The sequence below is a fragment of the Pipistrellus kuhlii genome, unplaced genomic scaffold (genome assembly GCF_014108245.1).
Source record: "Pipistrellus kuhlii isolate mPipKuh1 unplaced genomic scaffold, mPipKuh1.p scaffold_m20_p_7, whole genome shotgun sequence".
Taxonomy (NCBI): domain Eukaryota; kingdom Metazoa; phylum Chordata; class Mammalia; order Chiroptera; family Vespertilionidae; genus Pipistrellus; species Pipistrellus kuhlii.
In genome coordinates this window covers 74376884-74440114 of record NW_023425573.1, presented here as the reverse complement: position 1 = coordinate 74440114, position 63231 = coordinate 74376884, and the positions used below count along the sequence as shown (strand labels likewise).

At 51.2% G+C, this 63231-nt stretch overlaps 1 protein-coding gene across 2 annotated transcripts; it reads right to left on the bottom strand.

Annotated features, from left to right (window-relative positions):
- Nucleotides 1-10969: 10969 nt before the first annotated feature.
- STEAP3 (STEAP3 metalloreductase) lies at nt 10970-57266 on the bottom strand. 2 transcript variants are annotated; one of them, XM_036421932.2, is made up of 5 exons: nt 57145-57266; nt 26913-27412; nt 24689-25216; nt 19058-19222; nt 10970-13491 (listed from the first exon to the last, which is right to left on the bottom strand). In XM_036421932.2, the coding sequence occupies exons 1-5, from the start codon at nt 57221-57223 to the stop codon at nt 13210-13212; spliced, it is 1554 nt and encodes a 517-aa protein (XP_036277825.1). In that variant the 5' UTR covers nt 57224-57266; the 3' UTR covers nt 10970-13209. The 2 variants fall into 2 exon arrangements, with proteins under 2 accessions (XP_036277825.1, XP_036277826.1); XM_036421933.2 differs by lacking the exon at nt 57145-57266 and adding an exon at nt 49831-49915.
- Between the last annotated feature and the right edge of the window lie 5965 nt (nt 57267-63231).

Sequence of the window (63231 nt, the reverse complement as noted above, 5' to 3'; positions counted from 1 at the left end):
CCAGTTTATTCTGTTCATCAGATTTTTTTATTCATTTGATTTTTAGATTCACTTGTTGATAGATATGTATTTGTTGTCACTTTGTTGTTCATAATTTTTATCTTTACCTTTTTATTCTTCTTCCTCTTTTTAAAGAATACTCTTCAGCATTTCATATAATACTGGTTTGGTGGTGATGGACTTCTTTAGCTTTTTCTTATCTGTGAAGCTCTTTGTCTGACCTTCAATTCTAAATGATAGCTTTGCCGGATAAAGTAATCTTGGTTGTAGGTTAAGGTGACCAGATGTTCCGCTTTTGTCGGGACAATTCCGATTTTTAACAATTTGTCCTGCATCCCACAGTATTTTAAAAAAAGTCCCGATTTTTGGAAAAATTCTTTTAAATCTTTTGGACTTTTTTAAAACACTGCGGGATGAGGGACAAATTGTTAAAAATCGGGACTGTCCTGCCAAAAGCAGGATGTCTGGTCACCTTATTGTAGGTTCTTGATATTCATCACCTTGAATATCTCTTGCAACTTCCTTCCAGCCTGCATAGTTTCTGTTGAGAAATCAGCTGACAGTCATATGGGTAGTTCCTTGTAGGTAACTAACTGTTTTTCTCTTGCTGCTTTCAAGATTCTCTCTTTGTCTTTTGCCCTTGGCATTTTAATTATGATGTGTGTTGGTATGGTCCTTCTAGGCCAATTGGTTGTGATGACCAGCTGTGTCTACACTGGAATATCCATTGCACAGGAGACACCCTTATGAGGCAGGGTTCACTTCAGTGGGGCTTTGGTGCTCCCTGAGTCTGCCCCTTGAGTGTATCTCTTATAGATGTAAGGAGTTGTAACCTGTATGGTCTCACTCTGACCATTGATCTCCAAGGAGGTACAAGGTCAGTCACTGTCTGGGGCCACCCACCAGAAACATCTTCAGATTCCTCCTCTTTGATTGGTGCTTGGAAGAGCCCAGATGAGGCCCAGCAGGACCGTGGGCCTTCTTTTGGAAGCTCTGGGGCTCTCTAACTCAGCTGCAGTTTGACAGGTTGTAGGCAAAAGAACAGGCCATTCACATGCAAAAGCCAATGCACACAGCTTGGGTGGGGTTGTAAATTGGGTGGGGTGGGGTCTCAGGGAATCACCAGGGCAGAGCAAACAGCAATGGCTGCCAGTCAGCCCTGAACCAGAGAAGACCCTGGTTTGCTGTATCCCGCACCTCTGTGCAGGAACAATGATTGCTGTGAGTCTCTCTAAGAGAAAGCCAACCTCATGTTCCTGTTCCAATGCCAGACAGTCCAGTTTCTCCCTGTTTGTGCCTGGGTCCCCCAGAGTCTTGCCGGGAACTAGACTTTAGAGCAATTGGGAGCTTGTATCTCCCTCCTGATTGAAAGAGCAGCACATCCAGGTACCAACATTTTTCACGCCTCTGCACCTCTTACTAGTCTCAATGCGCCTTCTTTACCTCTCTAGTGGAACTTCCACTCAGCCAGCTTTCCTGCAGTTCTAGATGGTAGTTGTTCTGCTGTTTAGTTGTGGTATTGATGTGATCATGAGAGGTAGCAAGTATAGATGTTTACTTATGCCACCATTTTGGTTCTGTCCATTAAAATTTGAGTTATTTATCTTTTTATTTGGGGTTGAAAGAATTCTTATATATTCTGGATACAATTTTTCATCAGATAAATGATTTGCAAATATTTCCTTCCATTCTGGCATTGTCTTTTTATTTCTTGGTGGTGTCCTTTGAAGCACAAAAGTTTTTAATTTTGATGAAGTTCAATTCATCTATTTTGTCTTTTGTTGCTTGTACTTCATGTACCATATCTAAGAAATCATTGCCTAATCATGGCCAGGAAGATTCACATCTGTGTAAGACTTTTAGCTCTTACATGTTGGTCTTTGATTCATTTGAGTTAATTTTTATATATAGTGTGAGGTAGAGGTCTAACTTTTTTCTTTTGCATTTGACTATACAGATGTCCTAGCATCTTTATTGAAATACTATTCTTCCACTATTCAGTTGGCACTCTTGTTGAAAATCAATTGACCATGGGTGTACAGATTTATTTCTAGGCTCTAAATTATATTCTATTGATCTATATGTCTATTCTTATGCCAGTCTTATTTCCTGTAGCTTTGTAGTAAGTTTTAAATTTGGGAAGTGTGAGTCCTTCAACTTTGTTCTTTTTGAAAATCATTTTGTCTATTTTGTATTTGCCTTTCCTTGTGAATTTTAGGATGTGCTTTTCAATTTCTGCAAAACAAAAAACAGAAAACAAGAACAAAAACCAGATGGAATTTTGATTGAGATTAGATTGAATCTGTAGGTCAATTTGGAAAATAATGTCACCTTAACAATATTAAATTCCAATCCTAAAGACAGGTGTCTTTCTGCTTACTTATGACTTTGTTTTTTTTAATGATGTTTTATAGTTTTCAGTGTACTTACAAAATTGTGTTAAATTTATTCTTAAGTATTTTCGTCTTTTTGATGGTATTTTTAAAAATATATTTTATTGATTTTTTACAGAGAGGAAGAGAGAGAGATAGAGAGCCAGAAACATCGATGAGAGAGAAACATCAACCAGCCGCCTCCTGCATACCTCCTACTGGGGATGTGCCCACAATCAATGTACATGCCCTTGACCGGAATTGAACCTGGGACCTTTCAATCCGCAGACCGACACTCTACCACTGAGCCAAACTGGTTTCGGCTTGATGGTATTTTTAATGAAATTATTTTTATTATCATGTTTTTGTATTTTATTGCTAAGACATAGGGGTACATCTGAGTTTTGTATATTAAACTTATATCCTATAACCTTAATGAAGTCATTTATTAGCTGTAATTTTTAAGAGAATCCTTAGGATTTTCTATATATAACATCAGGTCATCTGTATACAGAGATAGTTTTATTTGTTCCTTTCCAATCTGTATGCCTTATTAATTTTTTCCTTGCCTACTTGTCCTGGATAGAATTCCAACACATTGTTGGTGAGAGTGGACATGCTCTGCCTCCTGATCCTAGGAGAAAAGTGCCCAGTCTTCCACCATCAACTATGTTAGCTATGGGCTTTCAGATCCGGCTGAGGAAGGTCCCTTCTATTCTTAATTGTTGTGTGTTTTTCTCGTGAAAAACAGGCTTTGTGATATGCACTTTTTTTTTTAACATCTAGTGAGGCAATTATGTGACTTTTGTCCCATAGTCTATGATATGGTATGTTACATTGATTTTCCATTTGGTTATGCTGGATAACACTTTTATGTTATATTTAATATGAAAATTGAAAACGGATTTAATTTTCTAGTATTTTATTGAGGATTTTTTTGTGTAAATATTCATAAGTGACATTGACCTGTAATTTACTTTTCTTATAATGTCTTTGTTTGTCTTGGTATCATGGTGATACTGGCTGCATACAATGAATTGGGAGTATATTAATTTGATAGGACTGCCATAACAGTAGCATACATGGGGTAGCTTAGATAATAGATATTGTCTCATATTTCTGGAGGCTAGATGTCCAAAATCAAAGGACAGCAGGTTGGGCTCCTTCTGAGGGCTGTGAGAGAAGGATCTATTCCAGGTTTCTCTTCTTGACCTGCAGATGACCATCTTCTTATGTGTCTTCACATCGTGTTCTTTCTATGTATATTTCTATGTCCAGATTCCACTTCCCCTTTTAAAAAATATATTTTTATTGACGTTAGAGAAAGGAAGTGAGATGGAGATAGAGATAGAAACATCAATGATGAGAGAGGAGCATTGATTGGCTGCCTCCTGCATGCTCCACTCTGGGGATTGAGTCCACAACCCAGGTATGTGCCCTGACCAGGCATTGAACTGTGACTTCCTGGTCCTTATGTCAATGCCTATTTACTCCTTCAATTCTGACAGTTTTTACTTCATGCATTTTGGGAGTCTTGTTAGGTGCATTTGTGTTTGTAACTGTAATGTATTCTTGATTGACTCTCTTATTCTTATGTAATGTTCTTTATCTCCAGCAACAAATTTTGTCTTAAAGTCTATTTGTCTTTCATTATATAATCATTCCAGTCTCTTTGGTTACTATTTGCAGAGAATGTCTTTTTCATCCTTTAACTTTAAAACTATTTGTGACTTTGAATCTCAAGTGTGTTGTCTCTTGCAGCTAATAGACAGTTGGATCATTTTTTTTTTTAAATCCATTCTGGCAATATCTACTTTTTAATTGGAGTGTTTAAATCTTTTTACATTTAATGTAATTACTAATAAAATAGGATTTATGCCTGCCATTCTTATATTTTCAATTTTTCTTTTTTGTTCTTCATTTTCTCCATTCTTTCTTTTGTGTTAAATAAATATAGAGTAGGGCAAAAGTAGACATACAATTGTTTGTATGAAAAATAAAACAATAACTAATAAATAATAATACAAGAATAAATTCCTGTGTTTCATGTACTCATAACTGTAAACCTATTTTTTCACCATCCTATATTTTTAATTCTGTGTAATTTCTTTTGCTATATATTTTAAATTATTTTCTTAGTGGTTGCCCTGGGAATTATAATTTACATATTAATTTATAACAATTTTGTTTGTGTTAATACTAACTTAATTTCAGTAATATACAAAAACATTACTTTTTTATACTCCATTTCATTCTTCTTTCTTTGTTCTGTTATTGTAGATATGACATCTTCATACACTCTGTGCCCATCAACCAGATATGTAGTTATTGTTTTATGTGTTATCTTTTTTTAAAATAATATATTTTATTGATTTTTTTAGAGAGAGGAGGGAGAGGGATAGAGAGCTAGAAACATCGATGAGAGAGAATCATCGATCAACTGCCTCTTGCACACCTCCTACTGGGGATGTACCCGCAACCCAGGTACATGCCCTTGACCGGAATCGAACCCGGGACCTTTCAGTCTGCAGGCCGATGCTCTATCCCCTGAGCCAAACCAGTTTCGGCTATGTGTTATCTTTTTAATCAGATAGGAGATGCTACAAATAAAAAATACACTTACATGTTTCCATATTTACCTCTGTAGTTACCGTTACTGGTGTTATTTCTTCATGTGGGCTTCCTGGTGTTACTGCCTGGTGTCCTTTTAATTGAGCCAGAAGAACTTCCTTTATGTGTCTTCTATGGCAGGGATGCTAATGATTAATTATCACAGTTTTTGTTTACCTGTGGATATCTTCATTTTTAAGCATATTTATAATGGGGTTTTGAAGTTTTTTTGGTGTGTGAAATCTGGCATCTGATCGTTTCCACAGGCAATTTCTATTTCCCTGTTTTATTTTCATGGTGAGTGGGTTATATTTTCCTGTTTCTTAAATGCCTCATAATTTTTTGTTGGAAACTGGCTATTTTAGATAATGTATTGTAGCATCTCTAGATATTGGTCCTTTCCCCCGCCTCCACCCTATTTTTGCTTCTAAGTGACTGGCTGGATTATTTTAGTGTCTGTTTCCTCCCTCCGGCTCCTGTCAGCGCTCCTCAGAGAGGCTCGGTCTGTGCATACCCAGACGCCTTGGGGTAGCAGTGGTATTGACAGGGCTATCCTTCTTCTTTCCCTGGCCACACCCAGTTTGTGGCCCTGGGACAGAAACTGGTCCGTACGCTAATCCAACCAAAGCGGGGCTCCTCTGGAGGGAGAGTTCCAGGGCTGATATTTGTTCTGACCCTGGAGGACCTAGGATCATTTTTCTTCTCTTTGAAGTATACTTTTTAGAAGCTCTCTGGATAAGAACTATTGGGAAATTCTAAATTTTTATATGCCTGAAATATTCTTATCAAATCTGAAATATGCTTATCTTTCCTTCTTTCTTGAGAATCAGTTTTGCTGGATTTACAATATTATGTGGACAATGAATTTTCTGCCTTAGGCCGCTATTCTCTGATTTCCATTGACACTGCTAAGAAGTCCATTATAATTTCACAACTATAAACGGTCTTTCATTTTTCTCTGGCTGCTTTGATGCCATTATAATAACCTAATTATTATTTAGTAGAAAAGGACGGAAAGGGAATAATATAGGGTTGCCATTTATACAGTTTTGCCAAAAGCTGCATTTACCACTTTCCAGTCTGTCCCCCACTGATGGAGGGAGGAAGGGACTGGACAAAGGCAAGTTAGACACATGCTAAGTAGTGAGGTCTGAGTGACGTGGGAAGGTGCTTACCTGCTTGCCCATTAGTCACACTGTGAGTGAGTTGCTGGCCAGAATAGGCACGGCCACTGAAAGCACAGGAAATGTAATATATGAACTTGCAAACAAAGTACATTCTGGCTCTCTCTTCTCCCTCTGGGGACTCCTGTGGCAGAGGATGCTCTCCCTGTGCCCTCATGGCTGTGCCCATGTAGCACACAGCCATGTTGGACCCCACATGTGGACTAAGACTTTAATCTGGCCTGAAGGCTGAGCCACACACAGCCACAATGTGACACGGAAGCTCTGGACACTGATCTCGCTACACCTCGCCCAGGACTGGCTTAAGGGACAGGGCACTTCGGAATCCAAGAAATGTAACTCCACACCGATAAAACCTTCTTCCACACCCCGTTCCTTTCCTAAAGATGTCGCAAGAGCCTCGTTCCCACTCGTGGGAAGTCTGGCCCATTGGTTCCTCCTGTGCCACCTGTAAGAGCTCCTGAGTTTGTGTGGTTTTATTTTGTAAATTTGTGTCTTCTTGCTGACACGCCCTGCACAATGCTGTTTTGGATCCCAGTGCTTCACTATGGTTGGGAAATCCTCAGCCTTTCCCTTTAAAATTTGCCTCCCCACCTGCTTTCTCTCTGGAACTCCTTCTTTGTATATTAGATACTTCCATTTTAACCTCTAGATTTTTAAACCTGTCCTATATTTTCTATCCATTTGTCTCTTTTTTTGCATTCTGGGTCATTTTTTTCAGCTCCCTTTTAGAATTTACTAATTTCTACAATCTGCTGTTAGACCCATCAAATTATGTTGGTTTCCAACAATTTTTCATTTCTGAAGATTCTATTTTTCTTTCTTTCTTTTTTTAATTCACTTGAAAGAGAGAGACAGACCGACAGTCAGACATTGATTTGACTTGTTGTTCCACTTATTTATGCATTTGTGGTGGGCAAGATAGACAGACATGAGCAGAGCAAGGACAATGGGCCAGGTACAGAAGGTCACCTGGGTGGAAAGCCCCGGGTGCCGAGCAAAGGATAATTGTAGGATGAGACTTCACCCCCAGGGTGACCTTTCCTGCTCTATCATATCACTGGTCTTCAATTTACCCCCCCCCCCCCCCTGATATTTCCTCACTAGAGATGACATCAAGGCCTCATTTGTATTTCAGCTCCAGGCCCAGAAAAACAGCAAAACCACAGCTGGCCTCAGGACACCTGCCCTGACCTCGAACGATAAATCAGCAGAGGCCACAACTCTGAAAAGACACACCTGGAAAGCTGCTGAATGTTCTATTGAGCTTCCCCCCCAGGACCACCCCTACAATCTCTGTCCTTAGAACCCTTAGGACTGAGGACTCCCCTTCCCGCACCCTTTCTCCCCCCCCCCCCCCCCCCCCCCCCCCCCCCCCCCCGCCCAGGGCACTTGGGTTACCATTACCTTCCTCACTCCCAAGCTCCTTTGCCCCTAACATTCCATTTCTTCTATGAGCTACTTCTTGTACCTCTGCGATTTTCTAAGTAAATGTTCTCTTATAGTTTGGGTCTTGGCTCTGAATTCTCTCCCCTACAGGTCTAACACCTATTCTCACTGCCTACAACACTTGCATAGTGTCATACAGCTTGTTTTTATGACTCTCTATTTTACTCTTTCTATAGTTGGTGCATCATTCTACATTGGATAATTCTATTCTTTGATGTCCTGGGGGGTTGTGTTTCTGCTAATTTCTCAGTGATGTTTTGTTGATTTTAGATTTGAGCTCCTATTTGGTTGATCTGATCTGACACTGTTTTTCTCAAAAAAGAATTTGAATTTGCTTCTGCCAGGAGTCAAGGAGAGTATGGTTTTGTCTAGTGTGTGTGTGTGTACATGTGTGTGTGTGTGTGTCCCACTTGTTTTTGCCCTTCTGATTTCTCTTACCTCTGAGAGTTCAGCATTAAAAAGTATGTCCTTTGCCCAGGAACGAGTTGCTTTGTACAGGAAGTTTCTTCAGGAAGTGAGGGTCCCAGTGAATTCTCTAGTTGGGAAAAGTTTTAACTGCTGAGTAAAATTAAATGTTCAAGAGTAGGTTCTGTGTGGGAACAAATATGCTGGGCTTCCGGCCCGGGGGGGTGAGAGCTCATGCTGCGGGAGGGTTGGAGTGGGCTGTCTGGTTGGTGAGTGCACCACAGGCTCCATGTGTGCTCGTTCATTTCCCGACAAGAAAACCAAAACGAAGCCGGGCACTTTGAGTAGCTGTTAGAGATCAAAGGGAACCAAAACAAACTACCTGGAATTATTACAGAAATTGGTGGGACCAACGAATTTAACTGAATTAAAACCACTTTGCATACTTTCCAGGAAATACAATGAGTATGCTTCACCTTAGAGAAAAAAGAAATTATAATCAAGTGTAGTTTGCTTTTGTCTAACCCTAACATGCTTCTCTGGTCAGCTCCCTATTCACTTCACCCAACAATTTGTTTTTATCTTCCTCCCTTTTCAATCCTCAGAGCCAAACCTCCTCCCTTCCCTGTCACTCTCAGAGGTGGCATTGGCTGCTTTGTTAGAAAGGCTGCAGACACGATCAGAAGACTTCTGCACTCACATCACCAAAGCCTGACCCTCCTCTCACTGTGCTCGGCCTTTTCTGGAATTTGAAAAGTCGGTCTGCTCATTCTCTCTCAGTGTCAAGCAGGCCTGTTCATCGCGCTCTTCTCCAGAAACGGAACTCACGCTCATGCCAGAACCATGGATAAAATAACGCATCTACTCTGTGCCCTCCCGCTTTCCCGTGGCCAACCCGCTCTCCGCTACTGCACAGCAGCGCTCAGCAGCTGGCAGAATTAGTCCATGTCCCCACTCCCACTCATCGGTTTTACCCCCAACCTCCACTGAAATCCTCACCATAAAAAGTTTCCATGTTTCCAAATCCAGTGGACATTTCTTTGTCATCACTCTTCTTAACTTCTCCCAGTGTCCAACAGTTTCAAGCACACACACACACACACACACACACACACACCCCTTTTATCCTTATTTTAAAATGTCAGTTATAAAGAGGATAAACGATATTTCATTGAATATCATTGTGTTTCTCATAAAACAAACTCATTTATTGCAAGGACATTACTTATAATTATTCATTTTTAGTATATATTAGACTAAATTAATTTCTAATTTTTATTTCAATGAAGATCTTAAATTGATGTTTGAAAACCATATGTATAGGTAGGTTACATTACTTCTGAATTTCATTTAAGGTCAGTAAAAAGGGATTTTTGACATGTTTGTTAGGGAAAGTTGGAGGGCAGGTGGGACTGCGTTTCTGCTCTCCTGCGGAGTCCGGGGCAGTGGCCCGGGCAGGTGTGCTGCCATGTCCGAGTGCCATTTCAGTGCTTGTGGAAGAGATTCAACTTGTCAAATAGTGAGATGATAATTTCTCTCTTGAACTAATATGAGTTATTCTGGTTGTTCCTTAGTTCTCATGTCAGCTACCTGAATAGTGATTTTCTTCATCAAAATATTTTGTCACTTCTTTTTACACCTAACTCTCCCAGCGTTCTGTGTGGGAAGACACAGAGTAGAATATGACCCTCCAAGTGCAAGGTTCCTCTTCCGGTGACAATCACTGCGGTAGAGGCGTTTTCCGGCCACGACTCTTCCTTTGGAGGATGATTATCATGGGCTCAGGACGGAAGGCCCTCCTTCTGATTACTGTTCCCAAGAAATGGTTTTAGCCATTAGTCTGCTTCCTGCCAGGAGGTCAGTTCTGGCTGCGTCAGGGAGTGGCCTGATGCATGATGGGAGGTCTCTGAAGTGACTGTTCTCCTGGGGCCACCGGGGGCATCGGCATACATGGCCTTGCCTCTGCTGCCGGCTTCCTCCCTCCTTTGAGAGAACAGGCTGCAGCCCATGGCGTGTGCAGGGGGAGGGCTCACAGGCCACCAGGCACCAGGGTCCTGGGGAAGGCTCGTGGGCAGAGAGGACTGTGCGCACTGGTGTGTGGGCTGCTGGGTACAGCACGGCCGGCAAAGGACTCCATCTCAACCCTGTTACAGTGTCTGCAGATCAGGCCCACCTGTCACCTGGGAGGTTGTTAGAAATGCACGGCCTCCAGCCCCGTATGATTTCACTCTCGTGCGGAGTCTAATGAACAAAATGAGCCATAAGCCAAGGAGAGACAGTCCCGTCGGCGGAGAGCAGGCTGACAGCCGGTGGGGGCTGGATGGCGGGGTGGAAGGATTGAGGAAAAAAGGAAAAAAAGAAAAACTCATGGACACAGATCATAGCGTTGGGTGGCGGGGTGGGGGAGCTGGAGGAGGGTATGGGGGCGGGATAAATGGTGACGGAAGGAGACATGGCGTGGGGGGTGAGCACACAATAGTGTACAGTGGTGTGTTGTGGAATTGCGCATGTGTAACCTGTATCATTTTGTTCACCAGTGTCACCCCAGTACATCATTCAATTAAAAAAGAAAGAAGTACCGGCCTCCGCCCCTACCAACGAACCAGAAAGTGTGTGAGCAAGGCCCCTAAGCGCCTTCCATGCGCAGTCCAGTTCTAGAGGCTCCGCTGCCCTGGCTCACATCCCCGGCTGCAGCCTCAGACCGCAGTGCACAACTCTCCCTCCGGGCAGCCTTCCCGGCCCCCGGCGGGCCTGGTGCTCCTCTCACCCCCTGCACTGTCACCGGGTCCTCAGGTTTCCTCTCTGGCCTGTCGCTGCAGCTCTGCCCGTCTGCCCTCCCTCGGAGGAGAGCGGCAGCCTGGCTCATTCTGTGCTCACCTCCCACGTTGACTGACTCGGTGAAGGAATGAGTGGGCAGGTGAGCGACAGGACAGAAATAAACGCCTGAAATTCAGAGGGTAGATGTTTATTTTTCTCTGCTTCAGGTAAAGCTCTACAGGTAAAAATGACTTTCAACGCATCCATTTTAAACATAACCTCTGACATGGCAGTCAGGATTCCCCCAGCTCGCCGCTTCAGGCACTTGTGCACCCAGCGGCAAACAGACCTTCCCGGGCTCCGAGAGAGGCTCGCTCTCTTGGGGATGCTGTTGCCAGCTGCTTGGTGAGGTAGGGAAGAGCAGCAGACACAAGGTCAAGGCCACGCCCAAGCCCGCAGCCACCTGCCTTTTATGAGCTGCTCATCCAGCTGGTGAGAGGGGAGGTCCTCTGTGGGGCCTGTGCCTCCCACCACCCACGGGGCCATCCTCTCCCTCCTGAGCACCTGCAGGGGATGGCGGGAAGGGAGGCCGAGCACAGGGCTTGGCTGTGTCGGCATCTTTGGTACAAGGACCAGTGCCCAGGCCCAGGGAGGAGAAGGCAGGCAGCCAATACCCACCGGGGCTGGCGGCTGGTGGGCTGCAGCGGCCATGTTCTCCCTGCTGCCTGTCAGTAGGAAGCATGGGCCCTCATGCTGCCCGGCAAGTGCTGAAACCGCAGCTTCACCCGCCTACTAGCAGAGACCTCCGAGGGCCACGGAGGCCGCTCCCACTGGGCCCGTTAGCTAGGATGCAAGGAGCTGCAGGTGGCAGCATCTGCAGGAAGCGGCAGCTTTGCTGGCTCTGTTCTCCTCTCTCCTAGTCACCGGCCTGATGAGATGTCTTGCACTTGGCTTTTCCCCCTTTTCGCTAACGGACCCTGATGAGGTCACGGAGCCTCCCCGGAGAGGCAGGGTGCCCTCTCCCTGCAGCGCTGCCTGCTCAGCCTTTGTACCCGGACTCTTCCATCCTGAGATGCCCTCTGGCCCGGAGACCTAAGAAATGTGGGCATGACCCCATTGCCCGATCAAAGCAGAGTGCAGTGCACCTTGTCGAGGTCTCCGACAGGAGCTCCCACCCTCTGTGCCCCGGGGCTTTGTGTGGAAATGACAGACGCCTTGGCTCTGCCAGGAGCTGAGGGGGGTCAGGGGAGAACTGTGTTCACAGGGGAAGTAAACAGTTTCAGGGTGAATCAGGCAGGGATGGCATATGACTCAAGGGCACATGTCCTGTGGCCCTGGCTGTGGTCCAGCCTCCTATGCTGTGTGGCAGCAAATTTCAAGTTTGCAGCTTTGGTGGAAAAAAACGCCCAAGCTGTTTTGAATGTACCCCTCCTTTAAGAGAACTTGGAATTTTCTGGGTGCTCAGAGGTAGGCTCTGTGCCCCGGGGCAGCAGAGGGCATAGGAAGAGACCCCTGTGTTTCCAAGACCAATTAAATGAAGACATTACATACCCAGGGGAGGGGGGGGGGTAGGTCCTGAGAGAGGCTGCCTCGCTGAGCAAGCCTGGGCCACCTCCCTGTGCACGGACATGGTGGGGCCTGCTCCAGGCTCCCAGCAGACACTCATACTGATGACCTAAAGGGAGAAGGCACCGTGGTCCAAGGACCGGTCATCACCAGCTTACAGGAGGAAAAACATTCCACTTGTTCTCAAGATGTGGCTGATCAGTGCCGCCAGGAGGGAGGTGCCTTCCCCCAACCATAGGAGGACCCACCTGCAGCGCAGGGTGATGCCTGGCTTTGCGGGAAAACCTCCCAGCTCAGGGCAGATATGGGGGAGCCATTCAGCTCAACCTCCCTCCCCTTCCCCTTCCCCTCCTGGCAAAGGAAGGGCCTCAATGGGTTCCCATGGCACAGACACCAGGATCTCCCCACCCCCGCAGCCCGGTCTGCCCTGCCACCTTGGAGCCCAGGTCTGCAAATGCTGTGGGAAAGCAGCAAAGGGGGGGGGGGTGCGAGGCACAACTGGGCTGACTCCACCAAAGACAAGCACGCCATGGCCTCTCCTGGACTGACAGTGTGTGCGCATCTCTGCAGACGCCAGTGGAGCCGCTGTCCTCCTAACACCTGTCACTGGCTTTTAGATCTGCAGGTTGGTATCTCAGGGACTGGACATTTTAGCTAGGAAGTATAATTGTAAATCCTGTTATATATATGAAATATATATGAACCTACGTGTCACACACACACGTGTGTCATTCTGAATATTACTGAATACATTTGCGTCCCAGGAGTTCGGGCCTCAAACCACCAACGAGTGCAGTTACACCAACCACACCAGGAAAGCAGCCCCGACAGGCGCCGGGCTGGCTCCCGGAGCCAGCTGCGCGTCCTCACAAGTGGCTGGTCTTCTGGCCCAGGGCGTGGTCCACGGGCAGCGTGAACTTGACGGCGCTGTCCTTCTCCCAGCCCCTCCGGATCCTGGTGAGTCTGCGGCTTACACAGGGCAGGAGGAACAGGGCCTTGGCCAGGATGACGAGGCAGGGCACCAGCAGGGTGAGCGTGAAGGTGGGAGGCAGGTAGAACTTGTAGCGGCTTTCCTCGAAGGCGCGGGTCCAGCCATAGGTGAGCGTGTGCAGGGTGCTCAGCACCAGGGCCACGAAACCCAGAGAGGACTGCAGGAGAGAGAAGGCTGGAATGAGGGTCAGGGCTGGCAGGAACAGTGGTCCACCAACAGCCCACTGCTTGCCCGGCAAAGGAGAAGGAAGGAGTGTGGCTTTAGTCATCAAGGCTCTGGGTTCAAATCCAACCTTATCCGCTTGCTCTCCCTATGATCTTATTAGCACTACCTAAACTCTCTGAACCTCAGTTTCCCCAACAGAAAAACAGGAATAATACCTCTACCCTGAAGGCATATAAGGACTGACTGATTCATATGGATTCAATAAAGTAACTGTTATTCATACCTTTGGTGGCTAGCAGAGGACTTTTTAATTTATTTTTGACTTTAAATAATTTTATACTTTTTAATTACAGTTGCCATACATTAGCTTCAGATGTACACGCCAGCGATTAGACATCATACAACCCACTAAGTGATCATCCAGATAAATCCAGTACCCATCTGACACCATACATACATTAGAATATTATTGACTACACTAGTGGCCTGGTGCAAGAAATTCGTGCATGGGGGTGTCCCTCAGCCCGGCCTGAACCATCTCTGATCTGGGACCCCTGGAAGGATGTCCTACTGCTGGTTTACAGGGATCAGGCCTAAACCAGCAGTTGGACATCCTACTTGAAATCTGGGACTGCTGGCTCCTAACTGCTCACCTGCCTCCCTGCCTGATTGCCCCTAACCACTCTGCCTGCTGCTCTGCTCGCCCCTAACTGCCCCCTGCTGCCAGTCTGCTAGCCCCCAAATGCCCTCCTGCCAGCCTGATCACCTCCAGCTGCCCCTGGTGCCAGTGTGCTCACCCCTAACTGCCACCCCTGCCCACTGATCACCCCCAACTGATCCTCCTGCTGGCCTGCTCACTCCAAACTCTCCGCCCCCCCACCCCCCCGCCACGGTCCTGATCACTTCCAACTGACCTCCACTGATGGCCTGCAGGCCCTAACTGGCCCCCCTGCTGGTCTGCACCACCATGGCTTTGCCCAGAAGAATGTCCGGAAGGTCTCCTGGAAGGTCTCCCAGTCTAATTAACATTTTATTAGTATAGGTTCCCTATGCTATACTTTACATCCCTGTGACCATTCTGTAACTACTAATGTGTACTTCTAAATCCCTTCACCAGCTAGCTGGTGTGGCTCTCTTGCTGCTTTAAAGATTCTCTCTCTGTCTTTAATCTTTAGCATTTTAATTATAATGTGTCTTGGTGTGGGCCTCTTTGGGTTCATCTTATTTGGGACTCTCTGTGCTTCCTGGACTTGTGTGTCTAATTCTTTCACCAGGTTAGGGAAATATTCATTTATTATTTCTTTAAATAGGTTCTCAATCCCTTAACCTCTTTTTTCTCTTCTGCTACCCCTATGATACAGATGTTGTTAGGCTTTATGTTGTCTCAGAAGTCCCTTAAAGTATCCTTATTTTTAAAATTTCTTTTCTTTTTGCTGTTTTGATTGAATATTTTCTGCTACCTTGTCTTCCAAATTGCTAATTCTATCCTCTGCTTCATTTAATTTGCTGTTAATTCCTTCTAGTGTATTCTTCATTTCAGTTATTATATTCTTCATTTTTGACAGATTTTTTTGTTATGGGATCTATGTCCATTTTTATGCTTGCTATTTCTTTGTTGAAGTTTACACTAAGTTCCTTGAGCATCCTTATAACCTGTGCTTTGAATTCTGTTTCTGGTAGATTGCTTGCCTCCATTTAGTTTAGTTTTTTTTTTTTTTTTTCCTTCCCCTGGAGTTGTATCTTCATCTTTTATTTGGGCCATGCTCCTTTGCCTCCTCATTTTGGCTGCCTCTCCGTGGCTTTTCTGTGTATTCGGTAGATCTGCTTCAGTATTGGCCTGGTGGCAGTATGTGGGGCCCAGGGGCACAATTTCCTGGTCCTCTGAGCCGGGCTCTCCAGGAGTGTCCCTTGTGTGGGTTATGTGGGCCCTCTGGTTGTAGTCAAGCCTTGATTACTGCTAGCATGTTTATGTGAGTGGCTGACCCTCAGGCTGGCTGGCTGTGAGGATAGGCCATCACCACAGTGTATGAGCTGTTGTGTGGAGCTGAACCCATGACATGGAATTTGCTCCAGCAGGGTCAGGTACCTGCTTAGTCCTCCCTTTGGGTGTGCTACCTGTGGACCAATTAAGTGGTGCTCTGTTGTGGTCTGAGGTCAGCCACAGGGTGTGTTGGTTCTGGGGCCTCTTCTGAGGGCTCAGCATGAGGCTGACACCCCTCACTCCTCAGGCAGGCGGGGGGCGGGGGGTGGGGCGGGGGGGCACTCTGCCATCAGATTCTCAGCTGCCACAGATGGGTGTGGGGCCAGCCCGTTTTGTGTCTCTGCCCCTCCTTGACGAGGCTTCTTTATATCCTCAGGCATATGACTTCTGTTCAGCTAGTCTTCAGATGGCTCTCCAGGTTGATTGCTCTGTAATTTAGTTGCAATTCTGATGTGGTCATGGGAGGAGGTGAGTGCAGCAGCCACCTACTCTGCCATCCTGGGCCCTCTCCTGCAATCTAATGCTGTTTAACTGGCTTAATTAGGAGCAGTTAGCCCGGCCCAAACCAAATTAAAACAATACCCCCACCACCACCCAGACTAACAAAATTCCAAATTTAATACTTTGAAAATGGCCTCGGAACAGAAGGATAAATGTAAGCACAAGTCACCTCTATGGAACAATGCACTGTTTGAAAGCTTTTAGCTAAGTAAGTCTGTGAGGACCAGGCAGGGTCGGCTGGGCCCACTGAGGGCCATGGCGTCTCCATAGCCAGGTGAGGAGCCTGTGGCTTGCTGGGTTGTGTGTCCCAGGGGAAGGAGTTGGGGTCTGCTTGCTCCTCACTGGCAGTGCTGACTTTACGGAAGATGGCAGCTTGCCTCAGCCGTCAGGCAGCCACGGGCCTGTGACTTTTACACGTCTTCAGCTCATGCACTCTCCTGTCCTCAACTCAAGTACTACCAGTGACCACAGGACGTGGACACAGACATGTGAGGACACAGAGGCTCTGAGAGGCTAAAACACTGTCTCCTGGCACAGGGTCAGTGAGTGGTGGTCATAGGACTGAAACTCAGGAGTGTGCCCTTCCCTCAGAGGGACTGCATCATGCACACCCACGAGGCACCCAGGAGCCAGCAAACAACAACTTCCAAAGCGATCCAAGCCACCCCAGGCATCTGAGCTCATAGGTCAGAGATGAGTCTGCGAATTTCTCGAAGAGAGCTCTGTGACTTCAAACTTCCTTCATGGTGGCTCACGGTAAGAATCACACATCACTGCCCAGTACACATCCAGGCATGACACATGTATCTATAACTACCGGGTCAACATGACATAAAAAAATGCAACATGCAAAGCACTCTGATGCTTTCTTCCCCATTCTATTATATTTCATGCTTTTAAAAAGCTGGCTGTGAGCCACTAAATTGATTTCATGACCACCAATAAGTATCAATCACAGTTCGCAAACAGTGACCTGGACCTTCTCCTGCCCAAGTCGGAGCTCCTTGACCTCACTCCACCTCCTACTGAAGGGGATAATGGAAATGCGGCCACATGCTGTAAGATTAATAGCAAAATGCTTTTTCTCTTTCACACACAGCCCCTCACAGTGGCCAGGAGCATCCTTGTAGCGCACAAGAGGCTTGGGGGATGTGCTCTGTCCCCGTGACAGGCAGGGCCCGGCTCCAGGGCACTCACAGCTCCCCCTCTCATCAGCACCCGGGGGAGACAGGGCATTGCTTTCTGGACAGAATGCGGGCAATTGATCTCCCCAAGTAAAGCCCTGCCTCTCTCCCCACCTCTGCCAGCCAATCCCGCTGCTCCTGCGGGGACAGGGGGACTTGCATATTTGTCTTTTCGACTCTTCAGTATGTAAAGCAGAGCGTGGCTGCTGAGGCTCCAGTCCCTTTGGCTAACAAACCCTAATCCTCCGGCTTTCCTGGGCAGTCGGTGGCCAGCTTGTAATCTTCGACTGCTTAAGGGAGCACCTTTCTGGAGAGAGGAGCAACTGCAGTCTGTTTTAATTGTGGATAAACCATGCACCCAGGATACTCGGGCAGGAACAGGAAAATCCCAGCTTTGGGTGCGCGACACATGCGGATTAGTGGCCCATAAATGAAATTCTTGTTCCCCTCTGATGCCGGCACGTGTCAGCCCTGAGCATTCCCCTGGGGGCCTGCTGAGATGAGCAGAGCCAGTGAGATTCAGAAATTGGCACTCTGAAAAGGAAGCCACCACCGCTCTGGTGGATTCTGAGCTGGGTAAGCGGTCCCAGCCAGGGGCAATTACAGGGTTCCACAGAGCCCTGCGCTGTCGGCGTCCCTCTGTGAATCCTGGACTGTGTCCTCACTCAAAGAGAAGATTGCGACAGGCTTTTGTTGTCAGTGGGGGTGGATATGAGAGCTGCCCTCTGCCTGCCACAATACGGAGGCGGAATCCAGTCCCAGTCAGCTCCCTCCGTTGGAGGGGAGAGTTAACGTACCAACCCCGGGGAGCTGGCCAGGCCTTCTGCATGGGGAACAATGGCAGATGCCAGCATGGGAAAAACAGTCTGTCTCGGTTGTCCTTATCATGGACACGTGGCTAGGCCTGCCTGGTTCCATGTCACATCCCAGGCCTCGCCCATGGCTGGCACGCAGCAAGCGCTAATAAGCAGTTACTGAATAAAAAAATGCATAAAGAACCTTTTGCCATAAGCAGTGTGTTTTGTGGAGTGTAGACAGTGCTCAGATAGTCTGGTTATTGCCCTGGCTGGTTTGGCTCAGTGGACGGAGCATCGGCCTGCAGATGAAAGCATCCTGGGTTCGATTCCTGGTCAGGGCACATGCCTGAGTTATGGGCTCAATCCCCAGTAGGGGGCGTGCAGGAGGCAGCTGATCAATGATTCTCTCTCATCATTGATGTTTCTATCTCTCTCTCCCTCTCCCTTCCTCTCTGAAATCAATAAAAATACGTTAAAAAGAAGTCTGGTTATCCAGGTTTGAGTTGTAGACATTAGGATCTCCAGTGTGCCGAAGTGCACTGTCTCTCTCAGGGGCAGCAAAGTTTTCCTCAGGTTCATGTGACCACCGGCCTCCATTTCTCTGGGTTCCCCACAGGAATGGGTCCTTGGGAGATGCTGTGCTTCGTCTGCTATGAACTGGTGGTCCCAATACTCCTCTCCCCCTGCCCTGCCCCGACCGGGGGCTGCAGGGCCCGCAGGGCTGGGGAGAGGAGGTGCAGCGAGGCTCACTCCCAGGCTCAGCGATTCCCGCCAGGGACGTCCAGTGACTGCGCACCATGAGGTTTGGTTTGGGAAGCTCAAATTGTAAAACTGATCCTATTTAACCCAGGGTCCCTGGTCTTTGTCTACTCCGCTCACACACTTGTATCTGCTTCCCCAGAGGCCAAGAGAATGAGCTGGCCCCAGGCAGCCTTTACCAGGCACATGGAAGGGCCCAGAAGCCGGACACCTGACTGAGCAGTGCTGCTGTGCAGATTATCACAACCGAGGCCATTCGCAAAGGGGGAGGTGCTGGCACACGCGGGGCTAGGGGAGGCGGGCCCAGGCTCGCTGCCACAGGCAGCCCTGCTTTACCTGAACGAAGCTGAACTCCCTCCAGTTGAGCGAGTTTGCAATGGACGGCAGGGAGGTGACAGCCAGCAGGGACAACGTGCCGAGGGCCAGCACTCCCAGGGAGAGGTAGATCTCCATCCGCCAGACATTCTCTTCAACCCAGAGGTGACTCTTGTTGGTCAGGACCTGATGGGGATGGAAGGAGAACGTGAACACCGGGCCCTGGGATGCGGCCAGCGGTCCCTTCAGATGCCAGACACAGAGTAAAGGCCACCCACACGCAAGCGTGCCGGGCTCTGCTCTCAGCGCTCGCAGGTACCAGACCGTCTAAGTCTCACAGCCACCACGAGGCCGAGGTCTAAACGAGGCAAAGAGACAGAGTTCCTTCCCCAGGGTCACGCCAGCTAGGAGACGGCGAGCTGGGACGGAGACCCAGGCAGACTGGCTCCCTCCCTGTGGCTCTCACTGATCTGCCTGGGCCAGCCAGCCCGACGGTCACAGGAGCCGGTGAGAGTCAGAGAAGTCAGCAGACAAGCAGACCCTGCGAACACGACCGTCTAACAAGTCCCCCAAAGGAGGGAGAAGCTCTCCTAGCTCAGAATCCCATCAGCCAGTGGACTCCTGTTTCTGCCACCTCTCTGACCCTTTGCCTTCCTGGTCCCCCAACATGCCCTTTCACTGCCTCGCACTCAGGGCACACAGAGACACATAGACCCTAGTGCCCCAGCTCCCACCTTCCCACCCAGATCCCCATTTCTTCTGGAGCCATGCGGCTTTCGCTTTCCACTGCCAGGCCACAGGGACTGACACACACTCATCAAGCACTTATAAAGCACCTACTGTGCGTCACACCCTGGGCTGCAGAGAGTAAGGACACCTGTCCTCAGAGCTCTGGATCCCCCTCTCCTCCTCCCCCAGGGATCCACATGGGCCTGGAGGTGTCTACCCACCTCCCCACCCAGAGTGTCCTTAGCTGAGCCTCCTCCGGCACGGCTGACACGCAGGCACACAGCATACACACGAGCTTTTATCAAGGTCACTCCATTAGAAGTGCCCTTTCCCACCATGAGCAGGTGGCGGGGTTCCTGGAAGTCGAGGTGTTCTCTGAGAAACACCGTGACAGGCTGGTGCTTTGTCCGCAGCACGAGGAAGTCTGCCCATTAGGAACGGTGATAATGCGTCAGCAGCCAGGCCTCTGCTTCGCACAACACCATGACTCACACAGGCTTTTGAGAAAGTGTTTCAGCAGGAAAATCAACCCAAGGCCAGCAACCAGATATAACATTGAAAAGTAATCTAATGGGCTGAGCAGAATGCTTGAGTAGCTTATGAGAGAAAGCATAAAAATTAAAAAAAAGAAAAGAAAATGCCACCCATTGGGTAATTCTGCAATTTGAGAAAATGATGGTGCCTGTTCTCATTGAAGGGCAGGCCGGCCCATGTTGGGGTCTGTGAGCCTCACAAGAACCAGGGGCCTGTGGACCCAGCTTCTCGTCCCGACAAGTCATGTGAGTCTGGGCCTCCTCCGTCCACCTGGGAGCGCTGGTGAGGTCATGGCTAAAACCCTGGGACTGCTGCTAGCGGACTAGCTGGCAAGGTGGCTGACATTACCGCGAAGGCAGATGGCGAAGAGGTCCCACTCACACCCTTGTGCACTAACAACCGCAAAGCCGTCCAGATGCAGGCTGTGCGCGGAGTTTGCTTCCTTAGCCACCGCCTTTGCACGGCGGTGAGGTCAGGCAGCTCCTTCTCCCGTCAGAGTTTGGATGATCACACACACCCCACAGTTGCTTGCACAATGTCTTGTTTTTCCTCTAATACTTCCACTCTGCAGGGGTGCTGGGGAGGGCAGAGGGGGGTCACGAGGGAGCAGTGGGTGGTGCAGACCCTGTGTGAGGATCTGGATCCAGCTCCCTTTCATAGCCTGTGAATCCCGTCCAACCTACTGAACCCCAGTGCTGGACTCGGGGCTCCCAGTGACCAGCACCACACATGCTGGAGCACAGCCGACAGCTCCCCACTCCCCTAGGAGTTCCCTCCAGAGCTAATCAAGGTGGCCACCTGGAGACGGATGAGAGCTGTTCCTCAGCAGATGATACAATGGTGGCGGCACTCACGTGGATTTCCTTCCCCTGTAGGGTGCAGGGCCAGGAGGACCAGCGGGCTGCAGCACCAGTCCCTCTCCGTGTCCCAAGGGTGGCTGACGGAAGGGACGAGAGTGGTGCGGGCCCGCGGGAGGGGGAGGCTGGATGTGGAAGGGGCAGCCTGCAGTGGTGGGGGCCGGCCTCACAGTCCCAGGGCCTGGGTTCCATGCCCACTCTGCCAGGCAGGGCCCTGGCTAACGGCAGCACTGACTCTTTCTCACTGCGCTATCGCCAGGACTAAGAGGAGGCTGTTTGTGGCACAGTCACAGGTGACTGGCACGCAGCAGGTGACTGGTGCTGTTGTTCCAGTGAGAAGCGGGCAGGTGGGCTAGCTCTGTTCCAAGTCCCACACGAACTCCTCTGAAGAGACGCCTGGTGTCAGCTTTGTGTGGCCACGTTAACAACCAGCCACTCCGTGAACATAAGCCGGGAATCTGTGTCACATACATGGGCCTCCAGGAGTGAAGGCCCAGTTATGGAGGAAGACAGATGTGCAATGAGTGAGCACAGTGTTTCATGATAAAGATCACAGAAGTGTGCACAGCATGCCTGTGATGGGGGTGAGCATGGAGGATAAGGAGAAGGCCTGGGAGTGGAACAGCAGGAGAGTTTGGAAGGACGAAGAGGAGCTTGTCAGGCTGTCAGAGTGTCTCCAGGTGGGGAGCCCAGGCCAAGAGGAGGGAGCTTTGCCCAGTCACAGGACAGCGTGGGACCTAGTGGGACGAGTCGCGGGAGCAGTGGGGAGACGCGGCTGGGAGAGAGGAGGCTGCCTGCTGAACAGTTTGGCACTACCCGAGGGCGGAGGGGCGTCGCTGAGCGCTTTTCAGCAGTGACAGGGTCAAATGTGAGTTTTAGACAGTTCTCTCTGACAGCCAAGATTGGACGGGCGTGAGGGGGGAAGAAAGCTGTGCTGGTTAAACACTTCCTTTGATCTCAATCTTGAAATCCATTTTTAGGGAACCACACAGCACCTTGGGAAACACGGTGCAAATATTAGTTATTGTTTGTAGTAATACAGTCAATAAACATGGCCAAGGTTTTCCCTGCAGCCGGGATGCAGCTCTGCCTCCAAGTCTGTGGGCTCAGGGGCTTGGCGGAAACCTTACGTCTCCAGAGCCCTGGCTGATGCCCAGCAGGGCAACGGGATGGTGAATGTGCACCCAGCTGGAGGCCCTGAGGGGAGGCCCTGGGGGAGGCCCAAGGGCAGGATGGGAAAGCCACACTCCAGGCACCGTGTGACCGCTGACCACAGGGTAGCCTAGATGTCCAGTCTCGGCGCCTGAGAACAAGGCTGACCCGCAGACTCAGCATCTGCTAGGGCACCTCCAGGCCAGGCGGCTCGCCACTCTCTGCTCCGCTGTTAACCCCGCCTTCCTCTACCCCCTCCTGACATCACCCCTGCTCTGCCCCCAGACTCTGCGGACCAAGGTTAGGCCCCTTTGTGTGACCGGCCTTCGCTACTCCCACTCAGAGAGGGATCCAGTCCTCTGGGAGCGATGGTTGCCTGGCAACCTTCACCAGGGCCTCCAGCCCTAAGGGCTTGGGAACTCGGGGAAACTTCGTGGCATGCGCCCCCCCTGTGCCCTACCATTTGCATGTTGGCAGCACTGGGAGAACATCCTGTCAAGGAGAGCCTTGGCAGGGCGGAGAACTTAGGGAAAGGCCTTGGGAGGCAGTGTGGGGGTGGGGCAGGGGATTGCCTTGGGCTCTGGGGGAGGAACCTTGCCTTCTTCCCCACCCACTGCCTGACGTGCCTGCCACTCAGATCTGCCACCTCCTGGGCAGCAAACACGATGCCAGTCCCAGAGGAGCTGCACAGAGCCGCCCTTTTTAGAAGAAAATGTCATCGAAGAATCAAAAACATTAGCACTAGGGGAGACCTTTACATCCACACGAGGCCCCAGGACAAGAGAGGGGCTCTGGCCTTCAGTTTTCCCCTTCCGCTCATTTCCAGCTTCTCTGCCTCAAGTGTGGTGTCCGCTTCTACAAAAGATCAAGCCCACACATGGGTGATGCCAGGAGTCCGAGGGTGGGGAGGAGGAGGGCGATGGAGAAGTGCCAGCAGAAAGGCTGAGAATGAGTCTGTGGTTCACAGGCAGTGACCCAGCCTCGCCTCTGGGTCCTGCTCCGGGATGTGGCCCAGCCAGTGAGGGGATGGCTGCGGGGTGTGTGTGTGTGTGTGTGTGTGTGTGTGTGCGCGCGCGCGCGTGCGCGAGCACCTGGGGAGAGTGCGGCCCCACCACCATCCCTGCACTCCCCCAGGCCGGAACAGAAACTGCAGGGACCATCGAGGCTGGAAAGAGGGACGGAGGAACAGTGTCCCATTGGCACCTGGGCCAAAGCCTGTGAACCCATGCACCAGTCCAGAGGCAGGAGGTGGGACTAGGGAGGCTGGGGAACCGACAGAGACTGTGCCACTTGCAGACCTGAGCTTGCACCCCGTGAGCTTGTCAACCAGGAGGCAGCATCAGCGGCCTGTTCTGTGGTCCAGGTGCAGTTGATGCTGCCTGTGGTGCTCCCCGCCTCGGCCATAAAGGCCCCCATTGCTCAGGAATCCTGCTGGCAAGAATGCAGCCTTTGGGGTTCTTAAGTGAATGAATACTATCCCCATGACAAAAAATACCTTCTCATGCAGCCATCTTCTCCTCAGCTGATGGCAACACCATTCCTCCGGGTGCTCAGGCCAAAGCTCAGAGTCCCCTGGACCGCCCCCTGTCCACCACAGGTCTGTGTACCCGCCTCAATGCCATCCTGCCCCTCCACTGCCCGCTCCTCTAAGCCTTCCCTGCCTCTCACCTTGGCTCCCACACAGCCTCTACCTGCCCTCTCAGCCCCTGCCTCCAATCACCTGTTGTGGATTCTGCACCGGCAGCTGGAGTGAGCCAGTGGAAACATCAGCGGGATCCTCACTCCTCCACTCAGGGCCTCCGCTGGCTCCCTATGTCAGTGAGTCTAAGGCCGAGGCCCGCCCCCAGCCTCACAGGCTTCCCAGGTCTGGCTCCAACCCATCAGGCCTCACCCACCACCCTCTCCCTTGGGTCCAGCCACAAGGGCCCCACGGCTGCTCCTCACATGTGCCAGGCAGCCCCCTGCACCCCACGACCACCCTTTACAGCTGTGCCCCACCACTGTTCCCTGCTTGATTTTTCTCCTTAGCTCCCAGACCTTCTAAAAGTACTCGGTAACTTACTGCTGTATGTGCCCAAGTGCCCATGAGCCCAGGGACTTTCATAGTTTGTTCACGGATACTCAAATCTTGGCCAGCAGGATGTGGATTCTGGCGGAACAGGGCAGAATCGAGAGGCACACCGATTGGGCACGGACTGTGTCCCGGACTTTACAAACCCTGCGGTCCCTCCGCCCTCCCACAGGCCTATAGCAGGTGCCACTGTCCTCGTTTGTCAGGGGAGCCTTTGCAGGCTGTCTCCTCAGCCCGGAGTGCCCTGCTGCTCACCGGGACTGGCGGGGCACACCCCGGGCACGGCTGGCCCTGGTGACAAGGACTTACCTGCTTGAGGGCGAGGTTGACGAGGTCGTAGCGGTAGGAGATGCGCAAGGGCAGACACATGCTGTAGAGGGCGTGCAGGGCGGCGCAGAAGAAGCTGAGCAGCCCGATCTGCTTGCGGTGCTGCAGCCAGTGGTCCAGCCAGTCAGGGAAGCGGCTGTACTTGGTGCCGCGCCACAGCTGCAGGGCGGCCGCCAGGACGCCGGGCAGGTAGACCAGAGACAGCAGCACGTAGGCCACGCAGGGCAGCGACGTGTTGACCACGGACAGGGGCAGCTTGTAGAACTTGCTCTTGCCCTCCCGCACGTAGGGCTGCAGCACGTCCCGGGTGAGGTTGTAGGCGTAGAAGAAGACGAAGAGCCCCAGCGCCAGGAGGACCGGCACCTTCCAGCTGGGGAAGAGGTGCAGCGGCCGGGCCTCCACCTCCCAGGCCGCGGCCAGGGACCCCACGTCCACGGGCGTGAAGCCCATGGCGTGCGCCAGCTCCGAGACGACGCGCTTGGCTTCTGGCTGGTCGCTGCAGATGGGCACCTGCGGGAGGAAGGCGAAGGGGAGTCAGACCGGGTAGGGCACTGCCACTGGGGTGGGCAGAGCCTCAGAGTTTTAGGGACAAACTCCGCTGAGCAGCTGAACATCTAAGGCCCAGCAGTGCCAGTTAACAGTGTGGCTGGGCACAGAGGTGGCTCTGACACCCAGGCCTGGGGTCTTCCCTCACCTGTGTAGCCTCCCAGACTCTGGCCCAGCAGTGCCCACTCCTCAAGGAGAGCACCGGGCCCACCCGGCAGTGAGCGTGTCACCAGGTCATTACCACCAGCCTCCAAAGCACAGTGCTCACCTCGGCCGCCCCTGCGGGGCCTGGGGATAGTGCTGGGACTGTGCTCTCCAGGGCTGTGCACTTGGCAGCTGGGCTGAATATGCAGCTGGGAGTGCAGCTCTACCCCAGTCCAGAGGGTCCCTTCGGATCATGTTCCTCAGCCCTTAGGACTCTCAGCCAACACACAGCCGGCCCTGCATGAACTCACAAGCACGCTCCCTGGTTTTGTCCCTAAACCCTCCATGGGCCTGGTGACCCCGCTGTGGTCAGCATGTTCTACCAACACCGACTCGGCATACACTGTGTCCGGGCTTCACCCCTGCCCGGTTCCATTGTCCCCATTTGTTCGGGTGAGGAAACTGAGGTCTATGACTTTGCAGGTTGCCTCCTCGGCCTGAAATGCCCTGCTGCTTCCTATGCATAACATGATGCGGGTAAGAACAAGAACAAGGCCAAGGTTGACCTCAAAGTCTTCCTCAGCCAGCCGTTAGCTCTCTTTCCTCCAAGCCCTGCCACCCCACACTCACCCACGGTTCCTGGCCTGTCCACATGGGAGCCCTAGGAGGCAAGCTGCACAGAGGCAGCTGCAGACAGGGGTGGCCTAGCCCCCGTGGGCTCTCCCCGGCCTGGCAGGCAGCTCTGCAGCAGCGTCTGTCCTGACCTCAGCGGGGGGAGTTCTCACACATACGTGGGTCCTGGCTCCTTCCTCCAAGAAAGTGCTTGGCCTCTGGTATTAAACACTACCTTGTCTTTGTAAGAGCTCCTCCTGCCAAGAGCTGGGAACAGCTCGGCCGTTCTCTGGAGCCATTTCCACCATCAGAAAAACCTGCGAGAGACCGTTCTGAGAAGCCCTCTCAGTGCTGGGAAGCCCCCTGAATAAATGGGTGACACTGTGGGACACGCACACTTCCTCAGGGCTTGGCACATACATGAGTGCCTTTCCTTCTTCTGAGTCCAATTCTAAAAGCAAAGCTTCTTCCTTTCTTGACTCTAAACAAAAAAAGAAAGCCATTGGCTGGAGGAGGTTAATGGGGGATGGGGCAGGAAGGCATATGTAATACTTTCAATAATAAAGAATTATTTAAAAATTAAAAAATTAGACAAGCCATCAACCTTTTCCTCCTACCTCCCTAGGTAAGCAAGTTACCATAGAAAAAAGAATGTGAATTTCAGGTTCACAGGAAATAGGTTCAAATCCCGGATGGCCAGCGGTGGGACCTGGCATAAATTCATCAATATCTCTGAGCCTCAGTTTCCTGTCTGTGAACTGGGACTCCCAGTGATGTGAGACGAGCTGAGACAATGAGCACGAAGACCTTGTGTGCTGAGGGCCCACAAGGAAAGCTAGCCATTACATTTACCGTCACGATGGTTGTTACACCCCCTCTTCGTCCCCCACTCCCCCGCACCCACCTGCCTGTTCCCATCCCGTGGGCCAGCCTGCAAGGTCCAGGCAGAGATGACATTGAAGGCCTTGACCACCGTGCAGGTGGGGAAGAGGGCGGCCAGGTACTCGGCGTTGGACTCGCGGAGCTGCAGGTGCTCCTGCTCGGTGGGGTTGCTCACGTCCACCAGGATCTTGCCGGCCAGCTGGCCGCTGAGCCCACACAGCGAGGAGTAGTGCTCCCGGAACACGGCCACGAAGATGACCTCAGAGGACTCGACCGCCTCCGCCTGGAACACCACTTGTGCTGCCGAGGGGAACAGCCCAGCCGTGCGTTTGGGGTTGCGGCTTCCCACCACCACGCTGAAACCAGAGCGCACCAGGCGTGTGGCCAGGGACCGGGCAAAGTCCCCAGTGCCCAGGATGCCCACTTTGGGGGCCCCACTGGCAGCCTCGGCCAGGCTGCCATCACTGTCCACCAGGCGACGGCTGATCAGCGGCTTGTCCATCTCTCCTGGCGTACTGGTGGCTGGAAGAGATAATAGGGACCTGGTCAATGGAGGGCTCCTGGACTGCCATTCCTGTCAGCTCTGTCTCTCGTCACTGCATGGTGGTCAAACATTCACCCAACAGGCCTTCATGAGCACTCAGCGGTGCCAGCATGGAGCAACAAGCTGAGTGAGACCCAGCCCCTCCCTGAGGAGGGCACATGTGCAGGAAGAGGAGGGGGAAGGACCGCTGTCCTCCACCCTTTGTCTTTCCTACTGAATTAATCTTTGGGACAAACACGCAAGAGTGAGGGTGCTGAGTATGGAGGGTATGGAATTTCCCATACTGTGCTGCAATGCCCTGCTTATTTTCAAAGGAACATGTGGTGGGCAGTGTTACTATCCATATGACTGTGGACCTCAGCCTCACCATCGCTGGTTTTATCTTAGATTACCAGGAAGGGCAGGTGTGTTCCTCTGCTCGGCTACAGTTTGCATTTGGAATAGTACCTCTGATGCTCTCCTTATGTAAATGGCGAATAGCTCAAAGGCAAGGACCTCATCTTATGTGACTTTGGAGCTCACACTTGTCATAGGGCTAGTGCTCAATATTTGCTGAATGAATGACTAAATACTGCAGTGCTACTCGAGGAAAGGGAGGCTGGGACATGACTTTGAATGGGATCTCCCTCACTGAGCCTGAGGGATGAGAGGACATGGATGAAACCCTGGACTTGAACCAGGAGTTAACAGAAGTTTATTGAGAAACATTACATTTTTAATTGCTACCAAATCCTAAGTGGAATATGCTATTTCCTTATGCATGAAAGTAAGCAACAAACCACAACAGTATTCACAGTGAGCTTGTCACCCATCCTGACCTATGTGGCAGCACATGTAATTGTGAAAGTTTTCCAAATACTGCTTAAACTCATCACTAATTTAAAATCATTATAAAGAAGATCACCTAAATATATAAAGCGAATATTAGCAGATTTGAAGGCAGAAATCAACAGCAATACAGTTCCCACTCTCGACAACAGATAGATCACCCAGACAGAAAACCAGCACGGACACATAGGGCAGCCCTGTAGCTTCCTCATGTGTAATGGAACATTCCTCAGGACAGACCATTTGTTAGGTCACAAAACAAATCTTAACAAATTTAAAAAGACTGAAATCATATCAAGATTCTTTTCTGACCACAACAGTATGAAACTAGAAATCAATAACAGAAGAAAACTGGAAACTTCTCAAGTATGTGGAAATTACACAATACACTCCGAACAACCAGAGTCAAAGAAGAATACAGAGAGAGAAAAAATATTCTGAAACAAATGAAAATGAAAACCGAAAACTTATATAATGCAGCAAAAGCAGTTCTAAGAGGGTTATTAATATTTTAGTGACTACATTAAGAAAAACAAACACACTCGAACAATTTAACTTTACCCCTCAAAGGAATACAAACTAAGTCCAAAGTTAGCAGAAGAAATAAAAGATCAGGGTGAAAATAAATGAAACACAGGAGAGAAAAACAGTAGAAAAAAAATCAACAAAACTGAGACCTGTTTTTTTAGATCTCTAAGGGACCTGGTTTTCCCTCAGTCTATGACAGTGTAAACATTACAGGCAGCAGAAGCAGAGTGAGACATGTTTGTTTTTAATTGAAAAATCTTCAGTGAGACTAAAAAAGGGGAGAAAAAAATAAATAAAGTAAAAAATGAAAGAGAAGAACCTTAGCCAGTTTTGCTCAGTGGTTAGAGCATTGACTTGCAGACAAAAGGGCCGCAGGTTCAAGTCCAGTCAAAGGCATGTACCTCGGTTGCAGCTTGATCCTTGGCCTAATCAGGGCTTGTGCAGGAGGCAACCAATCAATGTGTCTCACATCGATGTTTCTCTCTCTGGTCTCTGCCCTTCTCCCTTCCACTCTCTCTAAAAGTCAATGGGAAAAATATTCTTGGGTGAGAATTAACAAAACAAAATTAAAAAAATAAACAAATAAATGGAGAAATTACAACTAATACTATAAGAGACTATATGAACAATTATATGCCAATATTTGGGTAACCCAGAAGAAATGGATAAGTTCCTTAAAAAAACATACAATCTACCAAGACTGATCATGAAGAAACAGAAAATCTGACAGGCCAATAATGAGTGATGATATTGAATCAGTAATTTAAAATCTCCCAACAAGGAAAGGGCCCAGGACTGATGTCTTCACTGGTGAATTCTACAAAATATTTAAAGAAGAATTGATGCCAGCCATGGCCTGTTTTGTCCAGTGGTTATAGCACTGGCCCTTGGACCCATGGGCCATGGGTTTTATTACAGGAAAAGGGCATGTACCTCAGCTGCAGGTTCCCCAGCCCTGGTAGGGGCATGTGTGGGAGGCAACCAATCAATGTATCTCTCTCACATCAATGTTTCTCTCTCTCTGTCTCTCCCCCTCCCTTCTACTCTTTCTGAAATGGAAAAATATCCTTGAGTGAGGATTAACAACAACAACAACAAAAACACACACAAACACACACACACACACACACAAAATTAATGCTAGTCCTCTACAACTCTTACAAAAAATAAGGAAACTGTAAGAAAAGAAAATTATGGGACAATATCTCTGATGGAAAAAAATCCTCAACAAATTTCCTAGCAAAAAAATCAATAGCATATTAAAAAATCCTGTACCACGATCAAGTGGGATTTTATCTCTGGCATGCAAGGATGCTTCAACATCTGCAAACCAATAAATGTGATATACTCCATTAACAGAATTAGGGATAAAAATCTTATGACCATCTCAAGAGATGCAGAAAAGAGCATTTATCCTTTCATGATTAAAAACTCTTAAGAAAAATAGGTATAAAAGGTATGTATCTCTTATGTCCACACAAGATTTGGTGAAGAGTCAGAATATCATGTTAAGACAAAACGCTAGCCAAAACCGGTTTGGCTCAGTGGATAGAGCGTCGGCCTGTGGACTGAAAGGTCCCAGGTTCGATTCCGGTCAAGGGCATGTACCTTGGTTGTGGGCACATCCCCAGTGGGGATGTGCAAGAGGCAGCTGATCGGTGATTCTCTCTCATCGATGTTTCTAGCTCTCTATCCCTCTCTCTTCCTCTCTGTTAAAAATCAATAAAATATATTAAAAAAAAAAAAAGACAAAACGCTCAAGTGACCTTTAAAGTAGTGTTCTCTCTCTATATGGGTATTGGATTCTTCAGTGACTCAAATGCTTTATGGCTATGGAAATATACTGGGTTCACATCTCCTTTAAAAAAAAAAAAAAGGTATGTACCTCAACATAATAGAAGCCATATATGACATGTCCACACCTCACATCATCCTATATAATAAAGATGTAATATGCAAATGGTCATTACACCTGAAACATAACGACTGATCATGTAAACAACTGGATCACGGATCAGCAGGAGGGCAGGGCAGCAAGCTATGAGGGGGGGTGTGAGGGAGAGCTACAGCAGGATGGCAGAGAGCTACCAGGCAAGCTACTGGTGCACGGATTCCTGCGCAGGGCTACTAGCATTATGATAAAAAGCTTTCACTTAAAGATCAAGGATGCCTACTCTTGCCACTTCTATTCAACACAGTACCAGAAGTTCTGGCCAGAAAAATCAAACAAGAAAAGAAAAAGAAAAAAAAAAAAAGGCATTCCAATTGAAAAAGAAGGAAAATTGTCACTGGTTGCAGATGACATGATATAGAAAACCCTAAGGGCTCTATCAAAATTTTGTTAAAGCTAAAAAAACTAATTCAGTTAAGTTGCAGGATACAAAACTCATTGTAAAAAATTAGTTGTAGTTCTAGACATTAATAATGAACCATATAAAAAAGAAATTTTAAGAAATCTCATTCATAATACCATCAAACATAAAATAAAAATAAAATAATACTTAGGAATAGATTTAACCAAGGAGGTGAAAGACCTGTACACTGAAAACCATGAAACATTGATGAGGGAAATTGAAAAAATAAACACATTAATAAATGAAAAGAATATTGTTAAAATGTCCATATTAGAGTTCAAAACACTATTAAAATTTCAATTACATTTTTTACAAATATAGAGAAAATAAACCTAGGATTATATAAGACTGCAAATAGCTAAAGCAATCTTGAACAAGAACAAAGCTGGAGGCATCATACTCCCTAATTTCAAACTATATTACAAAGCTATGATAACCAAAATACTGAATAAAAATAGACACATAGACTAATGAAACAGAAAAGAGAGCCCAGAAATAAACACACAGATAAGGTCAACTAATCTTTGACAAAGGTGCCAAGAATGCACAATGGGGAAATGGCAGTCTCTTTAATAAATGGTGTTGGGAAAACTGCATATCCTCACGCAAAAGAATGAAATAGAACCTTTATTTCACACCATACACGAAATTCAACTCCAAATGGATTAAAGACTTAAATACAAGACCTGAAACTATGTAACTCCTAGAAGAAAACATCGGGAAAAGATCCTTGGCATTGGCCTCGATCATGAATATTTTGGCTTTGACACCAAAAACACAGGCAAACAAATGTAAAACCAAACAAGTGGGACTACATCGAACTACAAAGTCTTTGCATAGCAAACAATCAACAAGGTGAGAAGACAACCTGTGGAAGGGGAGAAAGTATTTGTAAATAAGTTACCTGATAAGCTTATATCTTATACACCCAGCTATATGTATCTGATCATATCCAAGAAACTTACTTGTATACAATTCGACAGTTAAAAAAGAGACAAATAAATGGGCAAAGGACCTGAATATACATTTTTCTAAAGAAGAAATACAAATGGCCAATAGGTACATGAAAAGACGACCAGCAGCACTAATCATTAGGGAAATGTAAATCAAAACTCAGGATTATCATCGGAAAGTCAAAATATAATAAATATTGGCAAAGATGAGGAGGAAAAAAGGGAACCCTTGTGTGCTGTTCACAGGAATGTAAAGTAGTACATACAATACAGATACAGTATGGAGGCTCCTCAAAAAGTTAAAAATAGAACCATCATATAAGCCAGTAATCCCTCTTCAGGGTATTAATATTTATCCAAAAGAAATAGAATCACTATATATATATTTTAAAATATTTTATTGATTTCAGTGAGGAAGGGAGAGGGAGAGAGGGAGAGAAACATCAATGATGAGAGAGAATAATTGATTGGCTGTCTCCTGCACACCTCACACTGGGGATTGAACCCGAAACCTGGTTATGTGCCCTGACCTGGAATTGAACTGTGACTTTCTGATTCATATTGAACTGTGACTTTCTGATGCTCAACCACTGAGCCATGCCAGCCAGGCAAGAATCATTATTTTGAAGAGAACTCTGCCCCCATGTTCATCGCAGCAGTATTCACATAGCCAAGATAAGGGAACAACTTGAGTGTCTGTTGATGGGTGAACAGCTGGAGAAGATGTGGTACGTGTACACAGTGGAATATTATTCAACCTTAAGAGAGAAGGAAATCCTGTGGAGCGTTATACCATGTGAAATGGGCCAAACACAGAGAGACATATTACATGGTCTCACTTACATGTGGAGTCTAAGAGAGTCAAACTCACAGAAGCAGAGCATGGAATGTCACCGGGCTGAGTGGGGGAAACGAGGAGCTGCTGGTCCAGGGGCACAAACTTTCACGTATAAGAGAGCAGGTTCTGGAGATGTGCCGTCCAGCGCGGTGACTATGGACAATAGTGTGATGCCACCCAGTCTTCACGAGAACTCCCCGAAACAGGTACCGTTGTTACCCCCAACTTAAAGAGAGGGAACCGGGGCTCAGAGAGGCTGAGGAACTTAGGCCCTTATTCTCTCACACTGGAAAGTGGTTTCAAAGCATCTCCCTGTCCTCACAGCACATCAGGGGCAGGCTGAGCGAAGCCTCTCTGGGGTTATTTTTGTGGGGACCACAGATGGAGGGCCACGCTCACAGAGCTGTGCAATAACAGTCGGGACCCCACCCTGCTCATTCGGACTCAACTGTGGACAATGAGGGGATCGGCCCCGCCTGGTGCTTGCTGCTGGTTCTGGGGGAGGTTTCCGAGTGGAGCAGCCTTTGTGGGTGCAGGGAGGCCCCTGGCTCCTGTGCACAGGCTGGAGGCTGAGCCCATGGGTGCTGGGGCGGGGGTTGGTGGGGGTTCCGGGACCAGACTGCCTGGTTCTAATTCTGACTGCCACCTGCTGGCTAAATGACCTCGGGCTTCTCCGTGCCTCAGTTTCCCCAGCTGTGAAAAGGGGGCAATCAGACCTTCCTATGGGGAGATCATAGGAATAAATAAATCAGTATTTGTGAAGCACTTAGGACAGTGCTTGCTCAGCACACGGCAGCAGGCAGTGGATGCGGGGCAGTGGTTATGACATAAACACTGGCTACTGGCAGGGACCAGCAGCAGGGCCAGGCGCAGAAGGACGCAGAAGACCGGGGACCTCCTCCGCGTGGGGCAGAGGGCGCAGTGTGGCCTCGGCTCCCAGGGCAGCTTAGGGGATGGGCCAAGGGGAAGGTGAGCGCTGACTGCCGGGACTCCAGCGTGCCCCAGGGGCCCACGGCTGGAGAAGGTCTGCCAGCACCTTTCCGAGCGGCTGCCTCGGCCCGGACACACCAGCCCTGGGCGAGCTTTGCCCTCACGGGGAAGGGAAGGAACCCACCACCTCCAACCATCTACTCCACATTTGCCAGCAACTCACAGGAGCAAATTCTCCTCCCACTCCGTCTCCTGAGAGACTGCTATGTGAACCCTCAGAGGATACAGATGGGAAGACGGGGTCCCACTAAGGAGTGTCCTGTCTGGTTTCCAGAGGGGTGTGTGTGAGTGTGAGATAAGGCGCCTGCACAGGGCAGAACGCAGGGCAGCACGGGGGCCAGAGAGCCAGGCACGCTAGGCTCCATGGCACACGTGGCACCTGCTGGTCCCTAGAGGACCCAGTGGTTTACAGGCTCAAAGCAAAACCCGGCCCACCGGAAGGAAGAGAGACAGTGAGGCCCGACTGGGCACGCTGCCCATGTGGACCCCAGCCTCCAGTGCGAGCAGAGGAGCTGTTTGGAGCTGGCTCTTGGGGCTCAGTGCTTAGCAACCCCTGGGTATTTGCTTCCTTTGGGGGAGCTGAGACAGAGGCTCCGCACAGAGGGAAGCCATGGGCCGGGCTGGAGGATGTGGGGCTGGTCCCAGCTTTGCCCCAAACTGGCCCTGAGATGTGGGAGCATTGCTGAGCCTTTCGGGGTGAGTCCTGGAACATCAGAGCCTCTTGAACCTTCTCCCCACTCCTCCCTCTTGCAGGTTGGGGAGCTAAGAGATGCCCTGACTTACGGACCTCAGGGGCCCTGCCCAGGTTGGAAATGAAGCATAAAGCATCCCCACTGTGTTTCTTTCCGTCAGGACTCGGTCCTTAGGACAGGAAGCGTCAGGCGCAGAGGCCTCCCGGTGAAGCCTCCGCCAGGGCTGCTCCTCGCAGCGCAGCGCTGACAGGCGGACACAGGGCCACGCACTGAGGTAACCCACAGCCACACCTGTCCCTGGGGAGCCTGTGCCTGTCAGCCTTAGCCCAGGGCCTCTAAATGGGACTCCAACTGCACCTTTCCGCACGGGTTGCTGTGAGATGAAAGGGGGAAATTCGTGCACACGCTCAGAGGCCTCTCTTCTGATTGGCGCATGTGCCGGGCTGTCCTCTGGGTGCTTCATGGACAGCGGCACGTCACAAAATTCCTTTGCCCTCCCAGTGCCCAGATCACGGCCTGCTGCTGGTGGAGACTAATCCTGGCTCTGCCCTGGCTCCCAGGCTGTTCTATTTACAGGCCTGGGGGAGGGGGGTGGGCAGGGATCACGTTGCTGCTGGGTGGGCTGAGACCCAGCGACCCACAGACCTGCCCCGCCCCTCCCCCTCCGAAGCTTCCAGCACAAAAAACCCAGACTCTCAGGCCGCAGGAGCTCCAACCACATGTCCTAGCCCCTCTGGGTCTCTGCCAGGCTCACCCATTCCCTCCCACTTCCTGGCAGAGGCATGGCAGGGCTGTTTGTGGCTGGGAGCCACGCCTGGCCCATGCCTGCCAGCTCCTGCCAGCTCCCAGGCAGGCCGCTAATGGTGGGCAGCCCCCACACGGCCAGCCCCGAGGCCCCTTCTGCAGGGGCAGCAGGCAACCCTCGGGCTGAAGTGGCTGGGCGGGCAGCAGCCACAAAGGGGTCACGGGGGGTGGGGACCGAGGGTAGCTGGCTGTGGTGCCCTGCAGCTAGATGGAGAGAAGGCCTCCGGGCCAAGCGGTGTGCCTCCCCACTCCCAAGCAGAGGCCGATGGAGCTAATATTTCTGGCCCAGGCTGGCCATGGGACGGAGAGAGGACAGGGCACAGTTCTTGTCCTCATGCGACCCACAGTTACCGTCAAACTTTAATTTTAAATGTTATCTGATAGTAAAATTAAATTTGGGGGATACATTCCTGTCATTGCTACATTTACGTATAAGTTAAATATATTTAAAATGTATTGTATAATGTGTGCAGTATAACGTGATATACGGAATAAATCAGATAGAAACAAATAGAAATGTAAAGGCATAAGGCTGGGATTTAAATACACATAGAAGCTCTAAATGTTCTTCTCCCTGGGGAGTTTGTGCCCGTTCTGCAGACCTGTGCCCAGGGAGAGTGCCAGGCACAGGAGGAAGTTGAACAAGGCCTCCTGAGAAGAGGGCACTGGCTTCCAAAGGCAGAACGGGCGGGCGGGCCTGAGCCGAGCCCTGAGGGAGGCGAGGAGGAACCAGGAAAAGCACTCCTGGAAGAGGACCGGTGGCTGGAAGGGCAGAGCGCAGGGACCCACCAGGGCTCCGCTCCCTGGGGCACACTGGTGTGTGCCACGCCAGCACCAGGGCCTCAGCAAAAGCCACGAGTGAAAACACAGATTCTTGCACAGACCTTTGTTTGAGCCGAAAATGTGCAGAGTTGGAAGGAGTAATCTGAGAGGCTGAAACTCTGGTCCTATGGGATGATTTCCTCACTTCTAGCCTCCTCCTCCCTCTAGCCTCAGTTTCCTCATCTGTACAAAAGGAATGGCTACAGCTGCCCAGCTGCCCTCAGTGGGCACAGCAAGGGCTGTCACACTGGGGCATTGCTCTGTGGCTGGAAACTTCTCTGAAGTCCTTGCCTGCTGACTCGCATGCTTGTCCGCCTTCCTGCCCTCCTGTCACCTTAGGGAGGGCAGAGGTCGCTGTGTGTGCTCCATGCTTTCCCCCTGTCACTCAGCACCATCCTGGCACATGGTAGGGGTTCCATGAAGGCACACATCTCTGGAACTTACAGCTTCAAATCTCACTGTATCCGTGGGGGACAGAAATCCTTTCAAAATGCAGAGTATATTTCGAGAGAAGGCAGTCAGATTCTCACCCGAAAGGCAGGGATCACCCAAGCTGCAAGAGATGCCTGTGGGTCTTGTCTTCTGTTTTATAGACCCTGCTCTCAGCAAGGGAGGATGCCAGGATACTGATCACAGCTGTCTGTCTGCCTCTTGCCCCCCCCCCCCAGCCCCCTTCCCATTGAATTTATTGGGGTGACACTGGTTAACAAGATTATGCAGGTTTGAGGTGCACAATTCTATAATACGTCATCAGTACACTGGATTGTGTGCTCACCACCCCAAGTCAAGACTCACCATCACCAAATTGACTTACCTCTTAAAATCTCCCCTCTCCTCACCCAAGTCCTGCTAATTTGCTGTGAACAAGAAATATAGGCAACACTCCATTGAGGAAGTAAAAGGACAACCCATGGAATGGGAGGAAACTTAGGCAAATCATGTGACTGATAAGGGACTTGTTTCTAAATAGATAAAGAACTCTTACAATGAAATATTTAAAAGGCAGTCCTGGCTAGGTAGCTCAGTTGGTTGGAGTGTTGTTCCAATGCAACTAAGGTTTTGGGTTCAATCCCTGGTAAGGGCACACGCAGGATGCATGGATGGGTATAACGACAAATTGATGTTTCTCTCTCTCTAATCAATGAATAAAAATAAAAATAAAAATAAAAGCTTTCCCTTGATGGCTCAGTGGTGGAGTATCGATCTATGAATTAGGACAGGAGGTCATGGTTCGATTCTTGGTCAGGGCATATGCCCGGGTTGTGGGCTCGATCCCTGATCATGAAGGAGGCAGCCAATCAATGATTCTCTCTCATCATTGTTTCTATCTCTCTCTCCCTCTGCCTTCCTCTCTGAAATCAATAAAGGTTTTTAAAGAAATTAAACAGAAAGAGGTAAGTATTAGGACAAATAACCTATATAAAAAGGGGGAAAGGACTTGCATAGACACTTCTCCAAAGAAGACATACAAATTGGCAAATAAGCACATGAAAAGATGCAAATTAAAACCATGTGGCATCAGTTCACACCTATTAGGGTGCTATAATAAAAAAGATAAATGATAACAAGCATTGATAAGGATGTAGAAAAGTCAAAACCTGCATCCACTGCTACTGGGAATGTCAAATGGTGCAACAACTGTGGAAAAGAGTCTGCCGGTGCCTCAAGGGTTAACAGAGTTTCTATGTGGCCCAGCAATTTGGCTCCCAGGTAAATACCCAAAAGAAATGAAAACATATTTCCACCAAAAATGTGAACATCAGCATTCCTAGTAGCATATTCATAATCCCCCGAACATGTTTTGAGTGAGAGCTTCAGGACTCTTCGTGAGCTTAATGTGTGGATTTTGGACATTCATGTTGGTGGTTCTATGATCTTCCAAAGTTGTTTCCTGGCTGTTTCCCACTATTTGAGGCTTCTAAGCCCCATGAGCTTCAGAAAAGTGAGGCACATAATCAGCAGCATTCACTGTTGTTGCAGGGGAGGCGATGCAATAGGCTAAGCAGGCCTTTCAGCTTCTGAACGGGCCCTGCAGCTTTTGCTCACACAGCGGCTTCTCTGTACTTCACCTCACACAAGCAGACAGCATTCCCGGCCATATGGGGCGGCTGGCAGAGAAGGGTGCTGAGGTCTGAGGCCAACCCACCCAGCTCCGGGGTGAGTCAGCCAACAAGTCAGATGCGGTCTGGTAAGAGGGTGGGGGGGGGGGTATCATTTACCAATTACCCACGTGGCTGAGGGTTTACAGGGCACACAGCTGCAAAGCTGCTGGGGGGAGGGGGGAGGCTTAGGTCCGAGTCATTCCCCTTTCCCCACCTAACTAACCCCCTCTTTAGACAGAGAATCAGCCCCTGAGAGCCAGCCGGCTCTCACAACGCAGCCACAGAGTGTGGGTGGGCTCAGAAATCGCAGGACGTGCTGGATTTACTCCCCAGCAGGCCAGCAAGGTACAGACTGAGAGGCAGAGGGGTCGAAGGGCAGCACACACTTACGACCTGGTGGCCTCACTGAGTCACGTTACCCTCTGAGCCTCGGTTTCCTCGTCGGCACAAGCGTGTGCTGCTGCAGTAATGAGCTATGGTCACGTTATATGAGATAGGCCACGTGCCATGCTCTGAGACTATTAAGTTCACTCATTTTCATTTTGTTCCTCTCTATCTGGCATTTTTGAAAACCTCTTGTCTGTGTAAGGCAGAAATAGATGCTCCTAAATCGATACATGATGTTCCCTGCTGAATGGAAAAACGGGCTCTAAAATTTTTCTAAAAATGTGCGCGGAGGTAATGGCCTGGAGGTTCGCACACATCTCCCACCAGGACAATTGGAGAAATTGACTTGCTGCCATTTGCCACTCGGGGAGTAGAAAGGGAAGGGCTCGAGGTCAGGGGCAGAGCACCAGGGTGCTTTGGGGTTAAGCCATGGGCCCCAGGCGCCCTGGAGGGGCAGCTGGTCCCAACATCTGCTCCTTGCCAAGATGGCCTTCATGCCAGGGGGCTCTCCAGACCACCGTCCTTGCCAGGACCCTCAGTTCCTGGGCCAAACCCATGCCAGCTGCCTCTCTGCCTCCACGCCTTTGAGAGCAGCCCCTTTCCCGCTGACAGTATTTCGTTCTCTCCTGTCTGCCTCCTTCCTGGACTCCAAGCTCCACCAGGGAGGGATGGAGTCAAACGCACTTGGCACCTCCCGCGCTTGGCCCAGGGTCTGGCACACGTGAGGTCAAACTTGAGTGGCACTGGAGCTCCTGGGAGGGCTTGTTAAGAAGTGCTGCAGGCTCCATCCCCCGAATCTCTGGTGCTGCTGGTCCCAGGACCACTCTCTGAAAACCACTGCGGTAGAAGCTCTGTGCAAGGCGTGAATGTATGGAATCACTTGCAAGAACCGCTCCACATGGACCTTCTCCTGGGTTCTCACCCCAGGACCCGGCAGCAGTGCTCTCTCCCCATGCTCCTCCAGGTCCTGAGGGCCAGAGCTGGGTCTCTGTGGGGAGGAGAAGGCAGCCAGGACCATGGCAGCCTGGCAGCCTCATCACTGAGCCAGTGAGGCCAACGCCACAGGGAGGCTCCCATAGCCCCTCCCCTCCTGTGTGGTGGGACAGGTGGGGGGGACAGTAGGGACCCACTGCGGGCTGAGGGTGAACAGAGGCGTAGTACGAGGAGACGTCATAGATCCTGGGCACCCCAACTCCCCAACTAGGGAGATCTTCACCGAAGACCGAGTTCCCCAGATGACCGGGAATTCAGATGGCCTTACTCTACAAGCAGGACTCTCTCACCCCTGACGGCGGGGCCTGGAAGAGCTGCTCACTGGACAAGCCATCACCAGCCAGGGCAGCAGAGGCAGGAGGGAGGCCAGTGCTGGCTGGGAAAGGGATGGGGAAGGCCCAGTGGTCAGCACCAAGGCCAGGAGCTCCAGGCAGAGGAGATGCTTTAGGCGCATGATGCCCATGCTGCACAACCCAGGGCACCACTGACCCTGTGATCCCTGTGACAGACCTCGGGGCATGCAGAGCACAGCCTGTGCGGTTTTAGGCAACAGTTGGTCCAGATCATCCTCATCTGAAACACTCCTCATTTATTATTCCCTGTAGACCTACTGCGTACCTGCGTGGAGCAAGGCACTAGGGCCAAGGCTGGAGACACACTGCGGCAAGGACTGAAGTGCTTCATTGATGGCAGGGCCAGCACTATGCGAGCCCGGAGGAGCAGCTGACCTCCACCTGGTGAGGTCGGGGAGCTGGCATGAGGGGGTGGCCGCCAGCTCCTCCGGGGCTGGAGGGTAGCAGGGGGGGCAGCTGAAGCTGCAGCTCAGCGCCCGGGTGGGTGGCTTCTTGCTTTCCAGGGACACTGGGAGCCAAAACCCCGGGGCCAGATCGGTTCTGTGGGCTGTGGCTGCCCCACTCACTCCCCAGCCATGGCGTAGGTTTGCAGAAACAGGGCTAGAAGCTCTGCTCCCTGCAGGGAGGTGTAGGTACAGGGAAAGGAGCAGAGGCAGCCAAGCTACATGGGGGCAGCTCCAGGGGCTTCCGCCAGGAGCTCAGCTGCCTCATGTGGTTTGACTCCAGGCCTAAGGTGCATGCTGCCCTGCTTTGCCCAGCAGATGGGCTGCCTCTTCCAGGAAGCCTCTGGGGGTGGAGGGGGGAGGAGGGAGGCCCCTGCTGACACTCAGTGGCTTCTGGGCTTCTGCAGGAGTCCCCGGGAATGCCTCCTGGCTTCCTCCGGGGACTCACGCTGCACTGTCACGTTACCACTGGCGATACACACCGGTTCACTTGTCTGTCACCCACCGAACTAGGGGTCACTTCTGACTCACTTCTGTGTCTCTAGCAACCAGCCTGGGCCTGGCACCAAGTGGTGCTCAGTTACTGTTTGTGGCTTGGAGGACTTCGCTGCTAGACTGGCTGAGGGCAGTGTGCTGTGCATCGGGCCTTCTCCTCAGAACCTGGCGGAGCCTCCCGCACACAGCGGAGACTAAATACTGCGAGGTTCTAATCCCACCGCAGCCTGGCCAGGCACTTCCCTGTTTGATGGACTTAATAACTCAGAAGACAAATAATGCCCATATGTGCTTAAACACTGCAAATAAACAGACAACACAATGGACTCAGGCAGCTCTGGCCGAGTGGGAAGCCAAACACACACATGAGGCATGTCAGCGGCAGCGGGGTACGTGGGTACCGGGTCCCGGGAAGGAGGCTGCAGGGATGCCGGGTCAGTGGCTCCCAGCCCGCGGGCTTCTGAGATGGGGGGCAGGCGGCAGCCATGCAGAGGAGTCTGCCCAGCTTCCCTCCAGCAGGGTGTCCGGGGGGGGGGGGGGGGTGAGGCCCAGCTGTGGCCACTGGGATGGCCTCCTTGGCCTTTCCCACCCCAGTCCTGCCTGCTCAGTGGCCACCGCACCCAAGTGTCAGGCTCTCCCCTGCTACGGTCACAGCCCTAACCTTTTTGCTAGTCAAGTCCCTTCCTCCGACTGATGGCAGCCCAGGTGGAGCGGAAAGGTCACCTCACTTCGGGAAGCTCTCACCTCCTGGCAGCAGGATTAATCCCTCTCCCCGTCCCCTTCCCTCACAGGCCCCGCCCCCATAATCTCCATGACTCCTTCCCACCTGCTAATATTAATATTAATACCCTTCCATATAGTAATTCACAGTTCCCAGCCAGGTAAAATGACTAGCAGCCCCTGTAAATCCTTACCATTTTGTGGATCTGAAATAATCTAAGCAAATTATTTATAAAAATAAATATTAAAAAAATAAATTATTTATAAAAATAAAATAAAATGAAATAAAAACTTCCCTGTTTTCAAGGAAGTCCCGAGTTCCTCTTCCATGTAGAAACCCTGGGCTTCCCCGGCTCTGAAATCACCGCCCTGCAGCGAGGCAGCGGTGCGTCACAGCCCAGCAGCCAGCAAGTGTCTGGCCCGGGCACGTGGGCAGAGCTCAGGAGTCACAGAGGATAAGGTTTTGTGAGGCGAGGTCCACAGGGAAAGATCCCACTCTGGCTTTGACGTGTAGAAAGCTCTCATGACTTCCATGTTGCAGATAAGAGAATTGAGGCCCAGTTAGGACTTCTTTAAGGCCCCAACGTTGGCTCTTGCCCTGGTCACAGCCAATCCCTGCACCAAGCTTCCTGAAGGGTGGTGAGGGGGGCGGCTCGTCGCCATGGCATGAGTAATAGCCGTCAGTTGGTCCCCACGGGTCTGCTCCCTTCCTCTTGGCCATCCCTTGGCCTTGCTGAGCTGCCCATCCTTCCTAGCCCCTCGTTCTCAGGCTGTCTCTGCAAATCCACCCTCTGTCCCGGACTCCAGACATGGCTGCAGGGCCCCGAGCCTCCCCCGCCCTCTTACGCCAGGGGTCCAGGAGGCAAAAAGGAAGCTCCACCGGAGTCCTCCTCCCACCTGGGCCCCACAGCTGACCCGAGAAGAGACAAGGTGGAAGATGCTGGTCTCGAATTGGGGCTTAAAAGCTGGATCAGAGCCACATGCATCTTAATCGGTACATTTCTGCTTTCTCTGCGGGCACGGTCCCTTTCTGATGGGCTCTCACAAACATCTTCCTGCTACATTTCTTTGTAATACTGCCTGGAATGGTTACTTAGACATCATAAAAAAATCATTATATTTTCAAAAGGAAGGCGGAGAAATTTCTACAAAAGGGAATACAAAAAGCTCAGCACACACACAAGCACACACATATAAGCCAAACCACACACAATGCACATGCGTGCAAATTTGGTCTAACAGAAAAGGGCACTGCTTTGCGAAATAAAAGTGAGTGCATAACTTACAGGGCTTTTTACAGACATCTAGATTTCCTAATCATTCTAGAAAAATCCGGTTCGATTACGTACAGCAGCAGTTCTGTGATAAACCAACCCGGAAACGGTTACCAATAAATAAAATTTACAGTTCCCGGCGGGCCTGTCTCCACAGAAATGCATCAGAGGCATTAACGACTTTTCCTCTAACATGCCGGACCCCACACGGCTCTCACTCACCGAGGGGCTGTGTGATAAATCCTGAGCCCTTTGCTTTCACAAAGCTCCTGGCTTACGGTGTAGGTAATATTCCCATTTTATATTGGCAAGAACTTCATTATATTCCCCTCTGTGTTGCCAGTCGCAAATCTGGGGCGCCTGAATTGAACTGTGCAGCTCAGGGCCTTGGGACCCCGAGATGACAGGAAACAGCGAGCAGCCAGGGGCTGGTGGGGCGAGTGGGAAGGGGCTGCACACTCCCAGGGGTCCATCTGGGACCTGCCCTAATCCACTTACCCACCACAGCTGGCACCACATCTGGCGACGTAAGGGCCTGAAGCACCAGTCCTGACAACTCCACCGTGACCCAGGCCACCCTTCTTGCCGGGTCTCCCTCCCACCTGTGGGAATCCTGACTCTTGTTTGGAAGGCGAGGGACCTCCCAGGGGCTGGGACCGTGGGCGGCTGGTCACTATGATGGGTTACAGAGGGCACTGCTCAGCGTTCTGGCTCCACACCAGTTCGGAAGGGAAACCTCATTGATGTTAACTAAGGGCTCAGACTCAAGTCTGCTCCAGGAACTAAAGGAGAGCAGCAGAACCCAGGACACATAGAATGAATAATGTCCTCCAAGCAGGGCAGACTGCCTCTCCACAGAGTGTGTGTGTGTGTGTGTGTGTGTGTGTGTGTGAGAGAGAGAGAGAGAGAGAGAGAGAGAGAGAGAGAGAGAGAGAGGGAGAGAGAGAGGGAGGTGCTTTTACACTCGGGGATACAAAGCCAAACATAATGGCTATAGAAAGTGGCAATTTACAAATTGCTGAGGAGGTAATTTATTGCAATCACTGTGGCTGTCACAGGCTTAGCGATAACTCTCTCCACACTTTGTGCCAACAAAGGCTTCCTGGCCATCTCTCCTGGATGGTCACCATGATGGTGGGGAGGACAGACAGGCCAGCACCGTCGGGGCAGAGCGGGCTGGGGACCTGCCTGCTGCCAAGGCTTTCCCACTGGCCTGGAGGCCACGCCCACAGCACAGGGAGGCCACGCCCACAGCACAGGGAGCCAGCGGTTTGGAGGCTTCTCTATCATTAATGCAAATTATGCAACTTCAGTCCTAGGACAAGCATTCTATTGTTTTCAACTTGTTTGAAGACTGGTGATCTTGGAAAATTGTAGCTCTGAGTAACCCTGGGCACTTGATAACCAGAGTATACCCCACAGGCGCAGCCAGGCTTACACTGTCATTAACAGAGCAGCGCCCGCAGGGTTGACTGCTGTGGCTGGGGTCGCTCTTCTGCTGGACAGAAGCCTCCTGTGGGCCGAGGTGCTCGATCCCCCGGAGTCCAGCGCTGTCCCACATGCAGACTGATGCCGCCTTAGCTCATCTTCCACCCCCTTCTCCTGTCCCTGCTGCTCCGCACTTCTGCCAACACTGCTACCTACCCTGACATCTGGGCACCCCCCTGGCCATCCAAACCCCTGCCCTGAAGGGCCTTGGGCAGGTAGGCGCTTCCCAGCCCCCTCGGCCCCACATAGCTCTCCAGGTCTGGAGTCAGAGAAGCAGCTGTGTTCCTTGGTGGATCTAGTGAGACAGACCTGGGTATGAATTTGGGTTCAGCCATGAGTCTGCCCTGAGACGTGGGCAGGTTACTCCTTCTCTGTCCCGATGATTAAGTAAAACAGTGAATCTGAGGGCCCTCAAAGCCACACCTTAGCACTCTCTTGTTTTCACAGTGCTCTGCTCTGAGCACGCTCACATTTCAGCTTCCCAATTAGACTCTGAGCTCCAGGAGTGCAGGGACCTGCGTGCCCGCCACGCCTGTCTGAACAGTCCCACACAGCGCGCTCTGCTCACTGGGGTCTGTCGATGCCGCTGGGCCCACGGGCTCAGGCAGTGAACACCAACACTCAGCTCCTATCACACTTGGGGGGTCTGAGCCCCTTGGAGAACCGTCCTGTCAGGAGCCACGCTTCCTCTGAAACAAACCCTCCAGGTGGGGGGCAGGAGCTCCAAGAGCACCCCCACGGTTCCTGGGTTCATCCCGGTCAGCTGCGACCTGTCCCTGGGGTTCTCACTGAGCCTTTAGCTGTTCCCTGAGCTCCCCGCAAACCTGGATCCCCATTCCCCTCCCACAGACAGCCAGGCCAGATCAGAATGTTCAAGAAGAGTTGTAGAAGCTATGGGAGGAGAGGAAGCAGCGATGCCAGAACTCAGAGGAGCAGAGCGTGCTCAGGCCTCCAACTTCTAGCCTCCAACCTCCCAATCCTGGGAGGCCAGAGGGCGGGGGGGGGGGGGCGGGGGGAGCCCCCCAACACCCCTGACTACCCCGGCTGCCCAGGCTGGCACTGTCCTGTTCCTTCCCTCCAGTGCCGGGTGCCACACGCTTTGGCCAGTCTGGAGCCATCTCCATGGAGCAGAGCAGAGGGCCAGGTTTGCCTCCTGCGCTGCTCAGCCCCACCCAGGCTGAGGTTGCTTTTCTGGAAATGGTGACGGACCCTCACCCCACTCGGTGTGTCCAATGCACAGTCCTGACCCATGTGCTGGCCTGGTCATCCAGAAAGCCTCGGTACAGGCCCTCGGCCACCACAAACATCGATGCTATGGCAACAGGAGGGTCATTCCATCAGATGCCAGCACACCAGCTTTGGGACCTGCTATCTACACAGAAACTGGGCGTCACTCCACCTGGGAAGCTTAGTGGGCACCTTTGCCAGTCCCCACATTACATTCACCTGTGACTGACATAATCTTGGGGCTGTTTTTTACTTTAATCTCCTGATGTGATAGCGCCAGGAGGCTTAAGAAGTGCTCTGTTTGCTTAGATCCCACCTGGCTCTCATGAAGTGGAAAGGGAGACAAGAATAAGCTGCTATGTGATTGCAGGACAATTAGTGCCACCTGTCACATGTTCTGCCAGGTGACAATGGTGATTTATGAGGACAGACTGATTGGGAAGAGTTGAGCCCTGGGTTGAAGTGACAATTCAGAAATTCCTGGTCTCGCATAAATCACCCGTCACTGATGGAGCGATGGAGCGCTGAGAGCAGGCAGGAGTCTATAGCTGAAGCTCAGCAGGGAGCTGTCTCTGGTTGTGAATCCTGGCTCTTATCACTGGGGACCTGGGAAATACAGTTCCCTCACTTCTATTTAGAAAAAAAGTGGGGGAGTGGGTTTTCCACAGGGTCATAAATGGCAACTGACACTCATCCCACCAGAAGTGGGACTCAGCCAGGCCTTGGGGCTGGGTAAATGTTTGTTGAATGAATAAATGATGAGAGGATTTGGACAAGGATATATAGTTAGTGGTTAGGAGTCGAAAGTTTGGGATCTAAAGAATGGATTGGAGTTCCGTGTGTTCTCGGGCAAGTTAAATAGTTGGGAGAACATTTTCTATGTCTTAGGAATGGGAAGATTCTAATGTGCTCACACATATAGCATGCTTGGCCCAGGGCCTGGCACGTGGGAAGCTGAGTGTTCAGTGATGACGGAGATTTGTCACTTCAGGCATGAAGGAAGTGGCTCCTGCAGGAGGGTGCATGACGAGGATGTGAAGGGTTGACATGCAGAGGCCTCAGACTGGGAGGAGGTCAAGTTGCACATGAAGGTGGGCCCTGCTGTAGCAGGAAGTGCGACTTCTGTCGCTGGACCTTTGAGAACCACTGTCTCTCTCTGGTTTTGAATCCTGGCTCGCATCCTCTTGAACAGGGTTGGTGAGGGCAGAGTGTGTGGGGGAAAGAGGCACTTGCCTCTCCAAACCCCAAGAGGGAGGAAAAGAGCCGACTTGGCCATAGGCTCTTAAAACTACTTAAACTGGCAAGTGTCTCTGTTTTAAACCGAGGCCCATTCCTGGTGCAGATGCTGGAAAGCAATTTCGTGGAGTGCTCAACCTACAGCTCAGCCTGCCGCGCCCAGGAAGACCCGCGGCTGTGCTTGGGGGGGAGGGCAGAAAAGGTGGACCCGGCCTCAGGTGGGCCCAGGGAGCCTGATGTCACTGCACAGCCCGTTCTGCTCCCCCAGCCCACCTGACACCACCCACCGGCCGAGGTTCTATGAGGAGGAGGCAGGCTTCTCCCAGGGTGGAGCCTGGGCCAGGGCACTGAACAGGAGTCCTGGGGCTGGGCCTGAGGCCAGCTCTGCAACAGAGAAGGGGCAATGGAGGCCATTCTCTGGGCCTTATCTTCTCTAGTGAACTGAGGGGTTCAGACTACGAGAGTGATGAGTCTGGAAGGTCCCCAGGCGTGGGAGTGGAGCGGGGGAGTGGGTGGGTGGGTGGGGGTGAAGGAGAGAGAGTTCCTAATATTGCACTCCTAAACTCATTGCCCTTCACATAATTAATCCCCCAGGAAGGCAATATTGTACCCTATTTATAGGAATATCAGGTGCAAAGCCCTTAACAAGGTTTTACAGATGAAGAAACGAGTTCAGAGCTGAGGACTGCCAAGGTCACCTCAAGCAGAGCTGTGGGGATTCAGACTTGGGTCCATCTGATCCCAAAGCCGGGAGCCCTTCCCTTCACCCTCTACCACGGAGGTGCGCGGCTGTGGACTTTAGTCACTCACCTTCACTTTTCAACTCCCCGGGGCCCTGCCCATAACTGATAAATCCAAGGAGGGAGGAGCAATGGGGCACGGACAGTCACATTTGGCATCTCCAGGCTGGAGACATGGTCCCGGTGTGACCAGGCCAGGCCCTGGGGAGCCCAGCACTCATGGCTCCAAGGCCAGGGCCTACAGGAAACCTCTATCACTAAGTCACTCATCCATCAGAGATTGATTAAGCACACGCTTCATGCCAGCCCCTCGGCCAGCCCCTGGGGGTAGAGATGGGCTTAGAGATCAGTAAAACAGGTCCCGCTCCCAGGGTGACCGTGGCTGGGTGTGGGGCTGGGGGTGCCCCCTGCTGATAGGGATTCCCTTGGTTGGGGTGGTACCAGGCATCTGTATTTTTTAAAGATATTTTTATCGATTTCAGAGGGGAAGGAAGAGGGAGAAAGAGAATCATTGGTTGGCTGCCTCCTGCATGCTCCACATTGGGGATCAAGCCCACAACCTGGGCATATGCCCTAACCAGGAATTGAATCCATCCACTGGTTCACAGGTCAATGCCCAACCACTGAGCCATGCTGGCCAGGCTAAACATCTTTTAACAAACCTTGCAGGTGACTGAGGGACTCACCCAGGTGAGCAATTTGGTCTTGTGAACACTCTGGCTGCCAGCACTTGATTGTTTGGGCTGCCACAACCCTGAGAACATGCCTCTTTCCCACGAGCAGGCTCCTCCGGGCTCCCAAGCCGGGCTTTGTACAGTCCTCTCCTCCACCTCGCTGCCAGGGTACCCCTGCAAACGCCCGTGCTCTGCGAGGCTCCAGTTCCCCGTCATTAACCAGCAAATAATGGCACCTTCCCATCCCGAGGCTGTGTGCGAAGCAGGCTGCCGGCACAGACAGATGCAAAATAAATGTCTACCATTCATTCTATCATCACTGCATGCGCCGACAGACATGCTTCCCTGGGTGGGTCAGAACCCCCACTGCCGGAACCGATCACTGTCCCAGTAACAGAGACTGCACAGCGAACCCGGAAGGCCGGTGAACCTGGAAGCTCTGAAAGGTCAGAGCCCACCCTCCCATCTAATGAAGACAACTTCCCACCAAATAGCCATGTAAACCCCTACCGAGCAGACCACCTGCCAGTTACTGGAATTACCTGCCCACGGGCTGTCCGTGTATCCCATAGTCTCAAAAAAAGGGATGGCAAGGCCAGAGCCTGGAGTAGTCCTCCCACCAGAGGTGGGCCCCCAATATTCCCAAATTAATACTTTTCTAGTCTCTTTTCATTTGTGTGCGGCCTTCTCCAGAACCGGAGCCCTGAACCACGCGGGAGGTGGAAGGGGCTCCCACACCCCACTTCTGGAGCCTGTCCCGCAGGTGGCCTGGCCCTGGAGGCCTCTCAGCGCCCCTGCCAGGCTCGGATCCCGCCTCTAGCCCCTGAACAGCATTGGGGTGGGCAAAGGTAAGCCTCCAGTTGTGAGTACCCGAAAGTTTACTTTGTATTGTTTGTTATTGAACTGTTTGTATTACACCGTCAGACCTGCTTTCCCCCACGCACAAGTGCCTTCCCCAAGTTCCAACCACGCGGCAGCCCACCCCGATTTCAGAAAAATGCACGGGAGAGGGAAGTGCTAGCCAAGTGCCTCCTTCCCACCATGGTAGGGCTCCTTGGACGCCTCCCTGGCCAGGGCAGCAGCTTGGGAAGCCCGACCCCGGCCCCCGGCCCCGGCCCTCCCTGAGGCCGGAGACAGACCAGGGAGCAGGGACCGGCCACCTGGGCGGGTGGCCCCCGCACCCCCCCCCCCCCCCGCCACCTCCCCGGCGCACACGGCTGGGAGGAAGCGGGGCGCGCGGCGGGGGCACCGGGACGTGGCGGGTCGGGCGGCCGCCGTCGCCTGCGTACTTGGGGCGCTGCCGGCTGCGGGCGGCCATGGCACAGGGGGCACAGGGGCACGGGGTGCACAGGGAGGCACAGGAGGGCACAGGGCGCACAGGGGCAGCGCCGGGTCGCGGGATCCGAGCATGGCGCAGCCCAGGTCCCCGGACCGTCCAGGGTACGGGTCACTCACCTCTCCGCCCGCCGCTCCCGGCAGCCGCTGACGGACCCGCGCCGGAGGCGGTGGCCCGGCCCAGGCTCCTCCTCCGCCCCGCGCCCCGCCCGCCGCCCGCCCGCCCCCGGCGGCCGCTTATCCGGCTGGGCCACCTCCCAGGTTCGGACTGGGACTTGCCCGTCCGCTGTCCGCGCTGCCCCGGCTGCGGCAACGTGCCACCCTACCCCCTCGCCCAGGGTCGGGGCCATCCCGCAGCTTCCCCATTTGCCGCCGTGGCTCCCAGTAAAGTGTGCACAACTCCGGAGCCGCCTGTGAACCAGCACGGGGGCCTGGAGGCTGTGACTTCTGAGGCCCCCTTACCCAGAGGGACACTCAAACCCAGTCAGAGTTCACAGCGGCTTTCGGCGGCTCCACAGGGTGAGAGCCAGCATGCCGGCTGGCCCTGCTCCCTTCTGCGCGGGAAGCAGCGGCAGAGGCCCCTGGCCAAGGCTGCGCTCCGGCCTCGGTGGTCCTGCCCCATCCATGTCCCTTGGCCATCCTCAGGCCCAATAGTCCCCATAGGCCTCCGGAGCTGCCGGGCACTTTGCAACTTGCCTCTGTGGACTCCGGGGACCCCAAACCCCTCCCTCCCCGGCTCCTCAGTCCCCATGCTGAAGGCAGCACAGCAGGCACGAGGGGGGCATCCCGTGGATACTCCCTAAAGGTCTGTGCCTTCATCTGATGCCCATCTCACTCACCACACATGGGGTGCTACTTGCTCTTCCTCTCCCTGCGAGAACACGAGAACTCGGTGGGAGGGAAAAGCTAGGCACCAAGACCGTTATCTAATCCCTGGGACTCTCTCTGGAATATTGCTGGGGGCATAGTCCACCAGCCCCTGGTAAAGACCTTCAAAGCACTCCAGGAAGCAAACCTGGGCTGGAGAGATAAGCCCTAACGGGTTATCTGAACCCCCAGGCAGAGGCAGCGGGGCTGGGCCTCAGAGGGCTCAGTGGGAAGAAGAGGCAGAGTTACCCCAGCCCCGTGGCGGGAATGCTGCTGTGAGGGGCCTCTCCTCCCCCCCGCCCCACCAAGACCCACCCGTGAACATCTGGTGCTTGCCCGCCTCCACAGTCTTCTCCTAACATAAACCCCCTTCCCAGCCCTCTCTCTGCCTGGCCCCAGGGCCCAGATCCTCTCAGTCTTCTTCCGGGACCCTCCTGCCCCACCCTGCCTCAGGGCCTCGCCCTCTGTCTTATAGGTCCTTTATCCTTTCAACACTTAGGGAGCCTGCAGTGCCACACAACGTCCCAAGTGCTGGGGACACGGGTGCCCAAGGCCTGGTTCCTGCCTTTGCATGGTGAGTTGCCTCTGAAATGAGTTGTAAAGTTTAAGAAGACAGAAACCAGCTTCTCCCCCCCCTCCCACCCCACCCCTTGGTGCCCCTAGCATGGGCCCTGCACAGAGTAGGTGCTCTCCACATACTGGCGATAGCTCACGGGGGTCTCTGAGCATCCTTCCTGCAACAACAATGGGTGGCACAGGACATGGAACTTGGAAAACGAGTGCTGAAGTCTCCCAGTGTTTTTTGAAAGGATCCTAGTATCCACTCAGCATTCCTCCCAAGAGGCCTGGTAGGCATCTTTGTGGGGCTCCTGGGGACTGGAGAGAGATAGGGGAGACGAACTGGCAGAGGCTGTGAGAACAGTAACCTCACAGGAGATGTGGTGGTAAATTCTTAGCTGGCAGGTCCAGGTGGGCAATCACACCAGGCACAGGAAGTGTTTCTCTCGTGAGCTCTCCCAGGGCAGGCAGCTTTTCTGTCTCATTTACTTTTGCATTCCCAGTGCCTGGCACATAAGTAGGTGCTCAGCAAATAGGTGCTGAATGAATGCACTCCCAATCTCACCCTTCTTTGCCTCCTTCAGCATCTCCGAGAAGCTCCCCCATGGCTCTTGCCCACCTCTGGCCTCCTCCCCTGCCTGCCCAGAGCTGGTAGAGTGTTGGGGACTGAGGAGTGCCCAGTGTACCAGTACCTCTGATGCAAGGGGCACCGGAGTTGCTGGGCATTCTCTTTAGGGAGCCCGTGGCTGCCACCTCCTGAGCTTTCCCGTCTCCTAACCAGGAGGGTAGCCTTTTGGTTCAGAGGACTGGAGCGTCGGGATGAGAATCTAGGGTCACGTCCTACTCGGTCAGAGAGGAGGGCTGTTGTTCCCTCTCAGCTTCTCGGATTGATGCAACATTTATAGGCCGCACATCCATTTTACAAAATAAATATTCTGACTGACTATTAAAGCGTGATGGCCAGGAAAAGCAGTGTGCCCTGATGTACTCTGACAGCGCTGGCTGGGAGCCAGGCCACCGGAGCCAGTCCTGCCACGGCAGCACCCTCACCTCTCCTCTCACCCAAACGAGGGGAGATGCCTCCAAACGTGGGCACAGGGAGCTGCTCCCCTATGTGAGGAGGGAGTGGGGCTGCAATTTCTCCATGTAAGAACTTAGAGGATTTTTATGAGTTTATCTGAGCCAAATCGAAAATTGTCAGGAAGCAAAAGCTCAATGGACTTGTTATGGGGCAAAAATAGAATATCTATGGTTATGGGAAATACAAATTATGTTTCGTTAACCATAATTGCCTTATGCTGGTTAAAGAAAGGGCATTCAAGCTGGTTTGGCTCAGTGGCTAGAGCGTTACACCCAAGGGTTCTGGGTTTGATTCCCTTCAAGGGCACACATCTCAGTTGCAGGCTCCTCCCAACAGGTCCTGGTTGGGGCTCTAGTAGGAGACAGCCAATAGATGTGTTATCTCACATCATTATTTCTATCTTTCCCTCTCCCTTCCACTCACTATATATATATATATATATATATATGACATTCTAACCTGGCTGGGAGTTGTATAACCCCAGGACCTGGGAGTCAACCTTGGACCTGGGAATGTGGTCCATTCTCATTCAAGAACTACCTGTTTTTGCCCATGGACTGAAAGGTTCTAGGTTCAGTTTTGGTCATGGGCACATGGCCAGGTTGCAGGCTTGATCCCCAGTGCAGGAGGAAACCAATCAGTGATTATCTCTCATCACTGAAGTTTCTATCTCTCTCTCCCTCTCTGAAAATCAATAAAAGTATGTATATTTTAAAATGAACTGCTTATTATCATGGAAAGATTAACAATCTTGTTGCCCAAGTAATGGGTTCCCACTCAGCCTGCATAGCCTACTTCTCCTTGCCCGTAATCCCTACTTCCCCATGTAATCTTTTCCTACCTATATAAGCATCTGGGTTATGGGGGGCTGAAGAGCAGATTTTTGTGGATAACCTTCTGCCAACAGTATTGGAATAAACACTCATATATGATTTGACCCTGTCTCTGCTTAATTTGCTCAAGTAGTGACAGGCAGCACTGACCCATTGACTGTGTGGTTACAGGCAGAAAACACTCTGGAGAATGGCAGTCTTACAGCTTATTTTATACACTAGACTAGAGTCAAAGGAGGAGATGCAGGGGATTATGTGAAATCCATCACTGGTTGATTATGGGGAGGGAGAAAGCAAAGGGGGAAATTGCTGGGGTTGGATGAAGAGTCAGACAGAGAGGCACATACTCCTACATTGCTGGGTACATAGCATAGAGATCCTATGCAGGAAACAGATAACAATGAGGAGTCTGTGGTCTCCTGTTTTGGTGGGAGGTTATGCCCTATGGAGTTTGGAAAAGGAGATTACTCTGACATTTCAAAGGTATGTTAGCTTAGATGCAAAAAGTCAGTAGGCGGGCTCAGTTAAGGTCAAGATTGACCTTTGTCAAGGAAGCTTCAGGCCTAGGATGTGTCCCTGCCATGCTTGCTTCTAGTTAAATATTTTTATTAACTTTAAAAATTTTATTGAATTTATTAGGGTGACCTATATATATATAAAAGCCAGCAACCAGAATGCTGGAATGACTGGTCACTATGATACCCACTGCAGCCAGTAAACCAGCCCAATCAGGGGTGGGGCCAACAGGCCAACCTCCCGTGATCCATCCCCCTGGCTGGCCCCACCCAAGATGGCCCCCCCCACCCTGATCAGCACACGGCCTCCCCCTCAAGCCAGTTCTGCCCCTGATTGGCCCCCCTACTCTAATCAGGGGCAGGACCAGCCGGCCGACCACCCATGGTCTCTCCCCTAGTCTGCTGGCCTTTGATCGGCCCCCCACCCCATTCAGGGGTGGGGCTAGCTGGCCCACCACCCACAGCACCTTCCCAAGGCCAGCCCCATCCCCAATTGGCCTCCTGACCCCAATCAGCAGGCCAGCCGGCTAACTTCCCACCATCTCCTCCTCCCAACAGACCTGGCCCTGATCCACTGATTGGAGCTGGGCTGGCTGGACCCCACCCATGCATGAATTCTTGCACTGGGCCTCTAGTTGGTTAATAAAATTATATAGACTTTAAGTGTACAATTCTCTAATATATCATCTGTATACTGTATTGTGTTACTACACAAAGTCAAGTCTCTTTCTGTCACCATTTATCCCCCTTTACCCTCTTCTACCTCCCCCACCCTCTTCCTTTAGCTAGGAATTTTTATGTTTAGACCATTCTGTGTGGTTATTTTAGGTCTCTGAGTTTGTAAGGCCACCATGCAGGCCTCCCCTGAGCTTGTCAGGTTAAGTGTGTTGCCCCTTTTTCATCCACAAATTCAAGGGGTCTTGAGGATGATTTGGGCAAATGGAGAGTTGTCTGCCACTGTGAAAAGTCACGTCAGAAACTCCCAGAGCTCAGGCATGTGAGCAACGGGCATGACCTGTGAGGAAGGCAAGCTGGCACAGGTGTGCTCGGGGCCTGGGATTTAGCTACAGGCTCTGTTTTCACATGGCACCTTATTTTGAGACAGGGCACTGAGATGTACCCACCCCTCAAGCTCCCTGCACCTGAGGTTGGTACTCTAGCTTGGCATAAGGCTGCCCTCTGTCTGGTCCTCGGCTGAAACATGAACTCTCCCAAGAGGAAATGTTCTCTGAGCTCATCAGACTGGGGAGCCGTGTCTCCTGTAAGGTTGTGTGGAAAATAAGATTACTATGACATTTCGGAGGTATGTTATCTTAGAAGCAACATTTGAACAGGAACTGCCAGAGACTGTGTGCACGTGGCAGCCTGAGAAATGCTGGTCTGCAGTACAATCGAGGAGCTGCAGCTGTGGCCAGCACAGGTGTGGAGGAGGCTCTGAAGGCAGCTGCTAAAGAGCAGGGTGGGTAAAGGCCTGGGGGTGGGTGTTTTGCTCCCTGGCACATAGTAGGTATGTCCGTATAAGAAAGTTCACACCTACACAGAATTTTTATAAAAATTCATTTGAGCCACACAGGAGATATGCCTGGAAACAAGACAGGAACAGACTGAGGAAATGCTTCCTGGAAGGACAGCTTGCAGCTGCTCTTCTGCATTTGGAACTAAGGAAGAGTCCATGAAGATGGGAGGCAGTGAAGCAGGGATTGGTTTACAGGAGAGTTAACAAGAACATGTGGTCTCTTGAGGGAGGTTTTGCTTGAGGGGTCTGAAAAGAAGCGTTTCAGATGTGTGTTAACTAGATGCACGGACCATGGGCAGAGTTTGCCTAAGGCAAGGCTAAGCTTTCACTAGGGAAGGTATAAGCCTAAGGCATGACTTACCTACCATGATCCTTTTGGGTTACTTTCTACAGAACCTCCCCCCCCCCCCCACCTTTTTTTTTAATCCACAGAACTTGATAACTTTTTGTGTGAGATCCAGTGTGTTGGCTTGTGACTAGGCCATTGCTGGCCAATGGGAATGTAGGAAGCTGGCCCAGCAGCTCCCGGGAGCATTGAGTGAGCCCAGGAGCAGGGCCTTCCAGTGAGTGTGGGAGCCTAGCATTGCCTTTCAGCTAGGGGAGAGGGCAAAGCGCCGACTCCAGAAGTCTGGGCCTTTGCCCCTTGCTCCCGGTGCAGGCACATGATGGCCTGGGAGGATTTTAAATTCCAAAGCCTTAGGCCCAGCCAAGACCTCCCAAATCAGAACCACATTTTAGCAGGAACTGCCAGAGACTGTGCACATGGAAGTCTGAGAAATGCTGGTTTACAGTGCAATCGAGGAAATACCAACTCCTTGCACACCTAGGCCAAGACAGAAAGCCAATCCTGGGCCACACTCATCCTCACTGGGTCGCACTTTAATATTGCTCACACCCTTCGTTTTCTTAAAGGACCTTGTGAGCCAAATGGACTTGTTTAATACGCTTCTGAATTTAAAAAATTTTAAATTGATTTTACAGATAGAAAAAACACATCAATTTGCCTTTCAACTTACTTATGCGTTCATTGGTTTGATTCTTGTATGTGACCTGACTGGGGATCGAACCCACAACCTTGGCATATCAGGATGGTGCGCCAACCAACCGAGCTACCTAGCCAGGCTGTTTCTGAATTTTTATAAATATGGAGTAAATGACTCTGTCCTTCACAACACTCAATGCCTGCTATGCAAAGCTTCAAGGAGCAGATAAAAGACTGGTATGCTTACTCCTTTCCAATAACTGATCCTATTCCTTTTTTACCATGGCTACTATGATACGCAGACCCATATTCATGACTGAGTTAACCTTGTCAACTGTATTTACATCCTACTTTCTTTTCCTTTAATCCATGCTTTTTGTGCCTAATGCACTATTAGCCTTATTGTTAAGCTTTTCGTTATAAGCAACCGTAAGCTGCTTTTAGAAACAGCACATTGTTTGAGTCAGATGACGTGGAAACGGCTGTGTGCTACAGCCACAAACCCTCTCCCCTGCGTGGCCATCCCCCTTTCATGGTAACGGCCAGGTCAGGGCACGGCCTCAGCTGGATTTTGTTTGAGAAGAGGATCGGGGGGAGAGGAGGGTTGAGAGAAGGATGTGTCCTGGAACTTCTACCCCGATTTAGGAGAAAAGAAAACCTATCCAGCTAGAGGTCACTGAGACTGGCTAAACAGCTGGGAAAAGCAGAATAGGAAAATACAATAGTTAAACAGCCAGGCAGCTTACAGCCCTCTCATAACCCCCAAACCCTCTCTTCCCTGACCAAGGGCACTGCTGCCCTGGGCTCAGTTGGTAAGCATAGTCCCATGCACCCAGAGCTTTCTGGTTGGATTCCTAGTTGGGGCATATGCCTGGGTTGTGGGTTTGAGCCTCAATAAGGGATGTGCAGGAGGCAGCGGATCAATGTTCCTCCTACTCCTCCCCCTTCCTCTCTCTAAAATCAACAAAAACATTAAAGAAAAAAAAAAAAAAGAACCAAGTTTTCAACATCACTGGTACCAAGTTGGGGTGCTTACACTGTGTCCCTCCCTGCTTCCCTCCTGCACACCCTGCCCATCTCACCTGATCCGGAGTTCTTCGTGGTGGGGGGCTCTCCACAGCCTAGGGCAGGGTCCTGTGCACCAGAGCCTTCAGCTGCCATCTTTCCATGTGCTGCTCCTTCTGCGCTGGGTCTGCAGCTGGGCGGCCGGCGCTCGCTCAGCACAGCGTGGACTGTGGACTCAGGCTACTCAAGGTCAGGAGGTCATGGCCTCGCCCAGCACAGGTGGGGTCAGTGGCCTCAGACTATGTACAAACAAACTGGTTCGCACACATCCCTCGAGGCCTGGGGATGTTTTAGCTTGCTCAATTCTGTTTCTGGGTCTTGGCTCCCAAGGGGAGGTGAAGGGGAGCAGCTTGTCACCCCAAAATATGCCCCTTTCGGGGTAGTGATTATTTGAGGCTGGTTAATGTAAGAAACAGCAGGCATGGGAGAGGCTCTGAAAATCAAAGGCCTAAAAGTGAGCACAAAGTTTGAGAAACATTTGGGAAAAGGGTCCCCCTGGTTCATCTGTCATCTGGAGCTGAAATACTACTGAGGCCCAGATATAATCTTTAGGGAGATGTTATCTTTAGACTTGGGAGAGGCTCTGTAAAGGACACTTACATTTGTAAGGGAATCTCCGTGGTAAGGGGCTCTGCCTTCGAGCCAGGCCTGCACTGGAACTCAGCGGCAGCCTCGCCCTGGGTCACTGAGCTCTTCCTGGTTACCTCCCACGACCGACTCTCCACCCCAGCATCATCTTTTGTCTTTAGCTGAAGGTGCTATTTCAGATGATAGCTTCAGTCATTCCCATGTGCACAGGAGGCAGACATGCTATTAAACTTGTTAGTGTAAGAAACATTAAAAAATGTGAAGAATTTTTGTGAGTTTATTTGAGCCAAACTGTCCATAATTGCCGGGAAGCAGAATCTCAACGTATTGGGATAATGGTACAGAGAATGGCAGTTTTTCACTTTGTTTTATAAATTTCCATCAAAGGAGGAAATGTAAATGGGTTGCATGAAATCCGCTGGTGATAGATTAGGGAGGCAGGAGAAACCACGTGGGGAAACCTCTGGGATTGGATAAAAAATAAAACGATCGATGGTGGGGGCCCTGACCGGAGTACGCCGGAGGTTAAAGGCCCACTCGCCATACACGTGCAGGCAGGCAGTGACTCCGCAGTAGCACTGTACATACTGCGCAAGCGCACCCTTAAATAACCTGCTTGTGTTATGGTGCACGGACAAAACTAATTGCAGGAGGCCTCTTTCGTTTGAGTGCGTGTATAAGGTGCCGCTGACCAGCCAGTAGTTGCTGTTTTGTTCGTAATAAAGCATGTCCCACCTACCTAAGGTCATTCATGTGTTCTTCCAATTTCCTGCACCCTGAGGGGTCAGGTCCCTGGCTAAGGAACTTGCATGGGACATAGACACACACTTCTTTTACACAGGTGGGTACAAGGTATAATAGTTCATAGTCAACAATTAACATGGTAAAACAAAAAGAGGATTTACCCAGTGGGGGTCTGGAAAAAAGGGGGTTACCCTGACATTCCAAAGGAATGTTGTCATAGATGCAAAAGACAATAGTTACGGTGGTAAAGATTGACCTTTTACAGGGAAGATACCAGCTTTGGTCATGACTACCCACCCTATACTGCTTTTATTGATAGTTAAAAAAAAAAAAAGTTTGAATTTAAACTTTGTGCTTACTTTAGGCCTCTGAGTTTGTAAGGCCACCAAACAGGCCTCCCCCGAGGTTGTCAGGTTTCATACATAAACTTTAATTTGTTTCTCTACTGCTAATCCGTCTTATGTTAATTTGATGTTAGTCCAGCCAGAAGAACCTTGAAAGTAGAGGATAATTTCCCCTCCCCAACAGAGGTGAGGGCAGGGAAGTGACATTTGTTGACATCTGATCCTGAGGCAAACACTGTGCTCTGTCTACATTGCCCCCTTTCGGCCCCATGGACCTGCCAGGGGAATGGGAGCAGCCCCATTTTTCAGGTAAAGAATGTGCTTGCTTTGCATCACTCAGGGAGGAAGTGACAGAGCTAGGGTTTGACACAGGTCCTCCTCTGCCTCACCAGGTGGAGGGCTCCTGTGAGTAGTGGCCAACATCCCTTCAGTGACAGCCCGCTTGGCGCGAAGGACTGGAGCTAGCTCGGTGCGAGGGCTGAGCAGTGCTGTGTATGACAGATGAACCAGGGGGACCTTTGTCCCAAATGCTTCTCACAGTGCAGCCCTGCCCTGCCTACCCGAGGGCCCACCAGCTTGTTCCTAATGGGGTTAGTGGCTGGGACTTTGGTTCCTCTCATCGACACAGGAAAGATCTTAAGGTCAACGCAAAGGAAAGCAAAGCAAAGTGGGATTTGTTGAAGGAACACTCCAAATGAGGAGCGGGCTAGTGGAGAGAGACTGGGAAGTCAGAGAAGAGGGGGCTTGGAGACAGGTGGAAGGAGTCAGCCCGAGACCAGGTGCTGCTGCTCATTGCTCCCCTGGTTGTAAGTCTTGTGGGGTACCTTGGAGGTTGGGATCATTTGCGCCTGTGGGGGAAGGGCACGGGTGTGCTCCTGGGAGGGAGAGTGCACACTGGGTCCTTTGTCCTGAGCGTATTTATCTCCCTCTTGCAGGGGGAAATCTTAGGGGAGTGTATCAATCTTCATTAGCTTTCCAGGTGTGCTCTTTCAGTCTCACTGCTTAATGAGTGCCAGGGCAGAGGGTCATAAGTCAATGTGGCTGGGCCTGAGGCAGCTACAGCATCACTTGTCTCGTTTTGCTGCCTTTCTGGGCCTGGAGCTGAAATACAACTGAGGCCTAGATGTTATCTTCAGGGAGGAAACGATCAAGAGACCTAAATCACATGACCAGAGCCAAAACCGGTTTGGCTCAGTGGATAGAGCATTATCAGCCTGAGGACTGAAGGGTCCCAGGTTCGATTCAGGTCAAGGGCACATACTTTGGTTGCAGGCACATCCCCTGTCCAAATTCAAATAATGGACTCCGAGATACAAAGTATGGTGAAAGTGAGGGCTTTACTGTGGGCTTCCAAGATTGGGTGTCTGGTGGAGCAGGCACACCCAGAGTGGTGATCACAGGTAACTTATCCCTAGTGTGCAAACTCCCTCCCCCAGTTCCTCATTGGCTGAGCACTATGTGGTTAACAGTTTCCCATATGTCGCCTCAGTCTTTTTGTCTCCTATTGGGTTATTTAAAGATATATAGGCTGAGGCCTTCTCTAGTTGTTTCTATCTCCCTTTGTCTAGTTGTGGAGGGCAGATCTTCCTGGAAAATGTGTTGCTTTCCACGTACACAGTTCTTTGTTCTTATACTCTTTCCCCTTCTCCTTATATCCTGTTTTCCCTGGAAAAATTCAGTAACCGACTGGTAACATGCTGTTCATTTTCTCCATTAAACGTTGGCTTTGCTGAAGATGGATCACAGATGCTTATTTCCTACCCCAGGGTGCAAACTGCCCCGTGGCTCCATCTTGGTTGGAGGGCCTGATTTTGGGTGACTGCCTCACAGTCTTCCTTGGAGTTCCAGAAACCCTCATCCTCCCAGAATGGGAAGGGGGGTGGGACCCCTCTTTTGCCCTTTCTGCTCTGGGCCTATCTGGCTATTCTTTCTCTGGAAGTTGCTCTGTGAGGCCTGGAGCCTCCTGGGCATGCTGGCCACCCCTGCTGGCTGCACAGGCTCCTCTGGGTCTGGTTCTGCCTCTGCTGCAGCCACTGTGACCGAGGCTGAGACCCTTTCCTCCCTGGGCCTCTGTTTCCCCAGATGTAACATGAGGGGTTTCATATGCTCTGTGGAGCCTGAGGTCCCTGCTGACACCACTGTGTGGTGAGGGCCTAGTCCACATGTGTCAAACACAAGGCCCGCGGGCCAAATCCGTCCCGCCAGGCCTTGCAATGTGGCCCGCATCTCGCTGTCATCACTGCACTCCGCTGCGTTTCCATCACAATCACAGTTTATGACTGTTCAGTAAACCATTCGGCCCGCAATTTAGGCTGGATTTTAGATTTTGGCCCCTTCTCTGATTGAGTTCGACACCCCTAGCCTAGTCCATGGTGGGACTCAGCTAGAGCAGGATGGCGCTTACTTGTCTAAAGGGGGACCAGGTTGGACACCTCTGAGCTAGACATTCTGAAAGTGGCCTCCACATCTAAGAGACTAATCTGGTTAAATTAGGGGGCTCAGGAGCGGGGACAACTGCCTTCCCTGGTGGTGGAGGTCAAAGGCATGGCAGTAGCTCCTAAGGGGTTTAGGCAGCAGGTATGCGTGGCAGGGGCTGAGAGGTGCAGGCCCAAGGGAGACCAGTTCCTGTTGGGGTTGAGTAGGGGCCCTGGATGCCCTCTTGACACGAAGCCCAGAGGGCCATATCTCTGCTGGTGCCCTTTCCCGGATGCAGAGATATCTGAATAAAATAATTGGCTACAAGACACATGAATACTGTGCTCATGCAAATTTATGTAAATAACATGCAAATATTGCTGGCCTTGGGCTGGGTGCCCTGGGATGGCAGCTGGTGGGGATGGGATACCCCCCTTTTACTTCTGCTTTGCCTCCCGCCTCTGTTTCCCAGGAGGACTGCACTGGGAGAGGCTGCCCCTTCGGTCAGAATCATTCTCAGTGGGCTCACGCAGGAGGCAAGCATGCATAGGCCTCCCTCTGCAGGAAGCACCAGGCACCGAGGGGACGCCCCAGAGGAAGATTTTAGTCACTGACCTTTGATTCAGGACAACACCTCACCCACAGAAAGGCCAGTGAGACGTGGAGAGGAGTGCGAATTGTCCATCACACAGTAAGAGGCAACAGAGCTGGAATTCAGTCCAGACCTGCAGTCCATGTCCTCTGCCATCGTCGCTGTCTACGATGCTGTGCTGCCTAATAACGGAATACCGGGGGTGTGTACATGTGGGCATGGAGTCGCCTAGAGCCTGCGGGCCATCTCTCCATTCCCAGGCCCATGGCCTGGCACGTGGAAGGGGAGGGCACACACTTTGTGAATGCATGGAAGCTCTTTAAGCTGGTAGTACACAAAGTCTCTTTCAGTCACAGCGGCATTGGCTGCTCTTTCCCTAAGCTGGCCTTGTCTGGGCCAGACCACACTCTGAGAGGAGCTGGGGGTAGAGTTTTTATCTCAGGAAATGGATGTTCTATTAGCCAGTCACGAGGAAAGGCATGCACCCTGGGGTGGCGTCTTAGAACTGGGCAAGGAGGTCTCCTCTGGGACCAACTGCCCAACTGTGGAAGGGCAAGAGTTCCCGTTGGTGAGAGTTGAGCTGTGACTTCCTTCCTCCTCCTCCCATCCCCTGCCCAGTCCACCCTCCAGTTCCAGGGAGTGGGGGGTGGGGGTGGGGGCCACAGGCAAGAACAGAGTGGGTCTGTAAGGTCAGGCTGAGGACGTGTGAACTGAGAGGCACTGGGTGGTGGTTTCTCCCAGGTTCAGGGTTTTGCCTCTCCGTTGGCAAATATCATATGTGAAAGCTTTTGTTCGGGGGTTGATTTGTCAAATGGGTATCAGCCGATGGTGTTCAAGGTTTTCACCTAACCCAGTGCACATGTGCTCTAATATATTACAGATCTGTAGCTGAGCCAAAAGTGCTACGGGACAAACTTACCCTATGGTGTGAGATAATGTCTGATATTTTAATTTCATTCTACTCCACTTCACTCTCTCTCTCTCTGAGAGAGAGAGAGAGAGTGAGAGAGAGAGAGAGAGAGAGAGAGAGAGAGAGAGAGAGAGAGAGATCTTTTACCTCCCGTATGCACTCTGACTGGGGTTTGAACCCCAAACCTGGTATATATCCTGACTGGGAATGGAACTGGACAATGCTCAGTCACACTGGCAGGGCCATTTCATTTCTTTTGGAGAATATTTTTTTCCATTGATTTTTAGAGAGAGTGGGAGGGAAGGGGTGAGACAGAGAGAGGGAGAAACATTGATGTAGAGAGCACATGGATTGGTTGCCTCCTGTACACGCCTCAACCAGAGCCAGGGATCCAGCCTGCAATCGAGGTACGTGCCCAGGTTTCGGGTCTAATCCCCAGGCGGGGATTTCCATGTACATTTGATCTTCCCTCTTGGTTCCTGGCTGCAGCTCCCCGAACCCTTGGAATGCC

What these genes read in the sequence shown, in the direction of transcription:
- STEAP3 (XM_036421932.2), bottom strand. Translation starts at nt 57,223, where the DNA reads ATGGCAGCTGAAGGCTCTGGTGCACAGGACCCTGCCCTAGGCTGTGGA. An exon ending in CACGAAGAACTCCGGATCAG is followed by an intron (nt 27,413 to 57,144) that starts GTGAGATGGGCA and finishes TATCTCTTCCAG; the next exon opens with CCACCAGTACGCCAGGAGAG. An exon ending in CACGGGATGGGAACAGGCAG is followed by an intron (nt 25,217 to 26,912) that starts GTGGGTGCGGGG and finishes TTCCTCCCGCAG; the next exon opens with GTGCCCATCTGCAGCGACCA.